The 72,089-nt window shown below is 44.1% G+C and overlaps 2 protein-coding genes and 1 long non-coding RNA gene across 3 annotated transcripts; 1 reads left to right on the plus strand and 2 right to left on the minus strand.

Moving 5' to 3' along the window:
• The first annotated feature begins 35,085 nt into the window (after positions 1-35,085).
• On the plus strand, positions 35,086-52,834 carry LOC125556323 (LEAF RUST 10 DISEASE-RESISTANCE LOCUS RECEPTOR-LIKE PROTEIN KINASE-like 2.4). Its single transcript, XM_048719074.2, has 5 exons — positions 35,086-35,899; positions 36,044-36,165; positions 51,039-51,074; positions 51,250-52,327; positions 52,432-52,834. The coding sequence occupies exons 1-5, from the start codon at positions 35,202-35,204 to the stop codon at positions 52,472-52,474; spliced, it is 1,977 nt and encodes a 658-aa protein (XP_048575031.1). The 5' UTR covers positions 35,086-35,201; the 3' UTR covers positions 52,475-52,834.
• Positions 36,853-41,476, minus strand: LOC147972054 (uncharacterized). The gene is made up of 2 exons (XM_087522412.1): positions 40,918-41,476; positions 36,853-36,992 (listed from the first exon to the last, which is right to left on the minus strand). Exons 1-2 carry the CDS (start codon positions 41,474-41,476, stop codon positions 36,853-36,855), a joined length of 699 nt encoding a protein of 232 aa, XP_087378538.1.
• A 3,214-nt stretch (positions 52,835-56,048) lies between the features above and the next one.
• Positions 56,049-56,582, minus strand: LOC147972055 (uncharacterized). The gene is made up of 2 exons (XR_015603367.1): positions 56,409-56,582; positions 56,049-56,290 (listed from the first exon to the last, which is right to left on the minus strand). It is a non-coding gene; the product is annotated as an uncharacterized LOC147972055 (long non-coding RNA).
• Positions 56,583-72,089: the final 15,507 nt, after the last annotated feature.

A 72,089-nucleotide genomic window follows, 5' to 3' on the forward strand; every position in this document is an offset into this window, starting at 1 on the left:
CGTAGATCGATCTTGCATGTTTTGCTTTGTCCTCCAATACGTCTCGCAGGTATGGCATGTTTCCCCATGCTTTTTTATTTGAATGGCGTCGGGGTGCGGGCTGAGCTTTTGGCTGGAATGCCTCTCTATCACGGCCACGAGGTGGCCGATCAGCCGCGTCATACGCTTCTTCCTCCAGTCGAGGTAGCAACCTGCATTTTGGGTAACTCTTGGAGGGGCGCTCGAGTTTATATTCCTTGGCCATGAGGACTTCAGTCCATCTGTCAGCTAGCAGATCTTGATCAGCTTGAAGCTGCTGCTGCTTTTCCTTAAGGCTATTTGCCGTGGCCATAAGCTGGCGCTTGAAGTGCTCTTATTCGACGGGATCCTCTGGCACGGCGAATTCGTCATCACCGAGGCTTGCCTCGTCTTCGGAGCGGGGCATGTAATTATCATCCTCCGCTTCTCCATCTGCCGCTCTCTCAAGAGGGCTGGCTCCTCCATCCTCCTCCTGTAAATCTTGTTGGGGGGATTGTTGTTATCTTCGGCACTATCCGGAGTGTTATTATCTCCTGTGCTGGTATCACCACTTTTGCTTTGGCGGGACTTAGAGCGACGTCGCTGATGTCGGCGCCTGGGTTGCTTTTTGGAGGGGTCATCCTCTGCTGTCTCGTCGCCATTGCCTTCTTTGGGTGTGTCCACCATGTATATATCGTATGATGAGGTGGCTGTCCAGTGCCCTATGGGCAGTGGTTCATCGTTGCCTCCCGCATCGTCGTCCATGCCATCGATGTCTTCGGAGTCGAAGTCGAGAATGTCGGTTAAGTCATCGACAGTGGCTACTAAGTGGGTGGTGGGTGGGCCGCGAGTTTCTTCGTCGTCCACATCCCAGTCCTGCCGGACATAGTTCGGCCAGGATCCTCCTGACAAGGAGAGAGACCTTAATGAGTTCAGTATGTCGCCAAAGGGCGAGTGCTGAAAGATATCCACGGAGGTAAACTCCATGATCGGCGCCCAATCGGATTCGATAGGAACAGGCGCAGGCGGTTCGGAGTCCGTGGCCGGAGAGAGATCCGGCAGTTTGTCAACACGGCTCTCGTGCAGAGTAAGGTCGATGTTCGGCTCGATCGCCGATGAGGGTAAGGCCTCCGTGGCGGGGTCCATCCACCCGTCCATGGACGCCGCAATTGGCTCCGAATTGAGGGTCGGAGCGGCTGCCGGTGCGATCTCCTGAACACTATTGGATGGTAGAGCTACATCGTACTCATCATGACCGCATGACGCACAAGGCAGAGGCTCGAATCCGTAGAAGATCAAGTCTCCGTGGATATCGGCCGTGTAGTTCAAGCTTCCAAACCTGACCTGATGGCTAGGGGTGTAGCTTTCAATCTGCTCCAGATGGCCAAGCGAATTGGCCCGCAGTGCAAAGCCGCCGAATACAAAAATCTGTCCGGGGAGAAAAGTCTCACCCTGGACTGCATCGCTAACGATGATAAAAGGAGCCATCAAGCCTAACGGCGACAACATAGAGGAACTCTCAATGAAAGCACCAATGTCGGTGTCAAAACCGGCGGATCTCGGGTAGGGGGTCCCGAACTGTGCGTCTAGGCGGATGGTAACAGGAGGCAGGGGACACGAAGTTTTACCCGGGTTCGGGCCCTCTTGATGGAGGTAAAACCCTACGTCCTGCTCGATTAATATTGATGATATGGGTAGTACAAGAGTAGATCTACCACGAGATCAGAGAGGCTAAACCTTAGAAGCTAGCCTATGGTATGATTGTATGTTATTGTTGTGTCCTACGGACTAAAACCCTCCGGTTTATATAGACACCGGAGAGGGCTAGGGTTACACTAGGTCGGTTACAAAGGAGGAGATATCCATATCCGTACTGCCTAGCTTGCCTTCCACGCCAAGTAGAGTCCCATCCGGACACGAGACGAAGTCTTCAATCTTGTATCTTCATAGTCCAACAGTCCGGCCAATGGTTATAGTCCGACTGTCCGGAGACCCCCTAATCCCGGACTCCCTCAGCAAGCCTCGTGCCCCGCGCAAGACCGCCGCGGCGCCCAAGCTAAAGAAGGTGCTGACGCCCGAACAGCGGGCAAGGCAGTCGGCCAAGAGGAAGGGTTGGAGGCACGCCGCAGACGCGTGGGGTGAAGCCGTCGCGGCTGCCGCCGTCGCTGCCGCCGCGCTGGAGGAGGTCACCAACGCCTGCGTCGCAGCGGCAATGAGGGAGGCGCTCTACATGCTAGGGTTAAACCCTAGCTAGCACGACCTCGTCAACGCCGCCGTTGCCGCAGCCAGCACTGGCTCATCGGCGTTCCCTCGGATGGTGCTGCCCGACTCACCCCATGCGTCGGCTTGCACCCGGATGCCCGGCTTCCACAAGTACCCGCAGGCATCCCACCTCTCCGGGGAGTACTCGCCCAACATGAGTGTTGTGGCCCCTTCCACACCCGCGCCCGCGCCCATCGACCTCAATGCCACACCGGAGGCCGGTGGCTGGTCATCTGGAGGCGCGAGGAAACGCACGCAGCAGATGCCGGCCAGCGTGCTCTCGGACACCCGTAACCTGTTCGAGGGAATGCCGTCGGCCGTCGACGAGGACTACACATGCAGAACCTCATCTTCGAGGGCGGTGCACCAGCCGCTGGCTACGATCCTGACGAGACACATAGCCAGGACGGCCGCGAGGCATTCACGTCGGCCACTGGCTATGATCCCGATTAGGCGGCCTTCATGCGTGATCAGGTCAGCATGGACCTAGACAGCTTGCCACTTAACCACGAGTTTCTGGACGACTACGGGCAAGAGGAAGAGGATGGGTGCGACATCGAAGTGGAGCCTTTGTTCGAGGACGAGCTCGCCAACGAAGTCGCTGGTCCGAAGCCGAAGCGCAAGACCAAGCGCACAAAGGCGTACGCGGCGGCCGAGCAGAAGCTTCTTTGTGAGTGTTGGCGAGACATTGGACAAGACCCCAAGACGGGCGCCGAACAAAAGCATTCAACCTTTTGCATTCGTGTCCACCAGGAGTTTCATGAGCACAAGAAGTTTCCACCTTACCAAATTGTGAGCACGCGCGGGTGGGCGTCCATTTCAAAGCGATGGAGGATGATCCAACAAGGGTGCAACAAGTTTTGTGCCACTCTTGAGAGTGTCAAGGGCCGCCCCGTGAGGGGCATCGGCATGCAAGACATGGTATGCTAGCAAGTTGCCCTCTTTTTTCAGCAAGTTCATGCTTGCGTGTTCATTTGCATACCATTTGCCAATATGCTTGCATGGAAACATTTTGTAGGCATTTCAAGCTGTGGAGGCATTCAAGGTCCAACACAATGGCAAGTGCTTAAAGCTCTAACATTGTTTTCGGGTCATCAAGGACGAGGAGAAGTTCAAGGCGCAATATGCCACCATCAAGTTGCGTGGGAGGAAGCAAGCCGTGGAGGAGGTTGGGGACGGCGAGCCGGCACGGACGCGGGGGAAGACCAACTCCAAGAAGGAGGACAAGCGGGATGCGGCATCCAACGCCTGATACATCTCCAACATATCTACTTTTCCTAACGCTTTTCCTCGTGTTTTGGATGATTCGAATGAAACTAACCCCGGACTGGCGATATTTTCAGCAGAACTACCATCGTGTTGTTTTCGTGCAGAAATAAAAGTTCTCGGAATGGAACGGAACTTTGTGAGGATTTTTTATATCAATAATAAGAATTTTTGGAGCCAAGACCTGCCGAAGAGGGGCGCCTGGGTCGGCACAACCCACCAGGGCGCGCCCCCCTCTCCTGGCGTGCCCAGGTGGGTTGTCCCCACCTGGTGGCCCGCTGACCCTGAAACCGACGCTATAAAATCCTATTTTCGGAGAAAAAAATAAGGAAGAAAGAATTATCACGATCCACGAGACAGAGCCGCCACCAAGCCCTGTTCTTCCTCGGGAGGGCAGATCTAGAGTCTGTATGGGGCTCCGGAGAGGGGGATCTTTGTTCTTCGTCATCACCAACCCTTCTCCATTGCCAATTCCATGATGCTCCCCACCGGGAGTGAGTAATTCCTTCATAGGCTTGCTGGTCGGTGAGGAGTTGGATGAGATTCATCATGTAATCGAGTTAGTTTTGTTAGGGTTTGATCCCTAGTATCCACTATGTTCCTAAATTGATGTTGCTATGACTTTGCTACGCTTAATGCTTGTCACTTTGGGCTTGGGTGCCATGATTTCAGATCTGAACCATTTATGTTATCACCATTATATTTATGTTCTAGATCCGATCTTGCAAGTTATAGTCACCTAATATGTGTTATGATCCGGCAACCCCGGAGTGACAACAATCGGGCCCACTCCCAGTGATGACCGTAGTTTGAGGAGTTCATGTATTCACTATGTGTTAATGCTTTGTTCCGGTTCTCTATTAAAAGGAGGCCTTAATATCCCTTAGTTTCCAATATGGACCACGCTGCCATGGGAGGGTAGGACAAAAGATGTCATGCAAGTTCTTTTAATAAAGCAAGTATGACTATTTATGGAATACATGCCTACATTATATCGATGAAGTGGAGCTAGTGTCGTATCGCCTGCTACCTCTTGAGCATGCGTTGGTTTTCCCTTGAAGAGGAAAGGATGATGCAGCAAAGTAGCATAAGTATTTCTCTCAGTTTTGAGAACCAAGGTATCAATCCAGTAGGAGACTACACGCAAGTCCCGCGTACCTGCACAAACAAATAAGAACCTCGACGGATTCGAGACCTTGCCGAGTGCGCCACACGGTCACGATGAGCATGACTTAGCTCCACCATCGGACAGTGTTCGGGAGATCGCACCGGCGACTGCTCCGACCCTCAAATCGGAGCCAATTGCACCATCCAGTGACGGGTGGATAGACCCTGCCGCAGAGGCTGCAATCTCATCGGCGATCGAGCCGAGTATCGACCTTACCCTTCACGAGAGTCATGCCGCCAAACTGTCGGATTCTTCCCCGGCCACGGACTCCGAACCGCATGCGCCCGTGCCCATTGAATCCGACTGGGCGCCGATCATGGAGTTCACCTCCGCGGATATCTTTCAGCACTCGCCCTTCGGCGACATACTGAACTCATTAAAGTCTCTCTCCTTGTCAGCAGAGTCCTGGCCGAACTATGTCCAGCAGGATTGGGATGCGGATGACGAAGAAATTCGCCGCCCACCCACCACCCACTTAGTAGCCACTGTCGACGATTTGACCGACATGCTCGACTTCGACTCTGAAGACATCGACGGCATGGACGACGATGCAGGAGACGAACAGGAACCACTGCCCATAGGGCACTGGACACCCACTTCATCATATGACGTATACATGGTGGACGCACCCAAAGAAAACGACGATGAAGAATGGAAGGACGCAGAGAAGGGTTGTTCCCTCGAGAAGCAGTCAAAGCGGTGGCGTAAGTGCCGCTCCAAATCCCGCCTCGGCAGAAACAGCGATCATATAGACCCAGCGATAGAGCAAGGTGAGCTAGCGGATGACAAACACGGCATTGAACCATCGTCCGACCACGGCAACACGGAGAATCAAACCGAACAACCCAACTCCGTCGAAGATAACAGTCTGGATGACATCAGACCGGACAGGCGCCCGGAGCAACAGAATACCCGTCAAAGGCTTGTTGCCACTGCGAGGAGTCTGAAAAAGCAGAAGCAAAGGCTCAGGGCTGCACAAGACACACACGTCAAGAAACAAAGGAGGAGGCCACGAGGTAGGGGGTGCGCCTGCCCCCCCCCCCAGGCGCGCCCTCCACCCTCGTGGGCCCCCTGTTGCTCCACCGATGTACTCCTTCCTCCAATATATACCTATGTAACCCCAAACAATTAGAGACGGAGCCAAAACCCTAATTCCACCATCGTAACTTTCGGTATCCACGAGATCCCATCTTGGGGCCTATTTCGGAGCTCCGCCGGAGGGGGCATCCATCATGGAGGGCTTCTACATCAACACCATAGCCCCTCCGAGGAAGTGTGAGTAGTTTACCTCAGACCTTCGGTTCCATAGTTATTAGCTAGATGGCTTCTTCTCTCTTTTTGGATCTCAATACAATGTTCTCCCCCTCTCTTGTGGAGATCTATTCGATGTAATCTTCTTTTTGCGGTGTGTTTGTTGAGACCGATGAATTGTGGGTTTATGATCAAGTCTATCTATGAACAATATTTGAATCTTCTCTGAATTCTTTTATGTATGATTGGTTATCTTTGCAAGTCTCTTCTAATTATCAGTTTGGTTTGGCCTACTAGATTGATCTTTCTTGCAATGGGAGAAGTGCTTAGCTTTGGGTTCAATCTTGCGATGTCCTTTCCCAGTGACAGTAGGGGCAGCAAGGCACGTATTGTATTGTTGCCATCGAGGATTACAAGATGAGGTTTTCATCATATTGCATGAGTCTATCCCTCTACATCATGTCATCTTGCTTAAGGCGTTACTCTGTTTTCATGAACTTAATACTCTAGATGCATGCTGGATAGCGGTCGATGAGTGGAGTAATAGTAGTAGATGCAGGCAGGAGTCGGTCTACTTGTCTCGGACGTGATGCCTATATACATGATCATACCTAGATATTCTCATAACTATGCTCAATTCTGTCAATTGCTCAACAGTAATTTGTTCACCCACCGTAAAATACTTATGCTCTTGAGAGAAGCCACTAGTGAAACCTATGGCCCCCGGGTCTATCTTCATCATATTAATCTTCCAATACTTAGTTATTTCCTTTGCTTTTTACTTTGCTTTTATTTTACTTTGCATATTTATCACAAAAATACCAAAAATATTATCTTATCATATCTATCAGATCTCACTCTCGTAAGTGACCGTGAAGGGATTGACAACCCCTTATCGCGTTGGTTGCGAGGAGTTATTTGCTTTGTGCGGGTACGAGGGACTCGCGCGTAGCGTCCTACTAGATTGATACCTTGGTTATCAAAAACTGAGGGAAATACTTACGCTACTTTGCTGCATCATCCTTTCCTCTTCAAGGAAATCCAACGCATTGCTCAAGAGGTAGCAGGGCGCGCCCTCCTGCCTCGTGGCCTCCTCGCTTCTTTCTTGACGTCCACTCCAAGTCCCCTAGATCACGTTTGTTCCAAAAATAACTCTCCCGAAGGTTTCATTCCGTTTAGATTCCGTTTGATATTCCTTTTCTACGAAACATTGAAATAGGCAAAAAAACAGCAATTTGCATTGGGCCTTTGGTTAGTAGGTTAGTCCCAAAAATAATATAAAAGTGTATAAAAAAGCCCATTAAACATCCAAAACAGATAATATAATAGCATGGAACAATCAAAAAATTTAGATACGTTGGAGAATTATCAAGCATCCCCAAGCTTAATTCCTGCTCATCCTCGAGTAGGTAAATGATAAAAACAGAATTTTTGATGTGTAATGCTACCTAGCATAATTCTCAATGTAATTTTATTTATTGTGGCATGAATGTTCAGATCCGAAAGATTCAAGATAAAAGTTTAATATTGACATAAAAATAATAATACTTCAAGCATACTAACAAAGCAATCATGTCTTCTCAAAATAACATGGCCAAAGAAAGTTATCCCTACAAAATCATATAGTCTAGCTATGCTCTATCTTCATCACACAAAGTATTTAATCATGCACAACCACGATGACAAGCCAAGCAATTGTTTCATACTTTTGATGTTCTCAAACCTTTTCAATCCTCACGCAATATATGAGCGTGAGCCATGGACATAGCACTATAGGTGGAATAGAATAGTGGTTGTGGAGAAGACAAAAAGGAGAAGATAGTCTCACATCAGCTAGGCGTATCAATGGGCAATGGAGATTCCCATCAATAGATATCAATGAGAGTGAGTAGGAATTGCCATGCAATAGATGCACTAGAGCTATAAGTGTATGAAAGCTCAACAAAAGAAACTAAGTGGGTGTGCATACAACTCGCTTGCTCACGAAGACCTAGGGCATTTTGAGGAAGCCCATCATTGGAATATACAAGCCAAGTTCTATAATGAAAGATTCCCATTAGTATATGAAAGTGAAAACATAAGAGACTCTCTATCATGAAGATTATGGTGCTACTTTGAAGCACAAGTGTGGTAAAAGGATAGAAACATTGTCCCTTCTCTCTTTTTCTCTCATTTTTTTTGTTTGGGCCTTTTCTCTCTTTTTTATGGCATCTTTTTATTTTATTTTTTTTCGTCCGGAGTCTCATCCCGACTTGTGGGGGAATCATAGTCTCCATCATCCTTTCCTCACTTGGGACAATTCTCTAATAATGATGATCATCACACTTTTCTTTACTTACAACTCAAAAATTACAACTCGGTACTAGAACAAAATATGACTCTATGTGAATGCCTCCGGCGGTGTACCGAGATGTGCAATGAATCAAGAGTGACAGGTATGAAAGAATTATAAAGGTGGATTTTCCACAAATACGATGTCAACTACATGATCATGCAAAGCAATATGACAATGATGTAACATGTCATAACAAACAGAACGGTGGTAAGTTGCATGGCAATATATCTCGGAATGGCTATGGAAATGCCATAATAGGTAGGTATGGTGGCTGTTTTGAGGAAGGTATATGGTGGGTGTATGATACCGGCGAAAGGTGCGCGGTATTAGAGAGGCTAGCAATGGTGGAAGGGTGAGAGTGCGTATAATCCATGGACTCGGCATTAGTCATAAAGAACTCACATACTTATTGCAAAAATCTATTAGTTATCGAAACAAAGTACTACGTGCATGCTCCTAGGGGGATAGATTGGTAGGAAAAGACCATCGCTCATCCCCGACCGGCACTCATAAGGAAGACAATCAATAAATAAATCATGCTCCGACTTCATCACATAACGGTTCACCATACATGCATGCTACGGGAATCACAAACTTTAGAACAAGTATTTCTCAAATTCACAACTACTAAACTAGAATGACTCTAATATCACCATCTTCATATCTCAAAACAATCATAAAGAATCAAACTTCTCATAGCATTCGATGCACTTTATATGATAGTTTTTATTATACATATCTTGGATGCTCATCACTTTTAGGACTAAGATTTTAACCAAAGCAAATTACCATGTTGTTCTAAAAGACTCTCAAAATAATATAAGTGAAGCATGAGAGATCAATAATTTCTATAAAATAAAACCACCACCATGCTCTAAAAGATATAAGTGAAGCACTAGAGCAAAACTATCTAGCTCAAAAGATATAAGTGAAGCACATAGAGTATTATAATAAATTCCGATTCATGTGTGTTTCTCCCAAAAGGTGTGTACAGAAAGGATTATTGTGGTAAACTAAAAAGAAAAGACTCAAATCATACAAGACGCTCCAAGCAAAACACATATCATGTGGTGAATAAAAATATAGCCTCAAGTAAAGTTACTGATAGACGAAGACGAAAGAGGGGATGCCTTCCAGGGCATCCCCAAGCTTAGGCTTTTGGTTGTCCTTGAATTTTACGTTGGGGTGCCTTTGGCATCCCCAAGATTAGGATCTTGCCACTCCTTATTCCAAAATCCATCAAATCTTTACCCAAAACTTGAAAACTTCACAACACAAAACTCAACAGAAAATCTCATGAGCTCCGTTAGTATAAGAAAACAAACCACCACTTCAAGGTACTGTAATGAACTCATTCTTTATTTATATCGGTGTTATACCTACTGTATTCCAACTTCTATATGGTTCATACCCCCCCCCCCCCGATACTAGCCATAGATTCATCAAAATAAGCAAACAACACACGAAAAACAGAATCTGTCAAAAACAGAACAGTTTGTAGTAGTCTGTAGGTTTCGAATACTTCTGTAACTCCAAAAATTCAGAAATAAATTGGTGGACGTGAGTAATTTTTCTATTAATCATCTTCAAAAATAAACAACCTAATCGCACTCTCCAGTAAAAAATGGCAGCAAATCTCGTGAGCGCTTAAGTTTCTGTTTTTTACAGCAAGATCGCAAAGACTTCCCCCAACTCTTCCCAAAGGTTCTACTCGGCACAAACACTAATTAAAACACAAAAACACAATCATAATAGAGACTAGATGAATTATTTGTTACCAAACAGGAACAGAAATAAAATTGGGTTGCCTCCCAACAAGCGCTATCGTTTAACGCCCCTAGCTAGGCATAAAAGCGAGAATAGATCTAGGTATTGTCATCTTTGGTATGCAATCCATAAGTGGCTCTCATAATAGATTCATAACGTAATTTAATTTTATTTCTAGGAAAGTGTTCCATGCCTTTCCTTAGCGGAAACTGTAATCTAATATTTCCTTCTTTCATATCAATAATTGCACCAATCGTTCTAAGGAAAGGTCTACCAAGAATGATAGGACATGTAGGATTGCAATCTATATCGAGAACAATGAAATCTACGGGCACATAATTCCTATTTGCAACAATAAGAACATCATTAATCCTTCCCATAGGTTTCTTAATGGTGGAATCCACAAGATGCAAATTTAAAGAACAATCATCAAATTCGCGGAAACCTAACACATCACACAATGTTTTTGGAATCGCGGAAACACTAGCACCCAAATCACATAAAGAATAACACTCACGATCTTTAATCTTAATTTTAATAGTAGGTTCCCACTCATCATAAAGTTTTCTAGGGATAGAAACTTTCAACTCAAGTTTTTCTTCATAAGATTGCATTAAAGTATCAACGATATGTTTAGTAAAAGCTTTATTTTGGCTATAAGCATGAGGAGAATTTAACACGGATTGCAACAAGGAAATACAATCTATTAAAGAACAATTATCATAATTAAATTCCTTGAAATCCAAAATAGTGGGTTCATTGCCATGTAAAGTTTTGACCTCTTCAATCCCACTTTTACCAATTTTGCATCAAGATCTAAAAACTCCGAATCATTGGGACGCCTCTTAACTAAAGTTGACTCATCTCCAGTCCCATCATTCTCAAGATTCAGATTGAAAAATGGATATTTAATAGGAGACACATCAATCACTTTTAGATCTTCATCATTATTATCACGAAAACTAGAAGAACGCGCTTTCATAAAGCAATCTTTTTTAGCACGCATCCTAGCGGTTCTTTCTTTGCACTCATCAATGGAAATTCTCATGGCTTTGAGAGACTCATTGATATCATGCTTAGGTGAAATAGATCTAAGTTTCAAAGAATCAACATCAAGAGAAATTCTATCCACGTTCCTAGCCAACTCATCAAACTTAGGCAATGTTTCTTCAATCAAAGCATTGAAATTATTTTGCGAACTAATAAATTATTTAACACTATTCTCAAAATCAGAAGGCATCTTATTAAAATTTACATAAGAATTGTTGTAGTAATTACCATAATTATTAGAGGAATTACTAGGAAACGGCCTAGGATTAAAGTTTCCTCTATATGCGTTGTTACCAAAATTGTTCCTACCAACAAAATTCACATCCATAGATTCATTATTATTCTCAATCAAAGTAGACAAAGGCACATCATTAGGATCAATAGGAGCACTCTTAGTAGCAAACAATTTCATAATTTCATCCATCTTTCCACTCAAAACATTAATCTCTTCTATCGCATGAACTTTTTTACCAGTAGATCTTTCGGTGTGCCATTGAGAATAATTAACCATAATATTATCTAGGAGTTTAGTAGCTTATCCTAAAGTGATATCCATAAAAGTGCCTCCCGTGGCCGAATCTAAAAGATTTCTAGAAGAAAAATTCAATCCGGCATAAAAAATTTGTATAATCATCCATAAATTCAAACCATGAGTAGGGAAATTACGAATCATTAATTTCATCCTCTCCCAAGCTTGTGCAACATGCTCATGATCAAGTTGATTAAGATTCATAATATCATTTCTAAGAGAGATGATCTTAGAAGGAGGAAAATACTTAGAGATAAAAGCATCTTTGCACTTATTCCATGAATCAATACTATTTTTAGGCAAAGAAGAGAACCAAGTTTTAGCACGATCTCTAAGCGAAAACGGGAATAGCTTCAATTTAACAATATCATTATCCGCGTCTTTCTTCTTCTGCATATCACACAAATCAACAAAGTTGTTTAGATGGGTAGAGGCATCTTCACTAGGAAGGCCAGATAATTGATCTTTCATGACAAGATTCAGCAAAGCAGCATTAATTTCACAAGATTCAGCATCGGTAAGAGGAGCAATCGGAGTGCTAAGAAAATCATTGTTGTTGGTATTGGAGAAGTCACACAATTTAGCATTGTTTTGAGCCATCATGACAAACAATCAATCCAACACACAGGCACTAAAGAAGCAAGCGAAAGAAGGCAAACGGAAAAACGGCGAATTGGAAAAGAGGTGAATAAAACGGCAAGGGTGAAGTGAGGGGGAGGAAAACGAGAGGCAGATGGCAAATAATGTAATGCGAGGGATAAGAGTTTGTGATGGGTACTTGGTATGTCTTGACTTGTGCATAGATATCACCGGCAACGGCGCCAGAAATCGCACGTTGGCGAGAGATCGAATCTTGACTTGACTTGGTGTAAGCCTCCCCGGCAACGGCGCCAGCAATCCTTCTTGCTGCCTCTTGAGGATGCATTGGTTTTCCCTTGAAGAGGAAAGGATGATGCAGCAAAGTAGCATAAGTATTTCCCTCAGTTTTGAGAACAAAGGTATCAATCCAGTAGGAGACTACATGCAAGTCCCTCGTACCAGCACAAACAAATAAGAACCACGCAACCAACGCAATAAAGGGGTTGTCAGTCCCTTCACGGCCACTTGCAAAAGTGAGATCTGATCAAGATAATAAGATAAATATTTTTGGTATTTTTGTTGTATAGATTGAGAAGTAAAGATTGCAAAATAAACGGCGACAGAAATAACTAGTTGCTGGGAGAATAATATAATGGAAGATAGACCCGGGGGCCATAGGTTTCACTAGTGGCTTCTCTCAAGATAGCATAATCTACGGTGGGTGAACAAATTACTGTCAAGCAATTGATAGAAAAGTGAATAATTATGAGAATATCTAGGCATGATCATGTATATAGGCATCATGTCCGCGACAAGTAGACCGAAACGATTCTGCATCTACTACTATTACTCCACACATCGACCGCTATCCAGCATGCATCTAGAGTATTAAGTTCATAAGAACAGAGTAACGCATTAGGCAAGATGACATGATGTAGAGGGATAAACTCAAGAAATATGATATAAACCCCAGCTTTTTATCCTCGATGGCAACAATACAATACGTGCCTTGCTGCCCCTACTGTCACTGGGAAAGGACACCGCAAGATTGAACCCAAAGCTAAGCACTTCTCCCATTGAAAGAAAGATCAATCTAGTAGGCCAAACCAAACTGGTAATTTGAAGAGACTTGCAAAGATATTTAAATCATGCATAAAAGAATTCAGAGAAGAATCAAATATTGTTCATAGATAATCTTGATCATAAACCCACAATTAATCGGATCTCGACAAACACACCGCAAAAAAATTACATCGAATAGATCTCCAAGAGAATCGACGAGAACTTTGTATTGAGATCCAAAGAGAGAGAAGAAGCCATCTAGCTAATAACTATGGACCCGAAGGTACGTGGTAAAATACTCACACATCATCGAAGAGGCCATGGAGTTGATGTAGAATCCCTCCGTGGTCGATTCCCCCTCCGGCGGAGCACCGGAAAAGGCCCCAAGATGGGATCTCACGGGTACAGAAGGTTGCGGCGGTGGAAATAGGGTTTCGTGGTGCTCCTGGATGTTTTCAGGGTATATGGATATATATATAGGAGGAAGAAGTAGGTCAGTGGAGCTGCGAGGGGCCCACGAGGGTGGGGGTGCGCCCACCCCCTGGGGCGCGCCCTCCTGCCTCGTCGCCTCCTCGCTTCTTTCTTGACGTCCACTCCAAGTCCCCTGGATGACGTTTGTTCCAAAAATAACTCTCCCGAAGGATTCATTCTGTTTGGATTCCGTTTGATAATCCTTTTCTATGAAACACTGAAATAGGAAAAAAACAGCAATTTGCACTAGGCCTTTGGTTAGTAGGTTAGTCCCAAAAATAATATAAAGGTGTATAACAAAGCCCATTGAACATCCAAACCAGATAATATAATAGCATGGAACAATCAAAAATTACAGATACGTTGGAGATGTATCATCGCCCTAGGTTATAGCTGTCACATGATGAATATCGTCCAACAAGTCACCGATCCAATGCCTACGAATTTATCCTATATTGTTTCTGCTAAGTTACTACTGATATCATCATTGTTACACTTGCTACAAAATTACTGCTATCACTGTTGTTGTTACCGTTGCTATTGTCACTACTATCAAAACTATCATATTACTGTGCTACTGATCACTTTGCTGCAGATAATTAATCTCCAGGTGTGGTTGAATTCACAACTCAGCTGCTAATACCTTCAAATATTCTTTGGCTCCCCTTGTGTCGAATCTATAAATTTGGGTTGAATACTCTACCCTCAAAAACTTTGCGATCCCCTATACTTGTGGGTTATCAAGACCCTTTTCTGGCATTGTTGCCAGGGAGCATAGCTATATTTGTTGACCCACTTGGGATTATTATCATATTATCACTATGAAGAATCTGAAGGATCCTAAGACTAAGATATTTCCCTCAAGGACGAGGGGAGGTAAGGAACTGCCATCCAGTTCTGCTTTAGATTTGCCTTCTGTTATGAGTAAACTTGCAACACCACCACATGCTATTAATTCTGATATGTTGCAAGTTATTGATGATGCTACTTCTACTATGAATGATGCTTATGATGATGCTAGTACCTTGCTTGATAATGATGATGTGCCACTTGGTGAATTTCTTGATAAACAAATTGCTAGACTTATACAACATGATGTTGAATCTGATGATGAGCTTGAAACTGAAACTCCTGAAACACCTGCTAGAACTAGCCTTCCTAGATATGAATTGCCTAAGGTACCAGAAGGTTATGTTATGAGTGAAGAAACAACTAGAGATATTCTTGCTTGCAACGATAGAGATGATCTAGAGAAATTAATACACAAGTATAAAGAAAAATCTCTGAATGCTAGACTGAAATTTGATCCTAAGTTTGCTACTTCACCTATCTTTATTGATGATAAGGATTATGAATTCTCTGTCGACCCAAAGTTGATTACTTTGGTTGAATCTGATCCTTTCCATGGTTATGAAACTGAAACTGTTGTGGCACATCTCACTAAGTTGAATGATATAGCCACCCTTTTTACTCATGATGAGAAAACTCGCTATTACTTTATTCTCAAATTATTTCCTTTCTCATTAAAAGGTGATGCTAAGGCTTGGTACAATACTCTTGCTCCTGGTTGTGTGCGTAGTCCCTGGGATATGATTTATTACTTCTCTGAAAAATATTTTCCTGCTCATAAGAAACAAGCTACCTTATAGGAAATATTTAACTTTGTGCAAACTAAAGAAGAGAGTCTCCCACAAGCTTGCGGGAGGCTTTGCCAGTTACTTAATGCTTTGCCTGATCATCCTCTTAAGAAAAATGAAATACTTGATATGTTCTATAATGGACTAACCAATGCTTCTAGGGATTTCCTAGATAGTTGTGTTGGTTGTGTTTTCAGGGAACGAACTATTGGACAAGCTGAAGAATTATTGAACAATATATTGAGAAATTATGATGATTGGACTATTCCTGAACCACCGCCTGAATCCACTCTGAAGAAGAGGGGTATATTATATCTCAGTCCCGAAGATATGAAAGAGGCAAAGAAATCTATGAAGGAAAAAGGTATTAAAGCTGAGGATGTTAAAAATTACCTCCTATTGAAGAGATACATGGGCTTAATACACCACCACTTCCTAAGGTGGTAGAGGTAAATACTCTTATGAAGTTAAATGATAATGATAATCCTCACAATATGCACCCTACTCAATGCCTTTATGAGTTTGAAAACTACATTAGAAAACAATATCACTTCAATGCAAATGTTATGAAACAATTGAAATATAATTCTGATATGATTGCTCGCTTGAGTGAATTGTTATTTAGAATCTCAAATGATGTTAGAGGTGTTGGAAAACATGCTTCTATGGTTCAAACTCAATTAGAACAAGTTGCTAAATCTCAGAGAGAATTGCCTCATGAAATGAATCATAATATAAATGACTTTGCTGTTAGAGTTGCGACTAGAGGAGGTAAAATGACTCAGGAACCACTTTATCCTGAGAGACACCCAAAAAGAATTGAACAAGATTCACAAACAATTAACACTAGTGCACCTAGTCCTTCTAGAAATAAAAAGAAGAAGAAAAATGATAGGACTTTGTATACTTCTAGTGAACCTGAAATAGAAAAACCTCCTTCTAATGATAATGAAGTTTCTATCTCTGATGCTGAAACTCAACCTGGCAATGAACATCCACCTAGTGATAATGAAAAAGATCATGATGAGGTTCATGAAGACTCTCAACCAAATGAAAAAGAACCAGATAATGATGTTGAGATAAAACCACCTGTTGATCTTGATAACCCACAACCTAAGAATAAAATGTATGATAAAAGAGACGTCGTTGCTAGAAAACACAGTAAAGAAAGAGAACCGTGGGTTCAAAAATCTATGCCTTTTCCACCCAAGTCAACTAAAAAGAAAGATGATGAAGAATTTGAACGCTTTGCTGAAATGTTGAGGCCAGTCTTTTTGCGTACTCGCTTGACTGATATCTTGAAAATGCCTCCTTATGCAAAGTATATGAAAGACATCATCACAAATAAGAGAAAAATACTGGAAGCTGAAATCTCCACTATGCTTGCTAATTATACTTTTAAAGATGGAGTACCTAAAAAACTTGGAGATCCGAGAATACCAACTATACCTTGCTCTATCAAAAAGAATTATGTGAAAACTGCTTTGTGTGATTTAGGAGCTGGTGTTAGTGTTATGCCTTTTCTCTATATGAAAGACTTGATTTGAATAAACTCACACCTACTAAAATATATTTGCAAATGGCTGATAAATCAATTGCCATACCTATCGGTATCTATGAGGATGTGCCCGTTGCTGTTGCTAATGTTACTATCTTGACTGACTTTGTTATACTTGAGATGCCCGAGGACGACAACATGTCGATTATCCTTGGTATACCCTTCTTGAACACTACAGGAGTTGTTATTGATTGCAATAAAAGCAAGGTCACTTTTCATATTAATGGTAATGAGCATACGATGCACTTTTCGAAGAAACAATTCCAAGTGACTGGTATTAATGTTATTGAAAAATCTCTGACAAACACTATTAGATGTTATCAAATACCTTTACCTACTATCAAAAAGTAATATGAAATGCTTATTGTTGGGGAAATGCATATCCCCATTAAGGTAACTTAGTGGTTTACCAAAGTTCTTCGGTTTCATGCTAATCGAAAGTGGTTGTTAATAAGACTTGATCAACCTTATTAATGGATCATTTTTGAGCGGTATCGACTTGATGAATTTAGTAAGCACTACCTTCTGTCCCTACTTTTTGTTTTCTGTTTTTATTAGTTAAATAAAATAAAATGCCATGTTTTGTCTGTTTTCTGAATTTCCCGTGCAATAAAAAAATGACCCAAAAATAAAAGTTCTCAGATTGCCCTGAAAATTTTACACGATTTTTTCTGGATATTTAAGAATTTCTGGTGCAAATAATATGAGAGGGAGGTGCACCAGGTGGGCACAACCCACCTGGGCGCACCAGGACCCCCAGGCAAGCCCTGGTGGGTTGTGGTCCCCACATGGACCCCCTCACTTACCTCTTCATCCCACATCATCACTTACCTCCGGAAAAAAATCTCCATTGCTCTCTCTCCCGAGTTCTTGCTCTCAAACCCGCGAATTTCGATCTCTTTGCTCGAAGCTCCGTTTCTGAAACTGTTTCGGGGGATTGTTGCTTGGTATGTGACTCCACCGTTTGTGCAATTAGTTTTTGTTTTAGTGGTTTATATTTTGAATAATTAGCTACTCTTGGTGCTACTGTAGATGTGCTTGCATGTTAAATTGTAGAGTTCTAAGTAGTTTGAATGCTTGTTATAGCCTCTATGCATCCCTATGAGTAGTTGCTATCAATTTTATAAAGTTTTGTTGACAAATTTTTGTTACCCCAAAATTTTTATTTTCAGAAAATTGTACGCAGACATGAATATCTTCAGGAAGTTTGGCTCGAAGAAGAACTCCAAGGGTGTTATTGGGGAGTCTTCTGACAGTGATCTCCACCCTCGAAGGTTGGCGGAGGTACGGCCGTGCAAATGGCCGCACACCCCGTTCCTGAAAGAGGCGGGAATCCTTCAGGAGTTCACACAATATGTTGTGAATGCTGGCCTCACCGACTTCATCTCAAATGAGAGTGACTAGCACCAAATCCTCACAAACATCCTTGTTCATAGTTTTACTTTCCTGCCTAGAAATAATCCTCCTGAAGTAAGCCTTGATTTATATGCTGAAAATCACCAGATACCACTTACTGAATTTTGTGACATATGCATGATCCCTTCTGATGGGAGCTTAGCAGAGCCTAGGCCGGCTGGGTTTGAGGACTTTTATCGCACTTTGACAGTGGGAGATGAGAGAGGGGTGTCAGCCACTACGGCTGCTAGCATACACTTTCTTGCCATACATTATTTTGCTTTATTTGTTGCTAAGTGCTTTCTTGCTAGAAAGAAAGTAGGTGCGCTCAGCGCACCATACTTTCTTGTTTTATGCCGAGCACTAGAGGGCGACAACACCCATAGCTTGGGAGCTATTGTGGCTCGTCGCCTCCATCTTAATAAATCCCAGGGTGAAATACATGGTGGGATTTTTGCTACTCTTTTGGCGGCTCACTTCGAGGTTGAGATATGCCCACATGATTATCCTCTGACCAAAGTTTACCTAGACCGGGCAGCTATGGAACACCATCATTTCCTTGCACGAGATTATCCTAATATTCCAATTCCTTATAACTTGGTTTTTAGCGTTAAAATTCGTGATATTATTCCACTGCCTGCGCCTACTTTTTTTGATTCTGCTTCCAGGGTGAATATAGGATCATGCATGCGGACATCATCGCCTACCGGAATGCTCAGGCTGCTGCGGAAGTGGCACAGGAGAAGCCCCGGCAGTGGGATGAGTGGATGCCTGCTCCTCAGCACCCCTACTACCTTCCATGCTACTGATCGACTACCAAGTTAGGCCAAAATCCTAAGCTTGGGGGAGTACGTGTTTCCCATCGACTTTACATACATGTCCACATATTTCATTAGTCGGTGTTCACACTTTTTCATTGTATCATCCATGCCTATATTTATTTTTCTTGCTTTCTTCTTGTGTGTTTGAAAAGCTTTAAGAAAAACCAAAAAATTAGTTGTAGCCAGTTTACTTTCTATGCATACTTAGTAGTCATATTAAAAAGAAAACCCAAAAAGATTTCCTTGTTCTTCTTTTGCTTGTTGGGAGCTTTCCCGTGTAAATAGTTTTTCTCGTTTTTGCTTTTTCCTTTTATTTGCTCATTCAAGAAAACCAAAAACTCCAAAAAATATTTCAATGTGTTTCCCTGAATTTCTTTTCTTTTTATTTGAGTTGTACCGAGGAGAATACCACGATGAAAATATTGAGTGGCTCTCATATGAATAATTGTTGAACTAATAAAGAGCACATTTTACCTTGTCTTCTCCTATTGAATAAAATGTTTGCAGATTCCAGCTTAGCCCACGGCACTCTTCCACTATTATAATTTCCATATCATTCGGTCGTGCAAGTGAAAGGCAATAATGACAATATTTGATGAACTGGCCGTGGCATAGAGAAACTGGTATGAACTCGACTTGTTCTTTTTGTATAAATATGTTTAACCTAGTATCCATGCTTCAGCCCATTATGATTAAACATGTTTGCAATGATAATTAGAGATTATAGTTTCTCATGCCATGCATAAGTAGCTGGGAGTTGATAATGATTTATCTTGGATTTCAACATCGTGTTAAAATAATTGTGATGTAGTATGATGATATGGTATCCTCCTCTAAATGTTCGAGTTGCTTGACTTGGCACATGTTCATGCATATAGTTGAATCAAAACCAACATAGCCTCTATGATATTTATGTTCATGGTGTTCATATCCTACTCATGCTAGTGTCCAATGTTACTTATGCATAATGCATGGTTATGATCGTTGTTGCTCTCTAGCATGGCCCCTTCTCAATCTAATTGCTATCCTTCGCCTGTACTAAGTGGGAATTCTGCTTGTACATCAAAAACCTTGAACCCAAAATTATTCCAGATGAGTCCACCATATCTACCTATATGCGGTATTACCCTGTCGTCCTAAGTAAATTTGCATGTGCCACCTCTAAAAACTTTTAAAAAAATAACCGTTTTGTGTGCCTAGATCGTTTATGGAATGACAGGAGGTGGTCGATATCTTCCATGCTAAGCAGGTTATTCTCAGGTCGAGTGTTTATTCACTCGCCATCGCACGAGAAAAGGGCGGTAATAGGGATGCCCAGTCCCAAACTGCAAAATACAAAAAGAGTTAATCGCTCGAATAATCAAACAAAAACTCCCAATGAAGTCAAAACCTTTACTTTTTATTGCTTGGGAACCGCCACTAGCTTGTTTAGCATGGGAGATATTGATAACTGATGGTTGTGAAGTAAATGAGAAGGGTGCATGTCTCAAATTATCATTTACCTATGTTTTAAAAATTGAGCACTGGCACCTCTGCAAATAACTGCTTCCCTCTGCGAAGGGACTATCTATTTACTTTTATGTTGTGTCATCACCTTCTAAAACAAGCGCCAGAAACTGAGAGAGCACAGTTGTCATGATTTATGCATTGTTGGTAGCTAATGTTGGGTGCATCATAACTGGATCTTTTCTACCATGAATTACAATGTTTAGTCGCTGCTTGAACTTTGGAGGTGCTTTGCATTTATGTTTTGCGGTCTCAGAAAGGGCTAGCGAGATACCACTATTGTCATATTATATCATGGTTGTTTTGACAAAGTGTTGGCGTTTGAGATGCCTTATTATTGCTCGCTAGCTGATTATGCCATTGATATGAGTCATTATAATATTTAAGAGTTATTGTCGGCATGATTAGTTATAATGTGGCTGAAAACCTGGGTGTTGTTTAAGCTTATTTATGCAAACAAGAGCAAAAGAGTTCGTAAAAGTTTTTCTTTTGCACTTTCAGTTTATCAACTGAATTGCTTGAGGACAAGCAAAGGTTTGAGCTTGGGGGAGTTGATACGTCTCCAACGTATCTACTTTTCCTAATGCTTTTCCTCTTGTTTTGGACTCTAATTTGCATGATTTGAATGAAACTAACCCCGGACTGACACTGTTTTCAGTAGAACTACCATGGTGTTGTTTTTGTGCGGAAATGAAAGTTCTCAGAATGGAACGGAACTTTGCGAGGATTTTTTATCTCAATAATAAGAATTTCTGGAGCCAAGACATGCCGGAGAGGGGCACCTGGGTGGGCACAACCCACCAGGGCGCGCCCCCTCTCCTGGCGCGCCCAGGTGGGTTGTCCCCACCTGGTGGCCCTGCTGACCCTGAAACCGACGCTATAAAATCCTATTTTCAGAGAAAAAATAAGGGAGAAAGAATTATCGCGATCCACAAGACGGAGCCGCCGCCAAGCCCTGTTCTTCCTCGGGAGGGCAGATCTGGAGTCCGTTTGGGGCTCTGGAGAGGGGGGTATTCGTTCTTCGTCATCACCAACCCTTCTCCATCGCCAATTCCATGATGCTCCCCACCGGGAGTGAGTAATTCCTTCATAGGCTCGCTGGTTGGTGAGGAGTTGAATGAGATTCATCATGTAATCGAGTTAGTTTTGTTAGGGTTTGATCCCTAGTATCCACTATGTTCCTAAATTGATGTTGCTATGACTTTGCTATGCTTAATGCTTGTCACTTTGGGCCCGGGTGCCATGATTTCAGATCTGAACTGTTTATGTTATCACCATTATATTTATGTTCTAGATCCGATCTTGCAAGTTATAGTCACCTACTACGTGTTATGATCCGGCAACCCCGGAGTGACAAAAATTGGGCCCACTCCCGGTGATGACTGTAGTTTGAGGAGTTCATGCATTCACTATGTGTTAATGCTTTGTTCCGGTTCTCTATTAAAAGGAGGCCTTAATATCCCTTAGTTTCCTATATATGGACCCCGCTGCCACGGGAGGGTAGGGCAAAAGATGGCATGCAAGTTCTTTTAATAAAGCACGTATGACTATTTACGGAATACATGCCTACATTATATCGATGAACTGGAGCTAATGTCGTACCGCCCTAGGTTATAACTGTCACATGATGAATATCATCCAACAAGTCACCGATCCAATGCCTACAAATTTATCCTATATTGTTTCTGCTAAGTTACTACTGCTATCATCACTGTTACACTTGCTACAAAATTACTGATATCACTATTACTGTTACCGTTGCTACTGTCACTACTATCAAAACTATCATATTACTGTGCTACTGATCACTTTGCTGCAGATAATTAATCTTCAGGTGTGGTTGAATTGACAACTCAGCTGCTAATACCTTCAAATATTCTTTGGCTCTCCTTGTGTCGAATCTATAAATTTGGGTTGAATACTCTACCCTCCAAAACTGTTGCAATCCCCTATACTTATGGGTTATCAACGCCTTAATCGCAAGCGTGGAGGGCATGATGAACAAGGACTCAAGGGAGGAGGAGCGCCAATGTTTCAAAGAAGAGAAAATGAACGCCTTCATGGAGATCCAAAGGAGGAGGCTTAAGATGGACGCGGAGAAGCAAGCCAAGATGCTTGAGCTGGAGGCGGAGAAGCAAGCCAAGATGCTAGAGATCGAGGCCGCCAACGCCAAGACCAAGGCGAAAGAAGTGGCTCTCGCGAGCATGATGACCGGGGTGGAGATCATGAAGGTGGATCTCAACACAGTGTCGCCAAGGAAGAGGCCGTGGTTCGAGAAGATGCAGGCCGACATGCTCAAGTTCACCGGCGAGTGATCTCGTGGCCGCGAGCGCCTTCCTTTTTTGGATGTTGGCTTGTGTGCTGGCATGACCATGGGGCCGCGATGGCATGGTCGAACTCAAGTCCCACCCCTTTTCGTGTGCTGGCATGTGTGCCGGCCGCTGGCGAGTGCGTCAGCGCAAACTGTGTGATGATATTTTTTGAAAATAGGTTGGCGCATTGGGCGGGCGGCCGATCCAAATGCAAAATAGGGCGAACACCGGGAGGGCGGCCGATTCAAACAGACAAAAACAGACAAATGCGCCGTCCGTTCGGATCGGCCCGTTGAAGTTGCTCTAAGACATCATCCTTGATGGTAACCCAGAACGTCTAGAAAACATGTTGAGTATCGTGATTATTAGGAAAGCTAGGATACTATCTTGCCTTGTACTCCAAGATGTTCATCTACTCCTATATATATATGCCCACGAGGCTCAAGCAATACAACGAACAACTATTTCACCAATCCTCTCTCTCTCCCTTTTAACATGGTATCAGTTTCCGAGTTCTAAACCCTAGCCGCCGCCGCTTCCACACCCGCGCGCCGCCCCGGGGCGGTCGGCCTCCATGACCGCCGCCGGGGGCCGCGCAGCCCGTACCTAGGGTTCGTCCGCCGGTCGTGTTGACCGGCTGCCCTAGAGAGTCTTTTCCCAACCCTTTGCTCTGGGTTTTTTCGCTCTCTCGCCAATCATTTTGATCGGTGTTTTTCTTTTTGGTTTTCGATCTATGCTTGATCGGTTTGCGTCGCCCGCCGCCGCCGTCGACCACCGTGCGCCTCTACTCCGACACCAGCGCGACCGGCCGGCCTTTTCACCGACCCGGCGGCCCCGCGCGATAGGCAGCCCCTAACAGCCATCGTCCGTACATCTGCCCGCCCGTCGCCCCGACCCAGCGGCCTTGCGCGACAGGCGGCCCCTCACGGCCGACGTCCGCGCATCGGCCCGCTCGTCGACCTACGCCGGCCATCACCGCCCTGTCCCCGAGTTCAGTGCGCCGTCCACCAATCGAGCAACGGGCTGCCGCTGCGTCGCCCCCATCAGGCCGCAGCGCCGCCGCCCCGTGGTTCTTCCCGTGGCTGCACCGATCCGCCCCGTAGCTGCGTCGCCCCTTCGGGCCGTAGCATCACGGCACGTGGTCCCCACCACCGCCCTGAGGCAATTCCCATGGTTGCACCACATCCCGCGCTGCCACTGCGTCGCCCCTTCGGGCTGTAGTGCCACGGCCCGCGGTCAACCGCTGCACCGAAGCTGTCCGCTCCAGGCCGTCCGCGATGCTGCACCGACCCTCGCGCTGCCGCTGCATCGCCCCGTCGGGCCGCAGCGAGCGTGGCACGCGATCCCTGCAACTGCCCTGAGGTCTTCCCCGCCGTTTCCCCGACCACCGCGCCGCCTCCCTTGGCGCGGGAACGTCACCGTCCACGCCGGTCTTCGTCACGCTGTCGGGTTCATTATCGCCTACTTCGAGCACCGCCGCCGCAATCCTTCTGTAGCCGCCGCCGCCTCCTTAGGCCGCCGCTGCTCTTCTTTCGCGGCTCCACGGCGACTACCTCGACACCAGCAACACCCAACTCGACACCGACCACGGCGTTCTTCGCACAGCTACCTCGACTTCGGCTACACCACCTACACTCTCGACTACCTTGACAAACGGCACAAAGGGCTACCTCCTTGCTTAAGCAACCTCGTCGGTTGCCACTCCAGCCACGACTTCATGATGCATCGTCCGTTACGATAGTGGGGGGTGTCAGTCGGCTTCCCTTCGGATTTGTAGCGACCCGACCTCAGAAGGTCAAGCCTCTGTGCATCTGTGCCATCCCTGAATCGGTATGCTGGCACACACAGTACATCAATGTATATATCAAAGTGCAATCACATGTATAAATAACGTAAAACTAATATATACCTCATAAGTCTCAGCGAAAACAAACAATCGGGTGTGGAGTCCCATCAACGCCATCGGTAGGTTGAGTGTAGACCGTAACCCTATGACGTAACTCTTACTCATCGGAAGAAACATATCTGCAACATGAGACGTTGCAGCCGTGTAGGTCAGTACATTGAATGTACCGGCAAGATAACCATAAGAGAAAACAGATGATAAACTATACTATATGCAGTATGGCTTTGTGGCTCTGTATCTGAGTTTTGTTTGCGTAAAAGCTGGTTTTATTGTCCCTACATCAAAGGAATTATCCGGAGTCTGTACTACGGAGTTTTCTATCATGACATGGTTCCGCCAACCGATGTCTCATAGCCCAAATCATCATAAGTTGCCCACAATTAATTTAGCAGTCCGGTGTTGAGAGTTCCAAGATAGATCCAAGTCCAGAGACTCAAATTGTCCGTAACCGGAGACACGGCTAATCGATTAGGTTTTAACCCTCTGCAGAGGTTTGTACACTTTACCCGCAAGATTCGATCCCTATCTTTACATTCTCGCACTCCAGGGTGTTTGAGAACAAGATGACCGAAACATGGTCTTCCAAAGAGTTCCTCTGACCACTGTCCGGTGCTCATCCAATCCTACCGTAGTTCTACATCTGCTAGCACCGTCCCAGCCAGAGTCACCACTAAGGTCAACCAAGCCAGAGCCCATAGTGACTTGCGGTTGCACAGGTAAGCTTCCGGGGATGAAGTATCCTTCTGTCTCTTTGAGTCTGGGTGAAGGTTTCCGCAAGATGTCATGGCGCTTCTCCATGCATCCCGGCCAACCACTGGTTTCTCGAGGGTGCCCGTCAACCGTCCTTCACCCAGTAGTGTGTATTGAATTCTTGTCTCGAGTCTCGAAAATCTTGAGGAGTCCTGAAGATGCAGTCCTTGCCGGTGCCATCATGAAGTTGTCACCATTGACGTAGAGTCCTCCTTCTTCACACCACTCTCATGCACTCGTACCAAACCCCGTCTACTATAGCGTAGCATTAAAAATATATAACGTCCCAGGTTTGTTAACAGGGAGATGGTTCCTACCTCATGCATTCTACTCAACTACAAGATTCAATAACACTACTGGAGAGACTGTTAAAAGGGTGATACTGCATGCAAATAAACATAGGTATGGGAAACATGGTCAAAGTGAACTTGCCTGGCCAGTTGGTGAAGATATTATCGCTCTTAAAAACTTGATAAACTAGTCATCACTCTCCGATGAAATCTATACAAGCAAGCATAGTATTCACATAAGCAATCATTCTAGCACTCAATCATAACAATCAAAATAACAACGAAATCGATATAGGATCAAAGGTAAAAACCAAATAAAACTCCAAATCAGTCAAATAAACTTATAGGGCTAATCTACACCACAACAACTCTACCTAACAACAAGTAAAAATCCTAAAACAAAAAATACTTAACACAAGGTAAAAATACTTATTTGCTATGTAACATAAAGTATTTTTCCTATAATAAAATTCTAACAGTACCTAGAACCTCTAACACTATTCCTATTGCTAGCAACTAGTCATACAACAAACAACACCTAGAACCTCAAGAATACTAAGTCTAATAAATCCTAGAAATCACCTACTGTTAAACAATAGAATATATGACACACTGGCAAAAACTAGCAAAAGAAACTAATTAATAATAATTAAACTACAAACAGTACTAAAAACAGAGTAAACAGTACTGTTTACAATAAAAAGCTAATCTAACTAACTCACTAACATGCAAACTAAACACTACTGCTTAGCTAGTCTAATAAGTAACCAGTAGCAAAAAGAATCGGTAAAAAATAATATTCCTAACTCAAAATAGCTCAAATCTAGTGACTTGATAAAATTCATACAAACACAAATTTAAACTGCTCAAACATAACGAAAATACCTCGTAGATAATTAACTGCGGATTTTACAAGATTGAAACTATTCTGTTTTAAAAACATAACGAAAAAAGGCAGGTCGGGATTACTATAGCTGTTCCGGCGAGGGGCTCGGGCGGAGTGCCTCCGGTGGTCCTCCAGGTGAGGCGACGGGATGGGCGGGGGCGGCGGAGCGGGGCGGGGTAGCTGGTGGCAGCGATGGGTGGCGGGGAGGGCCGGCGGTGGGTGGGGCGGAGCAAATGGCGGCGGCAGCTCCGGCGAACTCCGGCGGGGCGGCTCGGCGACGTGGGGCGAGGAGAGGAGGGACTAGGTGGGGGAATGGATGCGCGATGTGGCTATTTATAGGGGGAGGAGGTCGTCTTGGAGGAGGGGGCGAGGGATTTCGCGAATCCCGCGATTCCGGCGATGCTCCGGCGGTGGCTGTAGATCGTGAGTATCTTGCCTGGAGGAAGGAGATGATTCGGTTCGGATCGGGCCGGATTTGGCCCAAAAAAAACAGTACCTTCCGTTTTTTTGAATAAGCCATGAAGAAAAATCATTTTAGAAAATAAAATGAAAACAAAATATAGGCGTATTATATATCAAAATGATCAGAAAAAAGCCCAATTTAATGGGATATTTTCCAGGGGCAAATAAAATACTTTTTGAAAAGTCGTTTTTTTAAAATTCAAACAAAAATCAAAATGACTTTCAAAACTCTATGGAAAATTTATTCCAACATTTTTGGGGTGTCATGTTACTCCCTCTCAACACTTTTGTTCAAGTGTTCTTTGTCAGAAAAGTTTTTGAATAAAACTCAAATGCCACTTTGAGTTAAAAAAATAAATTAAATGACAACTTCAAAATGAAATTTTTCTTTACTTCCCACTCTCTTTCATTGAAGAAATCATGAGGATCATTGAGTGGCATGAAGTTTGAAATATTTCCAAATTCAAATATTTTCAAACAGAAACTTTTTTTTGGAAAGTCCTTTTTATTCCCTCTCAACAAAACTTCAAAAGTTTAAAATTCTAATAAATTTCACTCAATCAATCACTCAACAATCAATCAACAATCATATATTTTAATTATTATAACATTCCAAAATTTAGAATTTTGGGATGTTACAAACTACCACACTTAAAATGAATCTTGTCCTCGAGATTCGAAGAGGCTAGCAAGAAAAGGTTAGGGGTTGGGAGTCTTCTAGCAAATATTTTGGCCGGAAGGGTCAGGGGTGCTACCACACTTAAAAGCAAGGTTACAGTTCCAATAAACTCAGATACTTCCTCCAGAGTGCCGACAATATCTATCTCTTCACATATCTGACAATAGCTCCTTCATTAACGCTCTTCTGTCAGAAGCATAGCGTTTTCCTCAAAATCTTTGGTCGCTTCGTCAAAGATGAAGTTCGTCCGAGACTGGATCTTAGCTGATAGGTCTGCGTCCATTCTAGACAACTATCGAAATACTCATGGTGGCCTACCATTAATGGTTTCTGCAAAAAAAGGGCATTGGCTTCATTCTCATAGTATAATCTACGATTGGCAACAGCTGCCATGTACATGGGTTTATCATCATACCATTCTAAGGCTTAAGAAAGGCTTCAACGAGCGTCGTCACTTTACTATGGGTAAGTCTCTCAGATTTACCATTCCAAATATCAAGAGTGAATGATAAGATTAAGTCGGTATGGTGATCAATTCATTCCGCACCCAGATCATTACCCTGTATAAGGTTTAGCGAATCTCGTATTTCTAACAGTCGGGCATCCTCACAAGCTTTGCAGACATTTCTCTTATCCTCGAACTAGGTTCGGGTAAATCCATTGATTCTGCAAGCTGAACAAAACATCTATCGTTCTTCACAATCTCGGGGTTTATGTAACATCCTATGTAATGTCTGCTGATCAATTCACAGCTTCTTCCAGAATTCTTCCTTCAACAAGATTGTGCTTGTGCCGTTGTCAAATCCTGGGCCTGTGGGTTATGCGTCCACTTCAGCGCTTGCATAGTGTTAACTCATCCGTGGAGTTACCGTTGTTCCATATTCCAACATTAAACCTCCTTTAAATCCAATAGTACTTCATTTTGTCATACTCTTGGGGTAACTATCATAATCAAACTCCAACGTATTTCGTCCGGCTCCTTTCTATGGACCGTCATGAACAACGCCCTTTTTTTCTTCATTGATTCTGTGACTTTACGAAGTAATACCACACTTAAATGAAATGCACTAGTTCATCCATAAATCATATTATTTTCATATCAAATCTTTTATTACCTCCTTAACCATTTTTCATAAATCCAAATTCCAAAAAAATACTTTATTACAAATGCCGCCATCCACATGGTTTGGTATGGTCAAGCATTACTTCCCACTTTATTCATTTTTCCTCCTTGAGGATCCTTCAGTCCCACTGGAATTGGGCGACATGCTCCTTGAAATCTTCAATCCTCTGTTTCATCGTGGTGGCCTTGAGCTTCACCTCCATCATCTCTGCATGCACTTCTCTTAGGTATTCCTGAGTATAACGGAGTCTTGCTTCAAGTATTTCTCCGATCTGGCGTATGGCTTCCATGGCTGCTTCACGAACAGCATCGAAGAAAGTTGCTTGTGGTACACGTGAGATGAAAAAATATTGCCCCATCGTCTTTGGGCAAACTCCTTTCATACGGTGGAGGTGTACCTCCACATACCAAAGTTCCACTCCCTTTTGCATGAAGGGGTAGCCTTTGTAGATTGCATCTCCTTCAAGGTGAATATGCTTCATCATGTCCTTCAGGATCTTCGGGTAGTCATGATCACTTGTCAGGGTCATGATCGTTTCCGGGCCCTTAAGGAAAGACTCATAAAGGGTCGTCATGTGCAGTTGTAAAACAAAAATGGTGCTCAGCATAAGATACACATCTCCTTGGGTACACATTCATATCATTCAAACAAAACTTCAAACTCAATTTCCAACATCCAGTTTATGCATCACAACTCATTTTCTTCCATGTTCACCCAGAATATTACTTTCCAAGATAAAACATAACAACTCCTTAAAGCCTTTCAGCATATGACATATCAACTTTATTGAGTCATGAATTTTTACAATCTCTGAGTAATCTATTACATAACTCAACCCCGCATTCTCACGAAAAAGTGTTTTCCTTACTACCCTTATTACTGATATCAACATCTCCACTACTCAGCTCTAGCTTTCTCATGATTTGAAAAATCCCTAGCAAAATGTCCTGCTTCCTTGCATCGGAAACAAATAACTTCCAGCATGTCTCAAGGCTTCTTGGTGATGGTGCCTGCTCCTTGAGTACCTTGCTTCCTTTCGAGACAATCATTGGCATAATGCCCGACGTCCTTACATTCAAAACAGGTAATATGACTCTTGTCCCTCGTTGCAGAAATTGGGTTGCTCTGAGGGTGTCTTTGTTTTCTCTTCTTGGTTTTCTTCGTTCTGATCAAACGTCCTATTCCCTGTGGATCAAACTCCACTGCTTCTGTCGGGAAGTATCCCAGATACTCTTTTCTTTCCTTGGTGCAATACTGTGAAAAATGTCCTTCTTCTCCACATGAATAACAGGCATTGGAGTAAAATCTGTTGAGGCTTTCTCCATCAGGGTCTTCAACACTTTCCTTAATCATATGTTCTTTCATAACTTCTCGGAGGGCTTCTTTCATTCCTTCTTCCTGCTTCTGAATAGTTTGTTGCACTGTGGGGTAAATGTGACACTGAGCTGGGTAGTGGGTGGTTCCTTCACACAAGAAACAAGTCACCTGACTAGTTGTGCATTCCTCAGCTGGGTGTTTCTCCTTACAATGAGGGCATCCATCCTTGTGTTTCTCCTGGGTGTGTCCTATTTCTCCGCAAATTTTGCAGGCACAAGGTTTATTTCTTGGGGTATCATGGTGCTTCTGGATAAGACGTGATCTTGTCAGAGTCTTCTTGAATTCTTCCCAAGTCCTTGCTCCATTCCATCCCTGTATAGCTTGATGCATATGCCACCATGTTGCAGCACTTCCTCCAAAGTACTGAAGAGCATACGATACTTCATTCTTCCTTGAAACCAAATTTCTCCCAAAGTGATTCTCCATGTTCTGAATCCATAGCTCTGCCTCCGGCTGGGTTTTCGGTCCAGAGAATACCAGTTCAACTTCATTCATCATCTACTGGGTCCAAGGGTTTTAGGGTGAGATAAGAGAGAGGTGGGGAGGGATACACACAATACAAGCAATAGTTTTGAAAATGGGTTTTATTTGTGGTTGTCGGAAAAACATCAAACAGATGACAGTTCACAAATCGTTAGGTCTAACGTAAGTATATAACATGGGTTTGGTCTTCTAAAAGTCAAATAAATCTTTAGAGTCTTCAGATTCTTCGAGTCTCCGGAGTCTTCAACTGGTGTAGCTTCAACTATTTTAATGCATGGTGAAATCCTATTTACTATGAAATGGTCATCGGTTGTCCGATATCTTGTCCTTCTTAGAGCGGCTTCAGTTGATCCTCCGTGTGGTCAAAAGGGAAAAGGGGTATATTCTAACTATTTGAGGTAAGAGAAGATATTTGATAAAATCAGAAAAGATGAGAAGTAATGGATTCTTTTGAAAATAAAGTTCTAGAGATTTCCTGTCCTAGGAGCTTTCCGATTTCTAGGGTCACGTCCTACAGTCAACATGTGCTCTTATACCATATCTGTAGCGACCCGACCTCAGACGGTCAAGCCTCTGTGTATCTGTGCCATCCCTGGATCGGTATGCTGGCACACACAGTACATCAATGTATATATCAAAGTGCAATCACATGTATAAATAACGTAAAACTAATATATACCTCATAAGTCTCAGCGGAAACAAACAATCGGGTGTGGAGTCCCATCAACGCCATCGGCAGGTTGAGTGTAGACCGTAACCCTATGACGTAACTCTTACTCGTCGGAAGAAACATATCTGCAACATGAGACGTTGCAGCCGTGTAGGTCAGTACATTGAATGTACCGGCAAGATCACCATAAGAGAAAACAGATGATAAACTATACTATATGTAGTATGGCTTTGTGGCTCTGTATCTGAGTTTTGTTTGCGTAAAAGCTGGTTTTATTGTCCCTACATCAAAGGAATTATCCGGAGTCTGTACTACGGAGTTTTCTATCATGACATGGTTCCGCCAACCGATGTCTCATAGCCCAAATCATCATAAGTTGCCCACAATTAATTTAGCAGTCCGGTGTTGAGAGTTCCAAGATAGATCCAAGTCCAGAGGCTCAAATTGTCCGTAACCGGAGACACGGCTAATCGATTAGGTTTTAACCCTCTGCAGAGGTTTGTACACTTTACCCGCAAGATTCGATCCCTATCTTTACATTCTCGCACTCCAGGTGTTTGAGAACAAGATGACCGAAACATGGTCTTCCAAAGAGTTCCTCTGACCACTGTCCGGTGCTCATCCAATCCTACCGTAGTTCTACATCTGCTAGCACCGTCCCAGCCAGAGTCACCACTAAGGTCAACCAAGCCAGAGCCCATGGTGACTTGCGATTGCATAGGTAAGCTTCCGGGGATGAAGTATCCTTCCGTCTCTTTGAGTCTGGGTGAAGCTTTCCGCAAGATGTCATGGCGCTTCTCCATGCATCCCGGCCAACTACTGGTTTCTTGAGGGTGCCCGTCAACCGTCCTTCACCCAGTAGTGTGTATTGAATTCTTGTCTCGAGTCTCGAAAATCTTGAGGAGTCCTGAAGATGCAGTCCTTGCCGGTGCCATCATGAAGTTGTCGCCATTGACGTAGAGTCCTTCTTCACACCACTCTCATGCACTCATACCAAACCCTGTCTACAATAGCGCAGCATTAAAAATATATAACGTCTCGGGTTTGGTAACAGGGAGATGGTTCCTACCTCATGCATTCTACTCAACTACAAGATTCAATAACACTACTGGAGAGACTGTTAAAAGGGTGATACTACATGCAAATAAACATAGGTATGGAAAACATGGTCAAAGTGAACTTGCCTGGCCAGTTGGTGAAGATATTATCGCTCTTAAAAACTTGATAAACTAGTCGTCACTCTCCGATGAAATCTATACAAGCAAGCATAGTATTCACATAAGCAATCATTCTAGCACCCAATCATGACAATCAAAATAACAACGAAATCGAAATAGGATCGAAGGTAAAAACCAAATAAAACTCCAAATCACTCAAATAAACTTATAGGGCTAATCTACACCACAACAACTCTACCTAACAACAAGTAAAAATCCTAAAACAAAAAATACTTAACACAAGGTAAAAAATAATTATTCGCTATGTAACATAAAGTATTTTTCCTATAATAAAATTCTAACAGTACCTAGAACCTCTAACACTATTCCTATTGCTAGCAACTAGTCATACAACAAACAACACCTAGAACCTCAAGAATACTAAGTCTAATAATCCTAGAAATCACCTACTGTTAAACAATAGAATATATGACACACTGGCGAAAACTAGCAAAAGAAACTAATTAATAATAATTAAACTACAAACAGTACTAAAAACAGAGTAAACAGTACTGTTTACAATAAAAAGCTAATCTAACTAACTCACTAACATGCAAACTAAACACTACTGCGTAGCTAGTCTAATAAGTAACCAGTAGCAAAAAGAATCGGTCAAAAATAATATTCCTAACTCAAAATAGCTCTAATCTAGTGATTTGAGAAAATTCATACAAACACAAATTTAAACTGCTCAAATATGAAATACAATTGAACTAACAGAAACTTCATAAAATTTGTGATCCAAGGCAGTTGGAATCACTCAAAAATACCTCGTAGATAATTAACTGCGGATTTTACAAGATTGAAACTATTCTATTTTAAAAATAGAACGAAAAAAAGGCCGGTCGGGATTACTGTAGCTGTTCCGGCGAAGGGCTCGGGCGGAGTGGCTTCGGTGGTCCTTCGGGCGAGGCGAGGGGATGGGCGGGGGCGGCGGAGTGGGGCGGAGCAGCTGGTGGCGGCGGTGGGTGGCGGGAAGGGCCGGCGGTGGGTGGGGCGGAGCAAATGGCGGCAGCGGCTCCGGCGAACTCCGGCGGGGCGGCTCGACGACGTGGGGCGAGGAGAGGAGGGACTAGGTGGGGGAATGGATGCGCGATGTGGCTATTTATAGGGGGAGGAGGTCGTCTTGGAGGAGGGGGCGAGGGATTTCGCGAATCCCGCGATTCCGGCGATGCTCCGGTGGTGGCTGTAGATCGTGAGTATCTTGCCTAGAGGAAGGAGATGATTCGGTTCGGATCGGGCCGGATTTGGCCCAAAAAAACAGTACCTTTCCTTTTTTTGAATAACCTGCGAAGAAAAATCATTTTAGAAAAAAAATGAAAACAAAATATAGAAGTGTTATATATCAAAATGATACGAAAAATAAGCCCAATTTAATGGGATATTTTCCAGGGGCAAATAAAATACTTTTTGAAAAGTAATTTTTATAAAATTCAAACAAAAATCAAAATGACTTTCAAAACTCTATGGAAATTTTATTCCAACATTTTTGGGGTGTCATGTTACTCCCTCTCAACACTTTTGTTCAAGTGTTCTTTGTCAGAAATTTTTTTGAATAAAACTCAAATGCCACTTTGAGTGAAAAAATAAATTAAATGACAACTTCAAAATGAAATTTTTCTTTACTTCCCACTCTCTTTCATTGAAGAAATCATGAGGATCATTGAGTGGCATGAAGTTTGAAATATTTCCAAATTCAAATATTTTCAAACAGAAACTTTTTTTTTGGAAAGTCCTTTTTATTCCCTCTCAACAAAACTTCAAAAGTTTAAAATTCTAATAAATTTCACTCAATCAATCACTCAACAATCAATCAACAATCATATATTTTAATTATTATAACATTTCAAAATTTAGAATTTTAGGATGTTACGGGATTCTTCTCCAGTCTCATCGTCTACGTCGCTACTGTTGTGACTGCGGGGGGTGTTGAGTATCGTGATTATTAAGAAAACTAGGATAGCGTAGGATATTATTCTACCTTGCCTTGTACTCTAAAATATTCATGTACTTCTATATATATACCCACGAGACTCAAGCAATACAACGAACAACTATTTCATCAATCCTCTCTCTCGCTTCAACAAAGCGGACAGGCAAGCCATTCGGCCCGGGCGCCGGTTTTTATGCCCACCCCTACACAAGACCATCTCTTACTCCGCAAGACCATCGCCAGTGCGACGACCAACCGTCGCCGAACACCGCACAATCATAGCACTAGTTACAAAATAAATGATGGACGCACTTTGTGGACCCATCCGGGAGACCCACGCATAGAGGTCGTCTGTGGCAAAATAAACAAAGACCACTTTACTACTCACTCCTCGCACACATAGAGGTCGACTTCGCTTTGGTCTCGATCGATCTTTCTCAGTAGCAGAGCGCAGAGCAATGGCCACCCACGCTCTCGTCTCCGTCGCCGTGCTCCTCGCCGTCTGTGCCGCCCCGGGAGCGCTCGCGCAGACGGTGCAGGTCTGGGACCAGTGCTCGCCGGCGAACTACACCGCGGGGAGCACCTACGGGGCCAGCCTCCGCAGCGTGCTCCGGGACGTGGTCGCCGCCGCCAGCCGCTCCCGCGACGGCGACGCTACCGTGTTCCGCAGTCAGCAGGCGAAGGATGGCGCGCCGTACGGGCTGGCCTTGTGCTACGCGGACGCCGGCCCGCCGGAGGTGTGCCGGCTGTGCCTGCGCATGGCGGCCGGGAACGTGACGCTGGCGTGCCCGCGCGCTGCGTCCGCCAGCATGCTGTACAACAACTGCCTGCTCCGGTACGCGGACCCGGCGGCGGACGGAAGGGAGCTCGCGCGGCCGGAGCCGGACACGGTGCAGAGGTTCTCCTTCTACAACGGCAACATGACCAGCGCCGGCGAGGCCGACAGGTACGGCGCCGCGCTCAATCGGCTCATGGACCGCCTCGCTCCCGCGGCCGCCGAGGCCGGAGCGAACGGCCGGCCGCGTCCGCTCGCCGCGTTCGGGCAGACCAACATCACCGCCGACGAGAGCCTGTACGGGTTCGCGCAGTGCGTGGCGGGCCTGTCCCCCGCCGACTGCCGCCTCTGCCTCCAGAGCATCGCCGCGTCGTTGCCCATGTAAGTAGCTCTAGTATTATATAGTTCAATCGCATGCGTTCATCTACGTCGTAGCTGCCTGCTGCCGGCCGGCGGCGTATGAGGAGTTGAGGACTGACACCACGGCCGGACATGCATGCATGCATGCATACTCTGTATGCGTAGGACGAAAGGAGGGCGGGCCTACTCGCTGACATGCTACACGAGGTTCGAGGTGGTGCCCTTCTACATGCCGCCCAACACAACCAGGATCATCGTGGCGCCGGCGCCGTCGCCCCCCTCAAGAGGTGAGTTAAATGTGAAGTAGCTTCATTAATGAATTGTTGGTGGGAAAGCGATGTACACTAGTAGGTGAGATCAGGTGAGGTCCTGGTCTCTCACTTCGTCTTGATCGATCGACCGATCGGGTGCGATCATAAATTCTCGGCCCTCGTGATTAAAGCAGCAAGCTGCTGGTCCCATGAAATGAAAGGAATTCATTCACTGAATGAATTGAAACAGCGGCAGAACGTACAACCAGCCCGTCTGAGCCCCTTGCTTGACTGGTGGTGACGTCAACGTAGAACGTAGAAGCTTTACAATAACTGATTAATAAGTACATGCAACTAAATAATGTAGTACCCGTTACAAAATATATAGTGTATCCCAGAAGTAGTCTATATTAGATTCAGTTTTTGAAAGGTTCCCTCAAAAAAAGGTTCAGTTTTTGAAAGTGAAATTTTGACCAAGTTTAGAGTGTTATCGACATCTAGGATACCAGATCAATATCATTAAATTCATCATTTTTTTATAAAGGACTTTTCATTGAATAGATATATCAAGGTGATACAATCGGATTGAAAGAAAGCCCGGCCTCTGCATAGCTAGATGCACACAGCCAAAAAGTCCAGAGCACCCTAAAACTAAAATAATTCGATACAATGCCAAGCAATAAAACGTGTCCATCCTAAGAAACGGTAGATCCTATCCGTAAATCACACCGCCATCCATGTGGGTAGAAAACCTCCCTGGCCGTACGCTCTAGCCATGTAGACGCCATCATAAAAAGGTCCCTGTCCTTTGGCTTCTGCAGGATAGACCACGTACGGAGCCATCGTGTACAAACATGGATAACCTGCATAAGAGATGAGACACATTTATTGTTAAAAACCACATCATTCCTGATAAGCCACATTGCCCAGCATAAGGCCGCCGCTCCCGCAAAAATATGTGCAGAAAATTGTTTATCAATACGCCGCAACCAGTTGCCGAACATATTTCGTGCACTACGTGGTGGGTATAAATTGTAAGCTACTTGGACCATGGCCCAAACTGCCCGAGCGAACTTGCACTCAAAAAAATAAGTGTTTGATAGTCTCGTCATGTTGGCAAAAGACACATGTCTTGGACCCGTACCAGTTTCGTCGCGTGAGGTTATCTCTAGTTAGAATGACTCCTTTGTTTAGAAACCAAAGGAATATCTTCACTCTTAGAGGGATTTTTAGCTTTCACAATTTTTTATTATCAACTGGAACATCACAATGGACCATTGCATCATACATGGATTTGACCGAAAATTTGCCATTCTGATGCAAATTCCATCGAAAAGTGTCCGGCTCATCTGACAATTGAATGTCCTCCAAACGAGTGAGTAATTCATTCCATGCTGTCAGGCGAGTGCCCAAAAGATCCCTACGAAAAGAAATATCGGGGTTTTCTTGTCCTAAGACTTGTTTGATCGTGACGAATTTATGTCTAACAATCCGGTACAAGCTCGGATATTGCACCATTAGTGAGTTGTTCCCTAGCCAGGTATCTTCCCAGAAACGAACCTGAGAACCGTCCCTAACCGAGAAGGTCCCAAATTGAAAGAAGAATTTCTTGGCCTTCATGACACCACTCCAAAAATGTGAATCCCCAGGTTTCCAATGTAGTTGAGAAATGGCATTGGATCCCACATACTTATTGCGAATGATTTTCTGCCATACTCCATTCTCAATGAGTAGTTTATAAACCCACTTGCTGAGAAGAGAGATATTTTTAATCTCAAGGTCTTGGATTCCCAGGCCCCCCTGACTTTTAGGTCTGCATAATACGCTCCACCTAGCAAGTCGATATTTCTTTGTTTCGTTATCACACTGCCAAAAAAATCTGGATCTAAAGTAATCTAGCCGCTGTAGAACCCCTTTCGGCAGGTGGAAGAATGACAACATATATAAAACCATGTTGCTTAGGACGGAATTGATCAAGATCAGTCGGCCCCCATAAGACAAGAGTTTGGCCTTCCAACTGGCTAATCGTTTCTCAAGTCTCTCTTCCACATGCCTCCACTCAGCGATAGTTAACCGCCGATAGTGTATGGGAATACCCAGATACCGAATCGGAAACTGCCCAAGCTGGCATCCAAAAATCTCGGCATATTCGTGTGCTGATTCTGCAGCATTGCCAAAGAAAAAAAGTTCGCTTTTATGAAAATTAATTTTGAGGCCTGAAAGTTCCTCGAAAGCACATAAGAGCAGCTTGAAATTTCGTGCCTTATCTAAATCATGATCCAAGAATAGTATCGTGTCATCCGCATATTGTAGAATGGATAGACCATCTTCTAGCAAGTGTGGAATGACTCCACTAATTTGATCATCCAGCTTAGCCCGCTCAACAAGGGTAGCTAGCATGTCAGCGACTATGTTAAACAGAATGGGAGATGCGGGGTCACCTTGACGAAGCCCCTTACGTGTCTGAAAGTAGTTGCCAACGTCGTCGTTAACTTTTATGGCCACACTACCTCCAGAGACAAAGCTCTCTACCCAACGACACCATTTTTGTGAAAACCCCTTCATGCGCAAGGTTTGCAATAGGAAGGGCCACTTAACTTTGTCGTAGGCTTTCTCAAAATCAATTTTAAGAATGACACCGTTCAACTTTTTCCGATGCAGTTCATGTACAGTTTCGTGCAGGACGACCACTCCATCTAATATGTTTCGTCCTTGCATAAATGTTGTTTGAGTGGGTTTTACGACATAATCAGCTACACCATTCAATCGATTAGTCGCTATCTTCGTAAAAAATTTAAAACTTACATTCAGGAGACAAATCGGTCGATATTGTTGAATACGACTAGCCTCCTTAATCTTAGGCAATAGGATAATTTCCCCAAAGTTTAAACGAGAGATATCAAGGTCCTCAGAATGCAGTTGGTTAAACAACTGAACCAAGTCTGCCTTAATCACATCCCAAAAGAATTGATAGAACTCTGCGGGAAAGCCATCCGGTCTCGGTGCCTTGTTGTGTTCCATCTGAAACACAGCAGCTCGAATTTCCTCCTCAGAAAACGGAGAGGTTAGGTATTCATTTTCCGCTTCTGTTACTTGAGTAATGTCATGAGTAACAGATTCGTCCAACTGAAAATTAGTTTCAGCTGAAGGCCCAAAAAGGTCTTTGTAAAACTTAGTAATAAAATTTCTAAGTGGTACTTCCCCCTCTATTCGGCCTTCCTCCTGGTCAAGGGCGAATATACACTTCTTTCTATGCCTGCCATTGGCTAGCATTTGAAAGTATTTCGTATTATCATCACCTTGCACCAGCGAGTCCACCTTACTACGTTGGTACCATTTAATCTCTTCCTCGCGTAGTAAGCGGGCAATATGCTCGTTAAGACTACTTTTTTGTTCAATCTCAACAGCAGACAGAGGCCTCACCTCCGCAATTTTATCAAGGGTGTCAATTAAGGTAGACAATCGCATTTTTTCTTTTTTGTAAATACCAGAAGTATGTTTGGCCCATCCTCGAAGGAATCGACGCAAGGCGCGGATTCGATTATTCCATCGTTGAATGGGTGTGTTACCGCGAGGTTGGCGCGCCCACACCTTCTTAACCAGCTCATGAAATCCCTCTCTAGTGAGCCATCCCAGTTCAAATTTAAACTAATGACGATTAGAACATGGGATTGGTTTTCCAAAATCGGTTAGCAATGGAGCGTGATCCGATAAGGCCTCAATTCTTTCTAGTGCCCGAACCGAGGCTAGGGGATATTTATATTCCCAATCAGTGGTAACTAGCACCCGGTCTAGTTTTTCAAAGGTTGGCACCGATCGGTTATTAGCCCAGGTATACTGACGACCAGACATCGTGATCTCCCTCAGATCCAGGCTGTCAATAACAGCATTAAAGAGGAAAGGCCACCTAGTGTCAAACCGGTCATTGTTTTTTTCTTGTTGATATCGAAGGATATTAAAATCCCCCCGATTAACATGGGATGGGGATTGTCTCGACAAGTGTTGACTAATTCTTTTAGAAATGCAGACTTAAATTCCTCTTGAGCGGCGCCATATACAGCCACCTGGCTCCTGATGAAGTTGTCGGACTTATTTCGAAGGTGGAATTTAATATGATACTCCCCCTTAGACGTGGACAAAATTTGTAAGTATGTAGAGTTAATACCTAGAAAAATTCCCCCAGACCTCCCTGTCGGCGGTAAGACGTGCCATTCGTATTCAAAACCACAGGAAAAGTGGTCCAGATCTCGTGTTGGAAAATCACGTTTACCCGACTCAGCGATAGCCACAAAGTCCAACGAATGATCCTTTACACAATCGACAATGTGTTTGTGTTTAGCCAAGTCGCCAAGACCTCTGCTATTCCAGAACACGCCTCTCATGTTGAACCAACTTTATGTTTAGAGACCTTTACTTTCTTAGAAGGGCGCCCTCTTTTCTTTGCTGAGTTAGACTTGTTCTTGCGCACCGTCGCGACAAGCTCAAAAGGTGTAGTGTCACGTACAGTGTCGTCAAGGTCTACTTCAGTCGTGTCTTTAATCAAATGAGAGAGGAGCTTGCCTTCATGGCTGGCATCAGCATCCTCCACCTCCTCATCTGACAGTAGAGGGTCGACAAAGCTCGATAACTTTGGAGCAACCGTAAGCCGGTCGAACTCCACTTGTTTTAGAGCCTTGACCGAAAAATCTATCTCATTGTCATTACGTCCTAGTGACACCCCAAGTCTAGTAATATTTGAAGATACTTTGGAATTATCAAAAGACATAAAAGATTTACGAGAGGGGGTACCTTCGAAGTCGAGGTTACGTGCAACAGTCCTACGCATGGCCTTCACCATAGTGTCCTCGTCAGTGGCTGCTGATCCGTCAGCCCCTACCTGATGACGCCCGCTGCGCCTCAGCGGTGAAGGAGTGACATCGGTCTCGGAGCCCATCACCTCGATTCCGCAAGGCGTGGTGGGCTGCTGCAGCGATGAAGAAGATAGAGAAGGCTGCTCCTCAGCCTCCTCAAGCCCGGGAGCCGGCACCCCTCCCTGTGACGGAGGAGTTGAAGATAACGCGCGAAGCACCGCCATGGCAGACTCCTGGCTAGCTTGCACGGATGGGGAGAATATCACACCACCACGTCGAGTCGGAGAAGCGGGAGTGGGCGATGTTGATGGCGAAGGAGCGGTTCCCTCCGGCACGGGGCGCCCGCAAGACCCCACATGGGGGTTAGGCGGTGGCGACCAGCAAGTCGAAGGTGGCGGCGTCGAGGGTCGTGGCTCTGACGTCGTAGGAGAAGCAGCCCTAGACGAAGTATCCGACCCCGAGGAAGAAGGCCCCCTTAATGGTGATGGAGCAGCCATGGCGGGTAAGCCTCGATGAGAGCTCGTAGGTGTGACGATGGAGGTCATTTGCATAGGCACCACACCACCCGATGAAGTAGGATCCGAGGAATTGTTGGATGATGAACTGGGTTTGGACCTCTTGTTTGTATCATTGTTCCTCACAGAGTCCTCCCTGTCATGCCCCATGTCGCCCCCTGGATCATCGCCGTGCTCCCAGATGTTGGGAACGTACTAATTTCAAAAAAATTCCTACGCACACGCAAGATCATGGTGACGCATAGCAACGAGAGGGGAGAGTGTGATCTACGTACCCTTGTAGACCGACAGCGGAAGCGTTAGCACAACGCGGTTGATGTAGTCGTACGTCTTCACGGCCCGACCGATCAAGCACCGAAACTACGGCACCTCCGAGTTCTAGCACACGTTCAGCTCGATGACGATCCCCGGACTCCGATCCAGCAAAGTGTCGGGGAAGAGTTCCGTCAGAACGACGGCGTGGTGACGATCTTGATGTACTACCGTCGCAGGGCTTCGCCTAAGCACCGCTACAATATTATCGAGGACTATGGTGGAAGGGGGCACCGCACACGGCTAAGAATATGATCGCGTGGATCAACTTGTGTCTAGAGGTGCCCCCCTGCCCCCGTATATAAAGGAACAAGGGAGGAGGAGGCCGGCCCTAGGAGGGGGCGCGCCAAGTGTGGAGTCCTACTAGGACTCCCTAGTCCTAGTAGGATTCCACCTCCCATATGGAATAGGAAAAGAGGAAGGGAAAAGGAGAAGGAAGGAAGGGGGCGCCCCCCTTCCCTAGTCCAATTTGGACCAGACCAAGGGGAGGGGTGCGGCTACCCTTGAGGCCCTTTTTCTTCTTTCCCGTATGGCCCAATAAGGCCCAATACGTATTCCCGTGACTCTCCGGTACTCTGAAAAATACCCGAATCACTCGGAACCTTTCCGATGTCCGAATATAGTCGTCCAATATATCAATCTTTACGTCTCGACCATTTCGAGACTCCTCGTCATGTCCCCAATCTCATCCGGGACTCCTAACTCCTTCGATACATCAAAACTCATAAACTCATAATATAACTGTCATTGAAACCTTAAGCGTGCGGACCCTACGGGTTCGAGAACAATGTAGACATGACCGAGACACGTTTCCAGTCAATAACCAATAGCGGAACCTGGATGCTCATATTGGCTCCCACATATTCTACGAAGATCTTTATCGGTCAGACCGCATAACAACATACGGTGTTCCCTTTGCCATCGGTATGTTACTTGCCCGAGATTCGATCGTCAGTATCTTAATACCTAGTTCAATCTCGTTACCGGCAAGTCTCTTTACTCATTCCGTAATACATCATCTCACAACTAACTCATTAGTTGCAATGCTTGCAAGGCTTATGTGATGTGCATTACCGAGAGGGCCTAGAGATACCTCTCCGACAATCGGAGTGACAAATCCTAATCTCGAAATACGCCAACCCAACATGTACCTTTGGAGACACCTGTAGAGCTCCTTTATAATCACCCAGTTACGTTGTGACGTTTGGTAGCACACAAAGTGTTCCTCCGGCAAACGGGAGTTGCATAATCTCATAGTCATAGGAACATGTATAAGTCATGAAGAAAGCAATAGCAACATACTAAACGATCGGGTGCTAAGCTAATGAAATGGGTCATGTCAATCACATCATTCTCCTAATGATGTGATCCCGTTAATCAAATAACAACTCTTTTGTTTATGGTTAGGAAACATAACCATCTTCGATTAACGAGCTAGTCAAGTAGAGGCATACTAGTGACACTCTGTTTGTCTATGTATTCACACATGTATTATGTTTCCGGTTAATACAATTCTAGCATGAATAATAAACATTTATCATGATATAAGGAAATAAATAATAACTTTATTATTGCCTCTAGGGCATATTTCCTTCAGTCTCCCACTTGCACTAGAGTCAATAATCTAGTTCACATCGCCATGTGATTCAACACTAAGAGTTCACATCACCATGTGATTAACACCCATAGTTCACATCGTCATGTGACCTATACCCAAAGGGTTTACTAGAGTCAATAATCTAGTTCACATCATTTATGTGATTAACACCCAAAGAGTACTAAGGTGTGATCATGTTTTGCTTGTGAGATAATTTTAGTCAACGGGTCTGTCACATACAGATCCGTAAGTATTTTGCGAATTCTATGTCTACAATGCTCTACACGGAGCTACTCTAGCTAATTGCTCCCACTTTCAATATGTATCTAGATCGAGACTTAGAGTCATCCAGATTTGTGTCAAAACTTGCATCGACGTAACTTTTTACGACGAACCTTTTGTCACCTCCATAATCGAGAAATATTTCCTTATTCCACTAAGGATAATTTTGACCAATGTCAAGTGATCTACTCTTAGATCACTATTGTACTCCCTTGCTTAACACAGTGTAGGGTATACAATAGATCTGGTACACATCATGGCATACTTTATAGAACCTATGGCTGAGGCATAGGGAATGACTTTCATTCTCTTTCTATCTTCTGCCGTGGTCGGGCTTTGAGTCTTACTCAATTTCATACCTTGTAACACAGCCAAGAACTCTTTCTTTGACTGTTCCATTTTTGAACTACTTCAAAATATTGTCAAGGTATGTACTCATTGAAAAAACTTATCAAGCGTCTTGATCTATCTCTATAGATTTTGATGCTTAATATGTAAGCAGCTTCACCGAGGTCTTTCTTTGAAAAACTTCTTTAAAAACACCCTTTTATGCTTTGGAGAATAATTCTACATTATTTCCGATCAACAATATGTCATTCACATATACTTATCAGAAATGTTGTAGTGCTCCCACTCACTTTCTTGTAAATACAGGCTTCACCGCAAGTCTGTATAAAACTATATGCTTTGATCATACTATCAAAGAGTTTATTCCAACTCCGAGAGGCTTGCACCAGTCCATAAATGGATCGCTGGAGCTTGCACACTTTGTTAGCTCCTTTTGGATCGACAAAACCTTCCGGCTGCATCATATACAACTCTTCTTCCAGAAATCCATTCAGGAATGCAGTTTTGACATCCATTTGTTGGATTTCATAAAATGCGGCAATTGCTAACATGATTCGGACAGACTTAAGCATAGATACGAGTGAGAAACTCTCATCATAGTCAACACCTTGAACTTGTCGAAAACCTTTTTGCGACAATTCTAGCTTTGTAGATAGTAACACTACTATCAGCGTCCGTCTTCCTCTTGAAGATCCATTTAATCTCAATGGCTCGCCGATCATTGGGCAAGTCAATCAAAGTCCATATTTTGTTCTCATACATGGATCTCATCTCAGATTTCATGGCCTCAAGACATTTCGCGGAATCTAGGCTCATCATCGCTTCCTCATAGTTCACAAGTTCGTCATGGTCTAGTAACATGACTTCCAGAACAGGATTACCGTACCACTTTGGTGCGGATCTCACTCTGGTTTACCTACGAGATTCGGTATTAACTTGATCTGAAGTTACATGATCATCATCATTAGTCTTCCTCACTAATTGGTGTAGTAGTCACAGAAACAAATTTCTTGTGATGAACTACTTTTCAATAAGGGAGAAGGTACAATTACCTTATCAAGTTCTACTTTTCTCCCACTCACTTCTTTCAAGAGAAACTCCTTCTCTAGAAAGGATCCATTCTTAGCAACGAATGTCTTGCCTTCGGATCTGTGATAGAAGGTGTACCCAATAGTCTCCTTTGGGTATCCTATGAAGACATATTTCTCCGATTTGGGTTTGAGCTTATCAGGATGAAACTTTTTCATATAAGCATCACAATCCCAAACTTTAAGAAATGACAACTTTGGTTTCTTGCCAAACCACAGTTCAGATTGTGTCGTCTCAACGGACTTAGATGGTGCCCTTTTAAACGTGAATGCAGCTGTCTTTAATGCATAACCCCAAAACGATAGTGGTAGATCGGTAAGAGACATCATAGATCGCACCATATCTAATAAAGTACGGTTATGATGTTCGGACACACCATTATGCTGTGGTGTTCCAGGTGGCGTGAGTAGTGAAACCATTTCACATTGTTTTAACTAAAGGCCAGACTCGTAACTCAAATATTTTACCTCTGCGATCATATCGTAGAAACTTTTATTTTCTTGTTACGATGATTCTCCACTTCACTCTGAAATTCTTTGAACTTTTCAAATATTTCAGACTTGTGTTTCATTAAGTAGATATACCCATATCTGCTCAAATCATCTGTGAAGGTCAGAAAATAATGATACCCGCCACGAGCCTTAACACTCATCGGATCTCATACATCAGTATGTATTATTTCCAATAAGTCAGTTGATCGCTCCATAGTTCCGGAGAACGGCGTTTTAGTCATCTTGCCCATGAGGCATGGTTCGCAAGCATCAACTGATTCATAATCAAGTGATTCCAAAAACCCATTAGCATGGAGTTTCTTCATGCGCTTTACACCAATATGACCTAAACGGCAGTGCCACAAATAAGTTGCACTATCATTATTAACTTTGCATCTTTTGGTTTCAATATTATGATTATGTGTATCACTACGATCGAGATCCAACGAACTATTTTCATTGGGTGTGTAACCATATAAGGTTTTATTCATGTAAACAGAACAACAATTTATTCTCTTACTTAAATGAATAACCGTATTACAATAAACATGATCAAATCATATTCATGCTCAACGCAAACACCAAATAACACTTATTCAGGTTCAACACTAATCCCGAAAGTATAGGGAGTGTGCGATAATGATCATATCAATCTTGGAACCACTTCCAACACACATCATCACTTCACCCTTAACTAGTCTCTGTTTATCCTGCAACTCCCGTTTCGAGTTACTAATCTTAGCAACTGAACTAGTATCAAATACTGAGGGGTTGCTATAAACACTAGTAAAGTACACATCAATAACATGTATATCAAATATACTTATGTTCACTTTGCCATCCTTCTTATCTGCCAATCACTTGGGGTAGTTCCGCTTCCAGTGACCAGTCCCTTTGCAGTAGAAACACTTAGTCTCAGGCTTAGGACCAGACTTGGGCTTCTTCACTTGAGCAGCAACTTGCTTGCTGTTCTTCTTGAAGTTCCCCTTCTTCCCTCTGCCCTTTTCTTGAAACTAGTGGTCTTGTCTACCATCAACACTTGATGTTTTTCTCGATTTCTACCTTCGTCAATTTCCGCATTACGAAGAGCTTGGGAATCGTTTCCGTTATCCCTTGCATATCATAGTTCATCATGAAGTTCTACTAACTTGGTGATGGTGACTAGAGAATTCTGTCAATCACTATCTTATCTGGAAGATTAACTCCCACTTGATTCAAGCGATTGTAGTACTCAGACAATCTGAGCACATGCTCACTAGTTGAGCGATTCTCCTCCATCTTTTAGCTATAGAACTTGTTGGAGACTTCATATCTCTCAACTCGGGTATTTGCTTGAAATATTAACTTCAACTCCTGGAACATCTCATATGCTCCATGACGTTCAAAACGTCTTTGAAGTCCCGATTCTAAGCCATTAAGCATGGTGCACTAAACTATCAAGTAGTCATCATATTGAGCTAGCCAAACGTTCATAACGTCTACATCTGCTCCTGCAATAGGTCCGTCACCTAGCGGTGCATCAAGGACATAATTCTTCTGTGCAACAATGAGGATAAACCTCAGATCACGGATCCAATCCGCATCATTGCTACTAACATCTTTCAACACAATTTTCTCTAGGAACATATCAAAATAAACACAGGGAAGCAACAACGCGAGCTATTGATCTACAACATAATTTGCAAAATAATACCAGGACTAAGTTCATGATAAATTTAAGTTCAATTAATCATATTACTTAAGAACTCCCACTTAGATAGACATCCCTCTAATCCTCTAAGTGATTACGTGATCCAAATCAACTAAACCATGTCCGATCATCACGTGAGATGGAGTAGTTTCATTGGTGAACATCGCTATGTTGATCATATCTGCTATATGATTCACGCTCGACCTTTCGGTCTCCGTGTTCCGAGGCCATATCTGTATATGCTTGGCTCGTCAAGTATAACCTGAGTATTCTGCGTGTGCAACTGTTTTGCACCCGTTGTATTTGAACGTAGAGCCTATCACACCCGATCATCACGTGGTGTCTCAGCACGAAGACTTTCGCAACGGTGCATACTCAGGGAGAACACTTCTTGATAATTAGTGAGAGATCATCTTATAATGCTACCGTCAATCAAAGCAAGATAAGATGCATAAAAGATAAACATCACATGCAATCAATATAAGTGATATGATATGGCCATCATCATCTTGTGCTTGTGATCTCCATCTTCGAAGCACCATCGTGATCACCATCGTCACCGGCGCGACACCTTGATCTCCATCGTAGCATCGTTGTCATCTCGCCAATCTTATGCTTCCACGACTATCGCTACCGCTTAGTGATAAAGTAAAGCATTACAGCGCGATTGCATTGCATACAATAAAGCGACAACCATATGGCTCCTGCCAGTTGCCGATAACTCGGTTACAAAACATGATCATCTCATACAATAAAATTTAGCATCATGTCTTGACCATATCACATCACAACATGCCCTGCAAAAACAAGTTAGACGTCCTCTACTTTGTTGTTGCAAGTTTTACGTGGTTGCTACGGGCTTAAGCAAGAACCAATCTTACCTACGCATCAAAACCACAATGATAGTTTGTCAAGTTGGTGTTGTTTTAACCTTCGCAAGGACCGGGTGTAGCCACACTCGGTTCAACTAAAGTTGGAGAAACTGTCACCCGCTAGCCACCTTTGTGCAAAGCACGTCGGGAGAACCGGTCTCGCGTAAGCGTACGCGTAATGTCGGTCCGGACCGCTTCGTCCAACAATGCCGCCGAATCAAAGTATGATATGCTGGTAAGCAGTATGACTTATATCGCCCACAACTCACTTGTGTTCTACTCGTGCATATAACATCAACACATAAAACCTAGGCTCTGATACCATTGTTGGGAACGTAGTAATTTTAAAAAAATTCCTACGCACACGCAAGATCATGGTGATGCATAGCAACGAGAGGGGAGAGTGTGATCTACGTACCCTTGTAGACCGACAGCGGAAGCGTTAGCACAACGCGGTTGATGTAGTCATACGTCTTCATGGCCCGACCGATCAAGCACCTAAACTACGGCACCTCCGAGTTCTAGCACACGTTCAGCTCGATGACGATCCCCGGACTCCGATCCAGCAAAGTGTCGGGGAAGAGTTCCGTCAGCACGACGGCGTGGTGACGATCTTGATGTACTACCGTCGCAGGGCTTTGCCTAAGCACCGCTATAATATTATTGAGGACTATGGTGGAAGGGGGCACCGCACACGGCTAAGAATATGATCACGTGGATCAACTTGTGTCTAGAGGTGCCCCCCTGCCCCCGTATATAAAGGAGCAAGGGAGGAGGAGGCCGGCCCTAGGAGGGGGCGCGCCAAGTGTGGAGTCCTATTAGGACTCCCTAGTCCTAGTAGGATTCCACCTCCCATATGGAATAGGAAAAGAGGAAGGGAAAAGGAGAAGGAAGGAAGGGGGCGCCCCCCTTCCCTAGTCCAATTTGGACCAGACCAAGGGGAGGGGTGCGGCCACCCTTGAGGCCCTTTTTCTTCTTTCCCGTATGGCCCAATAAGGCCCAATACGTATTCCCGTAACTCTCCGGTACTCCGAAAAATATCCGAATCACTCGGAACCTTTCCGATGTCCGAATATAGTCGTCCAATATATCGATCTTTACGTCTCGACCATTTCGAGACTCCTCGTCATGTCCCCGATCTCATCCGGTACTCCGAACTCCTTCGGTACATCAAAACTCATAAACTCATAATATAACTGTCATTGAAACCTTAAGCATGCGGACCCTACGGGTTCGAGAACAATGTAGACATGACCGAGACACGTCTCCAATCAATAACCAATAGCGGAACCTGGATGCTCATATTGGCTCCCACATATTCTACGAAGATCTTTATCGGTCAGACCGCATAACAACATACGGTGTTCCCTTTGTCATCGGTATGTTACTTGCCCGAGATTCGATCGTCAGTATCTTAATACCTAGTTCAATCTCGTTACCGGCAAGTCTCTTTACTCGTTCCGTAATACATCATCTCACAACTAACTCATTAGTTGCAATGCTTGCAAGGCTTATGTGATGTGCATTACCGAGAGGGCCTAGAGATACCTCTCCGACAATCGGAGTGACAAATCCTAATCTCGAAATACGCCAACCCAACATGTACCTTTGGAGATACCTGTAGAGCTCCTTTATAATCACCCAGTTACGTTGTGACGTTTGGTAGCACACAAAGTGTTCCTCCGGCAAACGGGAGTTGCATAATCTCATAGTCATAGGAACATGTATAAGTCATGAAGAAAGCAATAGCAACATACTAAACGATCGGGTGCTAAGCTAATGAAATGGGTCATGTCAATCACATCATTCTCCTAATGATGTGATCCCGTTAATCAAATAACAACTCTTTTGTTTATGGTTAGGAAACATAACCATCTTCGATTAACGAGCTAGTCAAGTAGAGGCATACTAGTGACACTCTGTTTGACTATGTATTCACACATGTATTATGTTTCCGGTTAATACAATTCTAGCATGAATAATAAACATTTATCATGATATAAGGAAATAAATAATAACTTTATTATTGCCTCTAGGGCATATTTCCTTCAGTAGACTCGAGGTACAAAGTCACTATCAACGCGAAAGTCCGCTTCTTCAAGACTGTACCGGAACTCATAACCTTTCCTTTGAACCACCACGTCGGAAGAAAGAGAGTCAAGTGTGCTGCTTTTGAAAGAATCAAGGTTTAGTACCGCTACCTGGATACGAACAATTCCTCTCCGGCGCAAACAAAGAAGATCAACATCGAGAGTAGAACCAATCACCGAGCCGACTGCCCAAAGCCCCAAGAAGTGTCGGAGAGCGTGAGGCACCCCATGCACATGAACCTAGATAGGAATTAGCTCGAAGCGATGTGGTATCTTCTCTGAATTCCATGGCTTAAACTCGATAGTGACATTGTGAGATTTGATAAATACTGCGAAGCCCGTCACCCTCTGTAAGACCCCCTCACTCGGAAAGGACATGAGAAAAGCGTCATTGCCATGCGGTATAGCCTCCCACGTCCACTGTTGCTGGTACTGAGCAATTTTAGCAATCTCTGCCTCCATGATACTGGGAGTAATAGAGCCACCAGAAATAGATACCAACGCCATCAGTGAATCCTGTGGTGCAAGATCCTCCCTGCAGACATCATGAAATATATTTTTATATAATATATATTTGGTATTGTAGATATAGATATTGTTCTCTATAAACTTGATCAATGTTTATGAAGTTCGACATTTGAGAAAACTTAAATGCACATTATATAATATGAAATGGATAAAGTAGCATTTATCTGTTGTAAAATGTATCATACATATTCATACACAGTTCGACTGAGAATAACCGTGATTAACCACTTGTTTTCTTGTTGCAGCTTCTAAGCGTCGCAAGTTGGGCATAATTGTGGCTGGTATCACTTCCAAACCCTTCCATCCCCTTCTAATCGACAAGTTGAGAAAAAAAAGGATGTGTTTTTCCCTGATTACCTTAAATATATGCTAGTTGTCATAGTATTACAAAATAATTTATATCTTGTCAAAATAATTACTTGCTTAAAAAGTAATCACACGTTTTTTTTGTTCCAGTTTCGGCCGTTGCAATAATTATTTTGGTCACGACGTGCTCCACTATTGCTCTGAAGATTCACAGAAGTGGAAGATCTCCATTTCCGTCATTGACAGGAAAGGACTACAACGACCGTAGGGACAACATCAAAGAAATATTGGGCAACTACGGCTCACTAGCTCCCAAGAGGTACAAATTCTCACACCTCAAGAAAATAACCAAATCATTTGGTGAAAAGCTAGGGGAGGGTGGCTATGGCATGGTATACAAGGGCACCCTACCGAATGGCCGCCATGTCGCTGTCAAGTTCCTTCATGACACGACCGGAAATGGAGAAGAATTTGTAAATGAAGTCATCAGCATTAGAAGGACATCCCACGTCAATGTTGTCACTCTGCTTGGTTTCTGTTTGGAGGGTTCAAAGAGAGCTCTCATCTATGATTATATGCCTAATGGGTCACTGGACAAATTCATCTACACCGAGAATTCGAAACAAGCTCTTGGATGGGAGACACTATATGAGATCGCAACGGGCATCGCGAGAGGATTGGAGTATCTTCACCGAGGGTGTAACACACGAATCATACACTTTGACATCAAGCCCCAAAACATCCTCCTAGACCAAGACTTCGTCCCAAAGATCGCCGATTTTGGTCTGGCGAAGTTGTGCAACCCCAAGGAGAGCTACCTATTGTCGATGGATGGCATGAGGGGTACGGTCGGGTTCATCGCGCCTGAGGTCTTCTCGAGGCGGTTCGGGGTGGTGTCGACAAAGTCGGATGTGTACAGCTTTGGGATGGTGCTCTTGGAGATGGTCGGAGGAAGGAAGAACTTGCGAGCAAGTGTTGAGAGGGAAAGTGAGGTGTACTTCCCGGATTGGGCTCACAGTCACCTCGCACAATTTGGGAGCTTGCAACCATTTGACTTGGGATTTGATGGACCTGAAGAGATCGCAAAGAAGATGGCCACTATTGGGTTGTGGTGCATACAAATATCGCCGGCGTCTCGCCCGACGATGAGCAAGGTTCTGGAAATGTTTGAGAAAAGCGCAGATGAACTCGAGATACCACCAAAGCAGTTCATCTACTCGCCTATACAGTGAGTTTTCTATTACTCTCTATTTATGTTGAAATGTTGCTTTTGCAGATAACTACTTGCGGTTTGCACTAGATTTAACTCGCTTTCTAATTCCATCTGCACAGGGATGACTCGGATGAACTACAGAACGATAGCAGAACTAGCTAGCTAGGCCAGTTCCAAGGTTTAGATGAAGTACCTCAGGCATGGCGAGTTGCCATGGATATTGTTTCGCAAGTCTCAAGGGAGAACAAGAAGAAGAAATATTATTAAGTAGTGACCACTAGTTACTGATCCTCTGTTGCGTTTCAAGGCCAATAAGCTCAGGTGATAGCCGATCGACATTCTGCGTGTGACAGAAAAGACTGTCCATTCAGTTAATATTAAGAATGTTAGAGTATCTAAAGCCACATATGGCAAATCCGGTCCCTCAAATGTCCACAGACGCATCCGAGCGCGTTTGCAGGGAGTGACCGGGCACATCTCGAATTTCACTTGTTGCATTGGACATCTCATACTCAATTCCTATATCTATACAAAGACATGTAAAAGAAAATAGAACCTACGTACTACGTCGATCCTAGCTATTCCTCGTCGGAGATCACGACAATCTCCGTGCCCGACTCCAGCAGCATGGGCGGCAACTACAGCTGCAGCTGCTCCGCTCCAGCCTCCTCCGCCTCTATCTGCGTCGAGCTCGACGAAGAGCGGGTTGGACTCCGCCTGCTCCCGCCGAAGGAACACCCGATTGGCCTTCACATAGGATCATCCTGAATGGACACCAGAATGACCTGCTACTCCGCCATCTCGCCAGACTAGGCGACAACGAACTCCGCCTCCGCCTGCTCCATGTTGAAGGGCGGCACCTACTGGTCCGGCTCCTTTGCCTCCTCCACCTCCATCGGAGCCATCTCCTCTCCTCCTTTTCCCCCGACTGCTCCTCCTCCTTCTCCAGCTCCGGCAAGTCCGGAGGCAGCCCGGCCGCGATACGGGCGGCGCGCGCGGCTTCCGTCGCCCGGATCTGCTACTGGATCTCATAGCGACGCTCCGGCGTCAGCATGGCATAGTAGGTGATCTTGCTTCGGACCATGACGGAGTGCAGGAGCATGGGCAGAGCGCTGGAGCAGGAGAGGGAGGAGGTGGATGGGTTCGGACTGGCAACGCGGAGAGGGGGAAGGGGATGAGTTAGGGTTGCAGGACGCTGGCCGGCTTAAATAGCCGGATTTTGACTTGGGCGATGAGCCGGAGCGGCGCCACGCGGCGTTCACACCGCAGCGATGAACGCGACGTCCGTCGGACCGTCGGGTTTCCGGGCATTTCCATGTGGAGCCCCTTCGTCAGGCCACGTGACGGGCGTGCCCGGGCGCCTCCATTTCTGCCTCATATTTAAGCTGAATATGGGAGGTGCCGATCACCCCGGACTTTTGATGGCCTTTTAAGAGGCTCGCCTGGATCAAAAAATCGTGACCGGACAATGACCGGGCGATCTGCCTGGATGTTTGAGACGGGTTTGAGAGGTCCGGTTATAGATGATCTTAATCCGTCACACACCGCATTATAAACAGCCAACATTTGATTCATCGCTCTGCCTTCCATACTGAAATCACGTATTAGTAATTAACCAGCTTACGGTTGCAATGTTAGCCAAACCTTAGACAACAACTTCTGATGCACCACCATATACTCGGTTATGTACGCGTTTTAACAAAGCCATGCATCCATTCAGGTTTTAACAAAAACCATCCAGCGGGGCGTGCTACTAGAGAAGAGACCAAAGGACCCGTTTAGTTTGTGAGTAAATTTGCCTTAGTTTATGGCACCTAAGATTAAACAAGTTTGATCAATTTAGAAAGGTGTTTGGTTCAAGTTTCGCCTTAGACAAAATATTTTTTGCCACACCAGAACCTCACATCACACACTCAAAAAGTGTTGCAAGGGCAACCTACTATTACTAGTTTTTCTTTCCTCTCTTGCAATGTACTCTGTCGGTGAGCCTGTGAATTCGCCTTCGCTCTGTCTGCCACTCCAGTGGCTGGTAGCAGGGAGGAGAATCCTGATACGTCGCTTTGGCTAGTAGATAGGTTATAGTTTCAGTCCTCGCAGGGGTGGCGCTCGTGTGGATGGCGGCACTTCATCTTCGGATCGGTCATCCGGTCTTCTATCCTCCTCAAGTTCATTCTTTGAAAAAGTAAGTGAGAACATGATAACATCTCTAATACTTTATGTGGATGATAAATTATTGACTGGGAATGATGTTACATTTCTTAACACAATTAAGGATTCACTGAAAAAATAGCTCTTCGATGAAAGACTTATACGAAATAACGTACATATTGGCATAAAAATCTATAGAGATAGGTTAAGACGCCTAACAGGGCTGAGCCAAAGCACATACATTGGCAGATCTGGGCGGCCTCTGCTTTGCTGGTGGCTAGCGTCGAGCTGGGTTTTGAACTGATAAGTTTACTGACGGGATGCGCTTCTCGGCTATTGTAGACAAGTTTTGAACTGATAAGCTTACTGACGGGATGGAAGGAGGATTAGCTTACTGACATATCATCTACAATTTTTCCCAAAGGTTCTACAGCTTGACCTTAGATTTAGCCATAATCTTCTTTAGCTTCTCCACCTCTTTGGAGAGGCGGATATTCTTTCTGCTGCATTCTCGGCACAACAAGTACGAGAAAACAAAAAGGGAGAGAGATTCAAACTGGCGACCTACACCTTAATTTTAACTCGCTCTGACCAACCGGGCAGACAACAGGTTGCAATAATGTTCTTTCTTTTTCTTTTTTATATACTTTCCCCTGCCAGGTTTATTCCTTTTTTCGTTGTGGATTTTTTCTGGACCGAATTTTTGTTTTGGTTTTTCCTCTCTTTTCTGTTTCTTTTCTTTCATATTTTTTCTTTTCCTTTTTTTCAAAATGGACAAAGTTTTTCAAATTTGACGAACTTGTTTCAAATTTTTTGTGCACTTTTTTCAAATTCAATGAACTTTTTTCAATTTTTTTGAAATTTTTATTCCAAATCTGATGATTTTTTTTTAAATCTATGGGCTCTTTTTCAAAATCGGTGAACCTTTCCAAATTCAGTGAACTTTTTTCAAAATCGACAAACCTTTTTTATATGTGAACTTTTTTTTAACTGAGCAACATTGTTTTTGCATGTTCATGAACTTTTTTCGAAATATGTGAACTTTCAAGTTTTGTTCACTGTTTTTAAAGAAAATCACGTATGAGAGGCTATAATTCTTCTTACATTTTTAGCACCCATTTCAGTCACTTGCGGCGAGATGGTGCAGTGGTAAGCCAAACGCCAGCAAGAATGCTGTCGCGAGTTCAATTACGCGCGGCTGTTCTATCTTTGGTGGAGTTTTCGCACTATAACATCATTTCGTGCGTTGCACCTTGGTGGGCCGGCTCACTTGGCGCTGCAGTGAGCGCCGGTTGGGGTCCGCAGAGCTGAATATGAGTTCCCATTTTTATCTGGTTTTCGGATCTTGTCTACTCGATGAATAATCACAGAAGAGCTCGACTGGTTTGTTTTTCTTAGAAAAAGAAAAAACACTCGGCTGGTCTGTCTCTACCGTTCGTCCATCTATGCAACCTGTCATTTCTATTCAGTGGATGGGGGCTCGCCGTGCCCGTTGGTCACCGACTGATCGAACTACAGAACTACTTGCACGGTCTAGTTGCAGAGGCCAGAGATCATCCTTCTTTTCGAAGAAAAAAAAAACTTGCACTGCCTAGTTAATTTACTTTATTATTGTCCATATATCCATGATACATCAGCTGTATGGCGTTTATGCCTATCACTCCAGCGGCGACCGTCGTCCGGGTCCGGGTGGGGTAGTAAAATGACCGCAGCAGCAGTAGGGCATCGTGCCTTTGCTGATGCAACGGCCTCTGTATCGACTTCTCATGCAGAAATTCCTGCAGTCCTCTTCAGGGCAGTACCCCTTGATCGGCACGCATCCTTCATTCTCTGCACGCGCACAAAATCCCGATTCAATAATAGCTCAGGCCAGGAAATAGATCGCGGAGATGCAATTCAAAGACAAAGTATCCTGGTCATGACTGACAGATCAGAAGAAGAGGATCACCTGCGAGACATGACGATAGAACGGCCATGACCACGAGAGCGGCCAAGCAGAGGGTGCTTGTCATCTTGGAGGCTGCCATGCAAAACCTAATTCTCCCTTGCTTGCTTCCTCTCGGTTTTTTCTTCTGGTTTTTTGTACCCTGGGCCTAGGGTGCTCGTTGTTGACTACGCTTATATAGAGTCACATACTTTGTCTTGGAGTAGCAGCGTTTCATGCATTTATTGTGGTAAGTTAATATTCAGTGGATATGCCATATCCTGGAGTATAGTATAGCAACGTTATCATGCATTTATTGTGGTAAGTTAATATTGAGTGGATTTGTCATATCTTGAGGTACTGACAATTGTGGATTGTGATATTGTATTAACACACGCTAAATGGCCTAAATCAATACTATATATTTTCTTATATTATGGATTGCCGTTGCACCTACCTAGTAAGATAGTATTTGATGGGAAGCGTGTGTAACACATCCAACTATGATTCCTTCCATTTAACTCCCAAAATTTTATTTTTTGGAATATTTTAAAAGATTATTCCTATATTCACTTTTATTTCCAATTTCCCTATCATTTTTTTGCGGACAAATTTGCCTATCATTGTTCACTATAATCAAAATTTTGCTCACTCTGTCTGACTCTTCTATTAATTTGATTTTTTTAGTGACATGATCCTTCTTTCCGCAATATTTCATGTTTTCATTTTCATGATCACTACATACTCAGTCAAACATCTTTAGAAAATACATCATTATTATTTGACCAACCATCAGGAGAAGAAAAGAAGGGGCATTATTTGTAGAGCGAAATACACATAAAGTCGGTTGCTTGTGATACATGTCTTTTGTAAGTGCATCTAGTGCCCCCTTAGTAGTTTTGGAGTACTGTAGACAAATGAGTTAAGGAACTAATGTGTTTGTGAGTGTACACGGGAGTTATAGTCCCTCAAGATTTGGTTTAACGACGAAAGACGATTGCTAAAAATGTACTCCCTCCGTCACAGTTTAGAAGGCACAGTTAAATTTGCGTGCGTTTCCACAATAGACAAGATTTAAGGCGCTTTGCATTTGTTTCTAGTAGCTAATTAGTACTCCGATATACTATTTCTATATGCATGCGTAGTGTGAATGCTATTTTTTAGCCCATCTCACAACCAATAGATAACCACCTAGATTCCAGAGAATTTCCAAGCGCACCTTCTAAACTGTGACGGAGGGAGTATTTCTTCGAGTGAAGGTGCGGCCTTTCAAGAAATTGATGTGAAGAATTGGAGGCTTGAAGACTTTTATTTTCATAGTTTCTTTCTTCTTATTTGTGTCATAGGAAACACCGTACTATTAAAGGGGATCTAGGTGATACATAAATCATATTTCCGAAGTGATGCTCAAAACCTATATACAAAGTATATTTCTTTGAGTGAAGACTTTCAAAATCTCCAACAGAGGTGATGAAGTCATTAGTGACAGAGACGTAGTTGTTCTGATCGCTGACGAATTTGTTCTGATTGAGGAATTAGTATTTCGCCAGTGTAATCTGCCTACCATGAGGAAATTGAGTGCCTCGGCGAATTTGAGAGTCTAAATTCCTACCGTTACTAGGCAGAGTGCCAGCTTCCGAGTAGATCATTATCCTGACAACAATCATGTTCGAAGAGGCATTTATGATAATTCTTCCAGACGGTTAGGCGTCATGGCCTGAGCACCCAAGAGCAATTGTGGCGTGCCGATGAACAAGTCTGTGATGGTTTTGAAGGTCTACCTTGAAGACTTACTACGAGTGATTGGGCGAGGATCGCTGTGACCTTAGCTCAAGAGAAATATGGTGAAGAATAAGTGTCTTCAGAGTTCAATCTTAGCCGCCTCAACCAGACGTACAATTGATACAGCAACTGGAATTGGTCTACCAAATCATTGTGTCATCACCGAGCCATCCTGGTTTCAAATTCCTCAACCCATTACTTTCAGTTATTCCACTGCTGAAGGATCTGTGATCTGCTTTCTGAAGAATTTGAACTGAAGACTTTCATCATTTTGTTTTTCATTTCTTCAATTCATCTTCTATATGCTTGAATGCTTGTGTGATTGCATGTTATTCACTTGCATCTATCCTATCTTGTATGCATGCTTTACGATTCTGTGATGAATTAGTCTCACTTCCGTTTCTATTTCTTCACTCTGATCTTCGTTAAATTCATCAGAGTTTGACGAATTTTTAAAAATCTCCCATTCACCCCCCCCCCCTCTGGAGTAAACCTGCGCTTTCATGTTTTCTTTCTGAAGAAAGAAAGGCTCCCAAGTGTTTAGGGTTTTCCTGTCTCCTGCCAGTGCTCCCAAGCGTTTAGGACATGTGATTTTATGGCATTTTATTTTGCACTGGATGTGCTAGCTACTAATTTAGGGACTAATACATTAAAACAGAAAGATTTAGATCCTATCGAGTCTGGGTCGCTATGCATTCTGCTGGAAATAAAGATTCCTTATGGAAGGCTATACATAGACTTCCCACGACTTCTAATATTTTCCTTCTTGATTGTCGTTTTCTTATACAGTTACTGAGGCCTAGGATGCTTGTAAAAGCCGAAATGTGAGTTTGTCTTCCGTGTGGGTCCTAACATAGAGTGATTTTGTCACATCCCTAGTTCTGGTATGACCTAGACCAGCTAGTCTTTGTGCATCATGTTTAAATTCCATTTAAAATTGAAATGGGGATTTGTGAAACCCACAGAATCATTCTCGAAATGACCCAAATAAAAAAATTGCTCTAAAAGGGTCCAAGAAAATGCTCATGTTGCTCTCTGAAAATCTTGGACAGAGATAAAATTCAAACCAACATTTTCAGGAGCTCATAAGTATTTATTTTGGACTTTTGGAATTAATTCAATAATTATTTGCATTGGATTTATATTTGATATTTTTCAAATATGATCCAATAACTCTGAAAGTTTGCAAGTGGCCTTGAATACTTTTAAACAGGCCACATAGTAATTTTTAGAAGTTTATGAAATGATTTGGTATAAAAATCAAATCAAAACAAATTAAAAAAATAGAAAAGAGAAATAAGAGAGAAGGAGAGAAGTACCTGGGCCTTACCTGGCAGCCCATCTGGCCGGCCCAGCCCACCAGGGGCAGGGAGGTCTTCTTCCTCTCGCCAGTCGGATGCACAGCGCGTGCCCGACGCGCGCACGGCCACCGCACACCACCTCCTGCCTCCCTGCTTGCTCCCACGACCCCTGGAGACGCCACGTAGACCCCCTCGACTCTCTCTCACTCTCCCTCGCTCTCAGCCCCTTTCCTGGATCCCTCTCCCTCACATCCGAGCGAGCTCGTCGCTGCCGATCGCTGCTGCCGCGGCCACCGTCTCCGCCTCGCCCCTCTAACGTGTCTACGAGCTCTGCGACGTCGTCCTCGTCTTCTCCACCGAGCCAGGCAAGCCGGGATGCACCGTAGCGTCCTCATCGCGCTCGCCTTCGACCTCGGGCGCCGCCGCTCGCAGTCGCTGATTCGTCGTCCACAGCCCATCCCCGAGCTCGCCAGCTGCACCAACAAAACCGCTATGAGCTACTGGTCATTTCCCCCATCCTTCCCTGCTCGATTTCTTCCTCTAGCCTCATCGCCCGTGAAACCGAGGCCACCGTCCGCCATGGCCGGCGAGCCCGCGCTCCAGAGCCTCTCCTGCTCGCTCCAGGGGCACTGACACGCTCCTGGCGCCTCCAGGAGGCCGCCTAGCCACTCCGTTTGCTCGCTCAAGCGCTGCAGCCGCAACCCCGCACTCACCCGAACTCCGGCGCCGCCACGAGCTCACTTCCGACGAGCTCCGTCCACCCCACGGCCTCCCACCTGCTCCGTTAGATGCGCGCGAGCGCCAGCCACCCTCAGCACCCATCCGCGCGTCGAATGGACGCCGGAGCAGCGTTTCCGGCGAGTGTCCGCCACGGTTTTGGTCGCCGCCGGCCAAACTCCGGCGGGCTGACATGGCACTTGCTTAATTAGCACTAATCACATATTAGTTTAACACCAAGGGTCAATGACAGACGGGCCCCATCGGTTTAGTTAACCAGCTAACGTAATTAGTTAGAATTAATCTAATTCGACTGGACCCACACGTCAGCCTCTGTAGTTGACACCGTGTCACTGACCAGTGGGTCCCACTGGTCAGGTTTGACCTGGACAGTGCCCGTTGACCTGCTGACATCATGCTGCTATCATGTTGACGCAGTATATCATTTTCTAGTTTAAAAATAAATCAGGAAATTCCAGAAAATGCTATAAACTTCAAAAATTCATAGAAATTCAACCGTAGCTCAGATTGAAATAATTTATATATGAAAAATTATCAGAAAAATTCAATCTATCCATCTATACCATTTTCATGCATGACAAACCAACTTATACATGCTGTATATGAGTAAACACATGAATGGCATTTATAAAGGCATATTTTGGAGTTGCATTTGGAACTTTGGTTCCAATGGACTTCTTGCAAATGAATGTTGGACGCATTAACTCAAACAAACATCACATACTCATGCCATGATCATGCATCATATTGTTGCATATGCTTGTGTTTGATTGCCGACACCGTTCCTTCTCGATAGGTCCTGCTCCGGAGACCGATCCAGAGTACCTGTCAGAGGAGCAGTGCCCCCATGTTGATCTACCAGGCAAGCAAACCCCCTTGTTCATTTCGATACAATCCTACCCTCTTGCTCCTGCTATCATTTATTGCATTAGGACAACAACCATTCAACTACTACTTTGTGATGCGGTAGTTGAACCCATTCTCTGCATGACCTGTCATTGCCACAGTAAATAGTTAAAACCCACTAGCATGTGTAGCAGTTGATTGAGCCATGTTGTATTCCTACCATGCCATGCCTGCTCTTGCTTAGAGTTGTGTCAGGTCTGATTCATCGGGAATGAATTGGAGTGGTACGATATGTTCTGGTGCTGAGAGTTAAGCGTGTGAACACGATTTGGTAAAGGTAGCGGTGAGAGGCCATGTAGGAGTACATGTTGGCAGGGGAAAAATCAGGCATGGGGCAACTGAGGCTATAGCCCCAGGCATGGCCCAGCTAGTACACAAGCATTTGTTTGTATTTTTTTCAAAATTTGGTGTTATAGAGGCCCAGCCCCAGGCCTGCTAATCCAACCCCAAGCAAGAGCGCATGGACGTGCATTTGCTTAGCCCATTCTATCCATCCACCAATTGCTAAACGAAATAGAATAGCCCAACGATACCTCTAGCTCGCCTAATCGACGAAAATCTCATCTAATTGGAAACGAATACTGAATCACAGATGTGTCGCATCCCCTCGTCAAGGCGGCTCGGCGCTCATCGCAGAGCAGCCCCTGCTGCGTGCCTGAGCCCTAACAATCTGATTGGCTACCTCATGTTCTGTAATTCTCAGCTGCCCACTACCAAACCCAGGTAATCATCCAACAATTTATCTATTCTAGTATATATATTTTTTTAGTAAATCTGTTCCTAGTATATATCATCCAATAAACGCTCCCTCGGTTTCATAAGTTTTGTTGTGGTTTTAGTTAAAAGAACCGAGGGTGTAAGTGCATCTAGTGCCACCCCTAGTTGGTTTTGGAGTATTGACGACAAACCTAGTTGAGGGACTAATGTGTTTGTGAGAATTGCAGGATAACACAGGTAGAAGTCCCTCATTGATTCGGTTTTCCTACCAGAGATGACCCCTAAAAATGTATGAAGACATTGAAGTCAAAGGTGGTATGTGAAGACATTCGCATTGAAGACTATGACAAGAGAAGACATCGCATGAAGACTATGGAGTGCGAAGACTTAGACCTTTCGTAGTTCTTTTTCTTCTTTGTTGAGTCATAGGAACCACCGTACTGTTAAGTGGGGTCCAAGAGAACCAGTCAGAATGACTGAAGTGATGCTTAACCAAAATCCTATGTCTTCGAGTGAAGACTATGAGAGCGAATCTTGTTCAGAGTTGGACAAGTCAGCTTTGCTTGTAGCCCAAGTAAAGTTGCCATGTGTGTTTGAAATCTGACCGTTGGAACACGTGTCAGTTCCTTAGTGACCCAGGGTCATTTCGGACAAATCAGGTCGGGTTGCCTAGTGGCTATAAATAGCCCACCCCCTACAACCATAAACGGTTGGCTGCTCAGAGTTAAAGTACGGCTTTTGTCGTTTGAGAGCAACCCACCTCGAAGCCTTTGAGAGAGAATTCCTTGAGAGGATAAAGCCCTAACCACCCAGAGCCAAAGAGTGTTAGGCATCACTTAAGTCTTCTTGTCTGTGTGATCTGAAGACTTATTACACTTGAGGACTATGAATCCTCCAGCCGGTTAGGCGTCGCGTTCTGAGCATCCAAGAGTCATTGTGGATTGCCGGTGAACGAAGTCTGTGAAGGTTTGGAAGTCTACCTTGAAGACTTACCAGAGTGATTGGGCGAGGACTGGGTGTCCTTAGCTCAAGGGGAATAAGGTGAAGACGAGGTCTTCTGAGTTGAATCTCAGCCTCCCTAACCAGACGTACAGTTGTCACAGCAACTGGAACTGGTCCAACAAATCATTGTCTTCAACGAGTCACTGGTTTCATCCTTCCCTTCCCTTTACTTACTGTTGGTTCTTGTGAAGTCATTGTACGATAGCATTACCATTCGACTTCACTAAGTGATTAGGTGTACTGATTGGCTTCTCAATATCTTCCTACCTGATCCTTACTGCCTAGCTGCTATTAGTCATTGTGCTTTCACTTCATTGAATACGTGACTATGGTTTGCCGAGTGTAGTCTACCTTCCGCTGCATGGTAATAGGTTTATTTCTATCGTTTGTCTTCGAAACTTACATGTTTTGAAGACTTTCATAAAAATCGCCTATTCACCCCCCTTCTAGTCGATCACTAGCACTTTCAATTGGTATCAGAGCAAGGTACTCCCTTGTTCTGTGTGATTCGATTTAACCACCTGGAGTTTTAGCTATGTCGACTGCAGGGATAATTAAAGTCTCCGCTGCGTGCCCCGTCTTCGATGGAACTGAATATCCCTACTGGAAGAATAAGATGCGCATGCATCTTGAAGCCATTGATGTCGACCTACGGTATGTTGTCAAGAACGGCGTTCCCAAGGCTGGAGAAGGTGTCACTGCCGCTGATGTCAAGAAGTTCATTCAACTGGACTCTACTGCCAAGAATATCATCTGTGGTCATCTGACCAAAGGACAGTATGGCCGCGTGAGTGCTTTGGAAACATCGAAGCTAGTCTGGGACTGGCTGTCCAAGGTCAACGAAGGCGTCTCAACCCAGAGAGATCAGAGAATCAGTGTCCTTCGCAACCTCTTCAACCGCTTCAAGAGAAATGACAATGAGAATGTCCAGCTCACGTTTGATCGACTCACTGACATCACAAACGAGCTTCAAGCCCTCGGCGCTACTGAGATCACCAAGCATGAAGTCGTCAAGACACTCCTGAGATCACTTGATAGTTCGTTTGACACCCTAGCCCTGATGATTCAAGAACGTCCTGATTTCAAGACACTCGATCCGTCTGACATACTTGAGAGGCTCAACACACACGAATTTCAGCTTTCTGAGAAAAGAGACATATACGGTCCCAACTATGGGCGAACTCGTGCCTTGAAGGAAAAGGCTGTCTCCTCATCTGAAGAAGAATCTGACAGCAGTTCTGATGATCCTGAAGACATTGGAAGGGAGCTTGCTATGCTTGTGAAGAAGTTCCAAAAATTCACCAAGAAGAAAGGCCTCAGAAAGTCTTCACGATCAAGCTCAAGGAATGATGAAGTTTCTGCTCATGACTACAAGAAGAGAACATGTCACAAGTGCAAGAAACCTGGCCACTACATCTCTGAGTGTCCACAGTGGGACAATGAGAACAAGAAGAAGAAGAAGAGCAAGGAGTATGACTCTGACGACAAGAAGAAGAAGAAATACTCAAAATCTTCTTCCAAGTCTTCATCACACAAGAATAGCTCATCTGGCAAGGCACGTGCGTTTGTTGGCAAGGAAATGGACTCTGAGGAGGAGTCCGCTTCTGAGGAGGCGGAGGTGGAGTCTGAGGAGGAGTCCGATTCTGGCGTTGCAAGTCTGGCTACAACATACGTTGCCAAGTCCATCTTCAACACTGAAGACAATGACTTCATCACTGACACCGATGCAAATAACAAGGACTACTCCGCTCCTTCCTACTGCTTCATGGCACGCGGTGCCAAGGTAAACACACGCACTACTCACTATCAAACATCTAGTGACGATGACTCTGATTGTGGTTCCAAACCCAGCTACAAAACACTTGCTAAAATTGCAACTGAACAACAGAAAGCTATGGAGCACTTTCAAAAACTGTTAGACAAAAGCGATGATCTGTTAGACGTTGAAATGACACGATATTAGTCCTTAATTGAACACATAAAAAATCTTCACGTTAAGTATGAGGAACTTGAAAGTCGTCATGAAACGCTCTCAACAACTCATGAAAGGCTTTCCTATGATTATCTTCAAAGGAAGCAAGATCTTGAGAAATTGAGAGCGGCTCATGAAGATCTTCAAAAGGAAAACGAGTCACTTCACGCCGAACAGATCAGTTCAGTTCAAGAAGGATTTGAACCACCATGTCTTAAATACATTGAGCGTGATAACGCTACTTCTGTTGCTGAATGTTCTACTGCTGCTACTGTTGCAATATCTTCAACTGTTGATGTGGTAACTAACCCCTCTGCTGAGGATACCACTGCTATTGCTGATGAAAATGCTAGGTTGAAGACACTGCTTGAAACAGGGATGTACAAAAGTCTCAAAGGGCATCAGACACTATGTGATGTCCTCAAAAGGCAGATCCTGAACCGAAACCTTAGGAAAGAGGGTGTTGGGTTTGAAAGGAAAATGAATGCTGATGGCTCTTACTGGAAACCTAAGCAGTACCCCAAAACCACATGGGTTGCTGCAAAGGAACCTTCAGCATATCCATCCACCCTATCTGGCTTCACTTGCGCTAACCCCATTGTTATTGATGAATCCTTTGATGCAAACTATAAACTGTTTAAGAATCAGAATGGCGAAGTGTTTGCCAGGTATATTGGTACTAAATGCAGGAATGGACCACCTATGAAGAAGATCTGGGTGCCGAAAAGGTGTTTGGAGAATCTCCCTGTGAATGTCATCATGACACCACAAGTGAAGAAGACAAACCCCAGACCACAGGCTTCATACGGTCCAAAGGCTTCATACAGACAGAGGACTCACCTGAGTCACACTAACACAAATGTTTTGCAGGGAAGCCATACTCAGGCCAATGAATATGAGCACGGTCCATCAAACCGCCATGTTCATAAGACCAAGAACTATTCTGCTTATTCTTATGAGTACTATTGTCCACCTGCAAGACTTTTTGCTAGGGCTCCAAAGCCAAAATTCTCAGATGCTGCACTTAGACTTATTGCTTCGAAGCCACCCCTGAAGATGTGGGTGGCTAAGAAAGCTTAACTCTCTTTTGCAGGGAAAGGTCTCCAGCCGAAAACCAAAATCGTCTGACACTATTGCTGGGGACCTTAAACATCTTGTAGGGCGCAAGATCAAATGCCCAAATGGTCTTATTATATACTTTGTTCCTGAATCGCTTGCAACTTGCCCTATCAGTCCTAATCTCGATCTAAGCTTTAATAATCCACTGGTTCGTCAAATGTTTTTGCTTCACAATTCTCTTCGTGAAGCCTATCCCCCTAACTGCACTGTAGGGTACGACACCAGCTGCTTTAGAATGGATTATTGATAGTGGGTGTACAAATCACATGACTGGCAAGCGAAGCCTTCTCATGGACTCAACTTTACGTCCATCTGACAAAAGTCACATCACATTTGCTGACACTGGTAAAAGCAAGGTATTGGGTCTAGGTAGAGTTGCAATCTCAAGGGATCAATACATGGATAAAGTCATGCTTGTTGAATCCCTTGGTTTCAACTTAATGTCTGTCTCAATGCTTTGCGATTTAAACATGATTGTGGTGTTTGGAAAATATTGTTGCCTTGTACTAATGGAATCTGACAAGTCTCTAGTGTTTGAAGGGTATCTAAAAGATGATTTGTACGTGGTAGATTTCTCAGCAGGGCCATAGCTTGCAGTATGTCTTCTAGCAAAGGCTTCAGAATGTTGGCTCTGGCATCGGAGGCTTGGACATGCTGGCATGAGGAACCTTCACACCCTTGCGAAGAAGAAGCATGTCATAGGCATCGAGGGCGTCAAGTTCAAGAAAGACCACTTATGCGGTGCCTGTGAAGCAGGGAAGATGACGAGGGCCAAACATCCCTCGAAGACAATCATGACCACTACTCGACCCTTCGAACTGCTTCACATGGATCTTTTCGGTCCCACTCATTACTCAACTCTAACTACTACTGCTTGCCTCTATGGCTTCGTTATTGTTGATGATTATTCTAGATATACTTGGGTGCACATAATCCTTTACAAGACTGAAGTGCAGGATGTCTTCAGACGCTTCGCCAATCGAGCTATGAACAATTTTGGCACCAAGATAAAGCACATCAGAAGTGACAATGGCACTGAATTCAAGAACACTGGCCTTGATACATATCTTGATACCTTGGGCATCACACATGAATTCTCAGCCCCATACACGCCACAGCAGAATGGCGTCGTCGAACGCAAGAACAGAACACTAATTGAGATGGCCAGAACGATGCTTGATGAATATAAGACTCCAAGAAAATTCTGGCCTGAAGCCATTGACACTGCATGCCATATGATCAACCGTGTTTATCTTCACAAGCTTCTGAACAAGACATCCTATGAGCTCCTTACTGGCAAGAAGCCAAATGTCAGTTACTTCAGAGTATTTGGCGCCAGGTGCTGGATCAAGGATCCACATCACACTTCAAAATTTGCACCAAAAGCACATGAGGGTTTTCTGCTTGGATATGGAAAGGATTCGCACTCCTACAGAGTCTTCAATCTCTTTCATTATAAAGTGGTTGAAACAGTTGATGTGCGGTTCGATGAGACTAATGCCTCACAAAGAGAGCACCTGCCAAATGTGCTAGATGAAGTTCCATCCAGTGAATCAATCAAACTTATGGGAACTGGAGAAATCATACCTTCTGAAGCTCAACCTGAAGAGGAACTTATCATCTCCGCACCTGATCAACCTGAAGACAATGCTCAGCCTGAAGACAATCCCTCTAACAATGACAATGATCAGCAAGAGCAAAGTCTTCGTCTTGTATATCCCCATGTTGCAAATGAAGTACAAATTGAGAGAATAATTGATAGCATCAATGCACCAGGTCCACTCACTCGTTCAAGGGCAACACAGCTAGCAAAATTTCTGTGGGCACTTCGCATTCATCTCAATAACTGAACCCAAGAAAGTTGAAGAAGCCTTCATGGAACCTGAATGGATTCAAGCTATGCAAGAAGAGCTTCAACAGTTTGAGCTGAATAATGTATGGGAACTGGTTAAGCGTCCTGATCTTCGGAAGCACAATATAATAGGCACCAAATGGATATATCGCAACAAGCAAGATGAGCATGGTCAAGTTGTCAGAAACAAAGCTCGTCTCATTTCTTAAGGATCTCAAGTTGAAGGGATTGACTTCGATGAAACATTTGCTCCTGTGGCTAGACTTGAAGCCATACGCATACTGCTGGCCTATGCAAATCATCATAACATACTTCTATATCAAATGGATGTGAAGAGCGCTTTTATTAATGGCAAGATTGAAGAAGAAGTGTATGTTGCACAACCGCCTGGCTTTGAAGATCCAAAACATCCTGACATGGTGTACAAGCTCAACAAGGCACTGTATGGCCTCAAACAAGCCCCTCGGGCTTGGTATGACACACTCAAAGACTTCCTGAAGAGCAAAGGCTTCAAATCTGGTTCCCTCGACCCCACTCTCTTCACGAAGACATATGATGGTGAACTGTTTGTGTGCCAAATATATGTGGATGACATTATCTTCGGCTGCACCAATCAGAAATACAGTGAAGAGTTTGGATATATGATGCAAGAGCAATATCAGATGTCCATGATGGGTGAGCTAAAGTTCTTCCTTGGTCTTCAAATACGTCAGCAACGCAACGGCATCTTTATATCTCAAGAGAAGTATCTCAAAGATTGCCTGAAGAAGTTTGGTATGCAAGACTGCAAAGGCCTCACGACGCCAATGCCAGCCAAACATCATCTGGGTCCCGACGACAATGGTAAAGAGTTCAATCAAAAGGTATACCGCTCCATGATTGGTTCTTTACTTTATCTATGTGCATCTAGGCCAGATATTATGCTTAATGTTTGCATGTGTGCTCGATTCCAAGCGGCACCAAAGGAATCGCATCACTTAGCTGTGAAGTGAATTCTTCGATATTTGGCTTACACCCCAACTCTAGGATTATGGTATCCAAAGGGCTCAGAGTTTGATCTGGTTGGATTCTCGGATGCTGATTATGCTGGTGACAAGGTGGATCGCAAGTCTACATCAGGCACATGTCATTTTCTGGGACGATCACTTGTATGTTGGTCTTCAAAGAAGCAGAACTGTGTATCTCTCTCCACTACTGAATCTGAATACATTGCTGCTGGATCTTGCTACGCTCAGCTTCTGTGGATGAAGCAAACACTCAAAGACTATGGCATTCATCTGAAGCAAGTGCCACTCTACTGCGACAACGAAAGCGCCATCAAGATTGCCAACAACCCAGTTCAGCACTCGAAGACAAAGCACATTGAAATTCGTCATCACTTTCTCAGAGATCATGTTGTGAAGGAAGATATTGATATCATACATGTCAACACTGAAGAGAAATTGGCAGATATCTTCACCAAGCCCTTGGATGAGAAGAAATTTTGCAAGTTACGGTGTGAGCTAAATATCTTGGAATCCTCAAATATCCTGTGATCAGGCACACATCCTAACACTTATGCATATTAATGACTTAGATGTGCAACACACGAAGTAAAGTATATCTTCAATCAATGAAGACATACATTCTAAGTGTGAATACATTAATGTGGAATCTGACTTCGGAGCGCCACGATAATTGTGCGCCGTGTCTGGGTCTAATACTTCCTATACGGTGGGTAACGCCACCACTAAATTCTTCTGTTTGAAGTGTTTTACCCATGGCGTTACATTTGCTATGTATTCACATTTTTTTGTCTTCATTCTCAACTTGTCCTCATGATTATCTTCACTATGTTGGTTTGATTGTCTTTTTCACATATATATATACATATATATACTAGTGTTCTGTCCTCTATAGCATTCACTTATAGCTATGTCTTCTTGTTGAATCTTTTGAACTAAGTGAATGTGATCGGACCCTAACCTCTCTATGCTTTCTATCTCAAACTCTATCTCCCCAAGTCATATGCATTCTATTGAAACTGTCGAATGTCTTCTCTGCGTCCTTGTCAGCAGAAGATACAGAGACAAACATTAAGTCTGTTTTCAATGCTAATTCCTTCACATGAAACCCGGAGAAGTAGGAACGACCACCCGACATTCCAGGCATGCGTGGGAACGTGGAACAACCTCCGATATGTTGCATGATGGCCATGTGTCCTTCAGATGTGAAGCGCCAGGGGCACCTGTGTAATAACACTGTGTCGTCCCTGTCCCTATAAATACACGCCTCACCACGGTCATTATCCTTTCTTCCACTCTCGCTCAAACCCTAGCGCCACTGCTAGCCCTCGACGATGCCGGCGACGAAGCGCTTAGCTGTCGCGACCTCTCCGACGTCGTCTTCACGCCGGCCGCGGACATCGTCTTCTCCGCCGCCGCCGTAGGTGTCCTCCGTCGCCAAGTTAGGGCACGGACGATCGAACTGCTTGGCCTCCTCTACCACTCCGTCTAGAAGTTCTTCGTGTGGTAAATAAAACTTCCTTTTTACGGCCCCTTTGATCCTATAGATTCGTCACTTTCTACCACAAGCAGTTTCTGTTCACACAAGTTGGATCTATTTGATACTGCATCTCATAATATGCCTAGTATGTTCACTTATGCTTCACAAAGTAGTTAGGTTCCTCACTTGTACTGATCCGTGGATTCGTACAAATCTGGAACCAACTCCTTATCTATGAGTGAATGTCTTCGCATGATGAGGTCAATGTCTTCTAAACTGATTTATCTTCAAAATCTTCTGAGAATGCATATGACCTCTTCCCCTTCCCTCGCACCTTAATGCTGTCACAGGTACATGTCCGTGGGAGAATCCCTTGGTTCTCATAGTCTGCATTCATTTGCAAAATTCTTACAGCATCATATAAATTCTCCCAAAGCCAGTTCATGTTTGTCCAGCAAGAGAAAGCCTTTTAAGCCTTTGAACGAATTGAAGCCATTCAGTTTAAAGTTCATGGCTGCAGAGAAATCAGCAAGGAAGGGTGGCAGAAAGCGTCAAGGTGAAACATCAAGAGATCTGCCCGATGACCTCTCAGAGCTGTACAAGACAGATCCAGAAGAGGATTACAATCAGCGCAAGACACGAATCCAATGGATTCGACAATATTGGGCAGAACAGTGGTTCAAGTACAGGTTTGTGACCAAGGAATATGCTGAGAAGAATGCCATCAAGAGACCATGGGGAGACATCCTATACAGAACTCTTCAACCCAGGTCCCGAGATGAAGCCATTGAACAAGGCTTCTATCCCTGCATGGTCCGTGGACCACAGCCTGCGGATGTTGACCCATCGTCATTGCTATGGTGTCGTGACGACAATCTGTTCAAGCGCAACTTCCAGTTTGCCCAGAATTCGGTGAAGCAGAACAAGAAGTCATTGGGACTAGACTTCAACCCTGGTCCCTCTGCTCCCCATGCCGATGGCACCCGCGAAGCTGAACCCAATCTTGTTGGGCCTTCTACAACCTGGACGGTCTTATCACTCATATCATGGTTCAAGGGACAGCCATGGATGAGCCTGCAGATGACGCTTAATCTGATGAAGCGCCTGCACCGCTGAAGCCAAAGAAACCGAAGCAGCCTAAAGCTTCAAAGCCTACCTCAGCACCAAAAATATCACGGACGAAGCCACTGGCTACTGCACCTCCTGAAGACAGTGTGTAGTCTGAAGATTTTTCACGCATCTCCAAGCCCTCGAAAGTCAAGATGCCTCTGCAACACACCAGCCAAGAACTGACTGCTGCTGCTATTCTGCGCAACGACGCCATTGATCTGTCCAGCGATGAAGATCTAGCAGATGACGCTCTTGAGAAACTGATCAAGAGCAAAGAAGAAGCTGAAATCTTCAATGATTTGCCTCTCTTTGACATGGCAATTATCCATAACTTCATTGATGAGTGGTTTGACACGCCCAACCTCAGCTTTGAAGATCTGCAACTTCCGATTGGCCTCAGTATTGCCTTCCATGGCGCCATTGCTTCAGAGCTAGCTTTAGCTCAGCGCATCGTTGAACTGAAGCAAAAGATCGACTTTGAGAAAGCTCAGTTCAAGAAGCATATGGCCAAGCTCAGCGTGCAAGAGGTCAAGAACTTCAAGATCATGCTGCACGAGCTCAAAGAAGCCTTTCTCAAGAAGCGTGGAGAAGCTCAAGGTTCTCGTGAGCGCATGAAGAGCCTGGCTGACAAGTGTGTGCAAGCCTACGATGAGGCTGAGAAGCGCAAGGCCCTTGGTCGTCCTGGCATCGACCCCAGGATGGCTGCAAAGAAGAAGAAGAAG

This window comes from Triticum urartu, chromosome 5A (assembly GCF_056163025.1).
Source record: "Triticum urartu cultivar PI428250 chromosome 5A, HENAU_Tu73, whole genome shotgun sequence".
Taxonomy (NCBI): domain Eukaryota; kingdom Viridiplantae; phylum Streptophyta; class Magnoliopsida; order Poales; family Poaceae; genus Triticum; species Triticum urartu.

Bases quoted from the DNA above. Each gene is read 5' to 3' on its own strand.
- LOC125556323 (XM_048719074.2), top strand. From the start codon at position 35,202: ATGGCCACCCACGCTCTCGTCTCCGTCGCCGTGCTCCTCGCCGTCTGT. The intron at 36,166-51,038 runs GTGAGTTAAATG...TTCTTGTTGCAG, and splicing joins GCCGTCGCCCCCCTCAAGAG to CTTCTAAGCGTCGCAAGTTG. The intron at 52,328-52,431 runs GTGAGTTTTCTA...CCATCTGCACAG, and splicing joins TTCATCTACTCGCCTATACA to GGATGACTCGGATGAACTAC.
- LOC147972054 (XM_087522412.1), bottom strand. From the start codon at position 41,476: ATGGCTGCTCCATCACCATTAAGGGGGCCTTCTTCCTCGGGGTCGGAT. The intron at 36,993-40,917 runs GTACCCCCTCTC...TCTCTTATGCAG, and splicing joins ACGTAACCTCGACTTCGAAG to GTTATCCATGTTTGTACACG.